We start from the raw sequence: 72089 nt of genomic DNA, 5'->3' as shown, positions 1-72089 counted from the left end.
TATCTACAAAAAAAAAACTTGCCTGGGTTTTGATAAGAATTAATTGTTAAATTCAACAATCAATTTGGGGAGAATTGCCATTTTTTACTATGTTGACTTTCCTAATCCATGAACACAGTGTGTCTATCCAAGTATTTAGGTCTTTTTTGATTTATTTCATCAGAATTTTATCATGCTCATCATACCAATCCTGTACAGGCTGTTAGATATATATCTAAGTATTTCAATTTCTTCAAAACAACTGTAAATGGTATTGTGTTTTTTAACTTTAGTTTCTGTTTGTTGTTAGTATATAGAAAAGCAATTGATTTTTTTGTGTGCTGATCTAATATTCTGTGACCTTGCTGAATTTGCTATTAGTCCTAGCAGTTTTTAGTGCGCATGTGTATGTAAGTATGTGTGTTTAAAATTCCCTGGGATTTCTACATAGACAATTATCTCACATGCAAATAAAAAGGTTTTTTTCTTCTTTTCCAATATGAATGCATTTTATTTCTTTTTCTTGCCTTATTTCACCAACTAGGACTTTAGTCACTGTATTAATAAGAAAAGTGAGAGCAGACATCCTTAACTTGTTCCTAATCTTAGAGGGAAAACATTTAGTCTTTCATCATTAAGTACAATGTTAGCATAGGGTTTTAATTGATGCTCTGAGTTTGAGGAAGTTCTATTTCCTAGGTGTACTGAGAGGTTTTTATGTTAATGTTTATCTCTTTTTTTTTTTTTTTTGAGAGAGAAAGAGAGACAGAGAGTGAGCAGGGGAGGAACAGAGTGAGAGAGGGAGACACAGAATCCAAAGCAGGCTCCAGGCTCCAAGCCATCAGCACAGAGCCCACTCACAGGCGCTGCACTGAGAGTTTTATCATGAATGAATGTTAAATTTTACCGAATGCTTTTTCTTTACATTGGTATGGTCATGTGAATTTTTCTTTTTTAGCCTGTTGATATGGTGCATTACACTGATCTTGCTTTTCAAATGTTGAACCAACTTCATATATATGGAATAAATCCCACATGGATTATAATTCCTTTTATGCATTGTTATATTTGATTTGCTAAAATTTTGTTGAGGATTTTTACACCTAAGTTTATGGGAGTTAATGGCTTGTAGTTTTCTTTTGGAGGCATTTGTCCGGTTTATTATGTCAAGGTAATAATGACCCCATAAAATTTGTGATTTGGGACACGTTCCCTCACCTTTTATTTTCTAGGAAATATTGTGTAAAATTTGTGTTACTTCTTTGAATATTTGATACAATTATCCAATAAAGCCACCTGGACCTGGATGTTTATATTTCTTATAGTTTTTAAATAATAAGTTCAATTTTTTAAATTATTATGGATATATTCAAGTTATCTTTTTCATCTTGGTAGATAGTGGGTTTTGATGAATTGGCTTATTTCTTCAAAGTTATTGAATTTGAATGTAACCTTATTCATAGTTCTTCCTTATTATCCTTTGAATGGCTGCAGCATCCATAATTACATTCCTTGTCATTAAAGATATTGGGGATTTGTTTCTTCTCTATTTTTATCTTTGTCAGTCTTACTAGAGGTTTATCAATTTTAATGACTTTTTTCCAAAGAACCAGCTCTTTGCTTCATTAATTTTCTCTGATATTGAATCCACTGACTTCTACTACCTTGATATCTGCCATCCATCCCTCTGCTCTGGGTTTATTTTTATCTCATCTTTCTAATTCCTTGAAGTAGGAACTTAGATTATTGATCTGAAATATTTCCTCTTCTCTAATGTAAGTATTGAGTTCTCTCAATACTGCTTTAGTTGCATCCCAAAATTCTGATATACTGTGCTTTCACTTTCATTCAGTTTTATGTATTTTTAAAATTCCTTTGAGATTTGCTCTTTGACACATGGATTATTTAGAACTGTGTTGTTTCATTTTTGAGTATTTGGAGATTTTCCTTTTGTCTTTCTATTAGTGATTTCTGGCTACATTCCATTATGGTCAGGGAGCATACTCTGTGTGATTTCAGTTCTTTAAATTGCTTAATGTTTGTTTTATATCCCAGGGTATGGTCTAGCTTGGTGAATGTTCCATAGTGCTTGAAATGAATGTGTATTCTGTTTTTGTTGGATGGAGTGTTCTATAAATGCCAATTATAATCTATTATTCGATGGTGTTTTCAGTTCTGTACTCTTGATAATGTCCTGTCTAGGAGTTTTGTCAGTCGTTAAGAGTGTGATGTTGTCTTGTGATGTTGTAAGCAATCTGGGTTTTACAAGCCCTCCAGGTGATTCTGATATACACTAAAATTTGAAAAACACTGGCCCATAGCAGAGTAACTCAATAAAATTTGTTGAATAAAAGTCATTATTTTATACACTGTAAATTAGAATTTTTTGTATGAACTTAAATTACTAAGTTCTAATAACTTAGAACTAATACTAAGTAAGTAATAACTAATAACAATACTAAGTGAGTATTGTACTTACTCTTTTCAATAAGCACAAAAAATTATTTAGTTAGGAAGGTGGGAATATAATGGAACCCTCACCTTAGTTGTTTTCTTATATATGATTAAAATAGATAATCAGGGGCTCCTGAGGGGCTTACTTGGGTAAGCATCCAACTTTGGCTTAGGTCATGATCTCACGGTTCGTGGATTTGAGCCCTGCATCAGGGTTTGCACTGACAGTTCAGAGCCTGCTTGGGATCTTCTGTCTCCCTCTCTCTCTGCCCTTCCCCCACCTACACACATTCTCTCTACCTTAGAAATAAACATTAAAAATAAATAAACAAACAAATAAATAAATAAATAAAATAGGCAATCAGTTGCACAACTACCCCCATGGGGACAGGTTTACCACAAACAGCACTGCACATGGAAGAGTATGCAGAAAGCTTTGGATTAAAAAGAAGGGCAGAGTACTAAGAAGGTATATAAAGCAGGCCTAAGCTGGTTCAAAGAGAGCAGGGAAGTTTTCCTGATTACTTGACAGGAAATATGAGATTTAAAGGAGGAGTTAGACTTGGCCTAATGAAGAAGAAGGAAATGAGGTTAAAAATCAAGGAAACTCCATTATCAAGAGCTAAAAGAAATATCTTGGCCTTATACTGGGAATGGAAGTAAAGATGTACTAGCAAGAAAATCAAGAGTGGTAATGCAAACTAGAACAAGTGCCCATCTACTTGAAGTAGTCTATATGGAGATCACAGCTTCCAGCCATCTCACCAAGTGAGATGCACATCTCACCAAGTGAGATGCACATCTCACCAAGTGAGATTGAGAACCTGTGAAATCACAGTGGTTCCATGTGCCAAACCCTACTATATTATGGGAACAGTAGCAGAAAGCTTCTGAACATTCACTCCTGTGATTTCTTGGGTCTGCGTCAACACATTTTGGGGTCTACTAGAATGAAGGGTTTGGAGGGACCCTATTTTAAAACTGAATAGGAAAACCAATAAATTGTGCATTTGGACACCTTCCTCCATTAACCCTTGGGCATTGGGGAGGATAAGAAAGTAAGCCAGAGATAGGAAAAAAATTAACATTTGTCAAGGGCTTACTGTGTGCCAGGTACTAGACTGAGAGTTTTACATGAGTTTTCTGTGTTTATCTCTTCTAATCTTCACAATAACCCTAGGAAAATGGGCCTTATTTTGTCCAATTTTAAGACATAGAAAGCAAAGGGGACCCTGGATGGCTCAGCTGGTTAAGCCAATTCTTGATTTCAGCTTAGGCCATGATCTCACAGTTCATGGGATTGAACCCCACATCTGTCTCTGTGCTAAGTAGCCTGCTTGGGATTCTCTCCCCCCCCCCGCCCCTCCCCCACTCACACACATGCATGCTTTCTCTCAAAATAAATAAACTAAAAAAAAAAAAAACATGGAAAGCAAAACTTGGAAAATTGAAGTAACTTTCTCATGGTGAAAGCTCATAAATAGCCAAGGCAAAAGCTGAATCCAGAGTCTTGTGTGAAAACAAGCGGGGCCAATTTATAGTTGGGGCTGCTTCCTTGGGAACTGAGTTCCAGCCCAGGGACACTTGTTCACTTTTTTCTGTCCCCTCTCATTGTTTTTCTTTTTCTTCAGTCCCTGGCTTAACTCCAACCCTCCTCTGGTACTGGCCCCTCTCTAGCTCTCCCTCTTACAGCCACCAAAACTTTTTCTGGAACACTCAATAACCAAAGCTAGACTTTTTCTTTCAATGTCTGAAAGTCTGCATTATAAGTGTCATTTTAAAATTCATAATGCCAGCCACATCACTGTAAGAAAGTCCAGATCTATTACTTTACCCTCTTTCTTTTATCAACAATGATGTAGATAGAAACTTAGGTCTAAAAGAAACATTTTTAGCTCTTCCACTGATATATTACTCTGTTTCAAGATGTTATTGCTATTGTATTGGTAGGATTTTATTTGGATTCTAATATGACTTTGGGGGAAAGTGAGATCTGTAAAATATATTTATGCAGCTGCAATAAAAGAATTGAGATGGCTGTGAAGGGAACAAAAAGAGAACAAAACACCAAAAAGGAGCTGAGAATTACTGTGGATTTTCTATTTCTGCTATCTGGTATGAAACTCATACAGGAACAATTTCCGAAAGTATACAGATAAAACCTGAAAAGTGAAAATATAATTTCAGTTGGGAATAAAATTGTGGGTAGTGGGTTTTTTTTCTATTTTAGGCAAATAAAAAATATATATGTATGTATGCTCCAGAAAACTTTAAATTCTAATCAATTGTTAAAAAAAAAAAAACACCATAATTTATCTAGGTTGTCGTAGAACTATCAAGTAGAGTGAGTGTAAACATATATGAATACTGTTTTAAAGATGAGTGGTTTAGGGGCACCTGGGTGGCTCAGTCAGTTAAGTGTCTGACTTCAGCTCAGGTCATGATCTCACACTCCGTGAGTTTGAGCCCTGCGTCAGGCTCTGTGCTGACAGCTCAGAGGCTGAAGCCTGCTTCAGATTCTGTGTCTCCTCTCTCTGCCCCTCCCCTGCTCATGCTCTGTCTCTCTCTCTTTCAAAAATAAATAAAAACATTAAAAATTTTAAAAAAAAAGATGAGTGGTTAAGTTTGATGGAAATAAAAACTGAAAATCTATGAAGCCCATAGATTTTGTCCTTCACCTTTAGAACATTAAGCATTAAGTGTAAAGTGACCTGATTTTGAATGTTGTTTTGAACAAGGTTTCTTTTTTTTTATTCTTCAGATGAACAAATATTATGCAAACAGCACTAAGTTGGTTGGCCCATGCACACAGAGAGTCTGACTGAAAGCAATAGAGAGCCAACCCCACTTAACCCCAGTAGCTACCTGGCAATACTGGCATAGCCTGATATTGTTGAGAAATAGAGTGAAGTGTTTGGTTTCCTATGTGGCATTTAGTTTTGAATCTCTATCTTATACGTAGAACATATATTTGCATCCTGTCTGTATTGATTCTTAAGTAGGGGAGGAATCTTGTCACCCTTCATCAAAGAGCAGACGGGCTCCAAGGCACCTGGGTGGCTCAGTCTATTAAGCATCTGACTCTTGATTTCGGCTTGGGTCATGATCTCAGGGCTCGTGAAATAGAGCCCCAATTCAGGCTCCACACTGAGAGTGGAGCCTGTTTGGAATTCCCTCTCTCCCTCTCTCTCTGCCCCTTCCCTGCTAGCACTCTTTCTGTCTCAGAATAAAATAAAACTAAAAACTTCATTAAAAAGAGCATAATTGCTCAAAGTCAAATCCTAATATCTATAGATGATGTCTGTATCCATCTCCCCTCACCAACACCTCTCAGCTCTATTTATCTTATAAGAATCACTTTGATAACTACACACATATTCGGTTACCATGAAAACAAATACATGAAGCCAATGTGATTCAGAGATATGTATTGATCACTTATATGCTATGAGCCTGCATGTCCTAAACATCAGCACTGAAGATGTGAAGTTCAATAGAACACAAGCTATAACTTCAGGAATTCACAGTGAATCTAGGCCTTAAAATATTTCACCAGCTAAGGAATAGTAGAAGAAATGAGGAGGACTCTTCAGGTGGAACACACGACATGAGTTATGGAAGAAAGAGTGGCAGATGAGAAGAGTAAAGCACGGAGTAGTCAGGTTGGTCTGAATTTAATTATTATGAACAGTTAGGAGCCATTGAAAGATTTTTATGGGTTTTGTTTAGGCAGAGAAATGAGAGCACCCAATCCGTGTTTTAAAGACACAGCAGTGTGGGAATAGGATTGGGGTAGAGAGGTAAATAGAAGTCAGAGGGAGAAGTTGGGAAGCTATTTTCATAGGAAATAAGATAGAAGAAATAGAAAACATTCACTCACTACCACCTCCATATCACCCACACACACACACACACACACCACCTATAAAAGTACCTTACCTAGATTGTTTTATAGGAGAAAGTCCACTAAGTTTTTAAAGAGAAATAATTCCAGTGCTACTTACACTAGTCTAGGAAATAGACAGAAGGCATATATGCATACAACATTGCAATAATTCCTAAATCTGACAGAGATAGCACACACAAGAAATATAAAACTACAGATGAACATTTCAAGAATGTCCAATGCAAATTGCATAATTAAAATATCAGCAAAGAGAATAAATTAATCAGTGTGATTTATTCTGGAAATAAAGTAAATATAATTCATTTTATATATTTAGTTTATATATACTTAGTGTTAGGAAATTGTCAAGGATCATCTCTAAATATGCTGCAGAGGTACTGCTAAAATTCAAGATCCATCTGTTTATGTCTTTTGCCTATTTTTCTATTAGGTTATAAGTCTTTTTTATTGATTTGTGGAGTTCATATGGGGAAAATATTAATCTGGAGGAGTGCTCTATATATTCTACAGGCAGTTCTTCTACTGCAAAAGTTTTCTTTCAGTTTGTGGTTTGTATTCTCATTCTTCTTATGATTTCTTTAGAAGAATAGAGTTTTTTTAATTTACCCTAATTAAATATATTTTCCATTTTCTTATTATTTAATCTAAATATCATTCTCTAAAGATTATGAAAAAGTTTTTATGCTTCAACATCTGCTCTTAATAAAATTAATCTTTTAATAAAATAGGAATGTATAGATACTTCCTTGACGTAATAAAATATATGCACCTAGTTCCAAAGCTAGCATCACACCTAATGAGGAAACACAAGAAGTACTTCATTAAAGTCAAAAACAAGACAGGAATGTCCATCATCACTACCACTATTCAACATTTTTGTGCTTATTAGCCAAAACAATTTGAGAAGAGAGAGATATATAAAGTATATAAATTGGAAAGGAAGAGGTGAAATTATTTGTATATGGTTTGAACATATACCTAGAGAACCTAAGAGAATTCACTAAAAAGCTATTATAAACAACAAGAAAATTTAGTAAAATGACTAAATGCAATGTTAATATAAAGAAATCAATAGCTCATTTATTTTTTTCTGTTTTAAGTAATGTTTATGCCCAACGTGGGGTTCAAACTCACAACACTGAGATCACAAGTCACATATTCTACCGACTGAGCCACCTAGGCACCCCATCAATAGCTTATTTATAAGACCAACAACCAATCAGAAAGTCCAGCCATTTTATAATAGAAATACACTTTTTTAAACATGCAAGATCTATGTGATTAAAGGTTTCAAAGGCTATAAAGGCCTGAAAGAGAACTTGATCAATTGGAAAATTATAGCATATTCTTTGACAGCAGGATTCAATATCATGAAGATTATATGCCTATAAATTTAACATAATCCCATTAAAAATATCAAAATTTATTTTAACTAGATAAGATGATTCTAAATTTCAGATGGGAATTATACATTAAAATATAATAATTCTGAAAAAGAAGAAGAAGGGAAGGCTAGACATAAAGATAGTAAAATGTACCCATATAATAATGTAATAATAATTAAAAGTGAGATATCAAATAACCAAACATAGCAATTGTACAGAAAAGAAAAGCAAAAAAGAGGTCTAAACACGTGTAAGAATCCGCTATATAACAAAGGCATTATTTCAAATTGGCAGGGAAAAATGGAACTGAAGAAACTGGGGGAAATGGCCAGCAGTAGAGGATGTCACCAAAATGACAGTATAGAAGACCCCAACCTCCACCCTCCAATGAGAATCAACAGTTAGACAGCTGTCCAGAATAAAAACAGCTCCGGGGGAGCTCTGGAGTCCACTTAAGAAACATCAGCAACACAGTGGAACAAAAAACCTGAGAGAAGCTACACGTAAAGGAAGAAAGACAACTTCATTTTGCCTGTATCATCCCCATCACCCAAGCCGGCATTGCTCAGCACCAAGAAGGAGCAACCTAGCTAGAAAGACTTTTCATCACTAAGATGAAGAGCAGGATGAGTAAGCAGATTTCCCAGCCTTTCAGGACCCTGTACAAAGATCCCACTTTGGTTTCATTCTACTCAGACCAGCAAAGCTGAGATGTACAGAGACATTTAGGAACAAGGAGAAAAAGCAGGGGATACCAATAGCAGCAACATAGCTGAAGCAATTATGGTTCCTGGCGATGTGCTCTGCAGACAAATTCAGCAGCTTTCACTACTGAAGCTATGCACTTATATGCCACCAGCCTAATACTTGTCACCAGCCTCCACTGCTGTGCACATACATAGGGGAGACTATGCAGCTGTAGGAGAACACAACATCCGGGACCCTTGCAGCTGCTTGTTGGCCTAGATCAGGCTCCATCTTCTGTCACTGGCCCAAACCATTGCACTCATCTGCAGCTAGTCCTACCCCTGCGTACCTACTTGCCCTGGCCCAACCTGTCACCAGCTTCCACTGCCACATGTTCACGGTGAGACCCACCAGCCACATCAGTGCTTGCAAACAACCAGGGACCCCACAGCTGTCAGTGTGCCCACAGTTGACCCTAGCCCTTGTTGCCTGCCCTGGCCCTACCACTATGTATATGTCTGCCACCAGCTCCTGCCACTACACAGGCAGCTACAGCTGGCCTCCACAACTAAATGTGTGCACACCAGTGGATCCAGCCACCATTGCTGCCTGGTCCCCAAGTGCTAAGGAGCCCAGTAGCACTTGCAGCCACTTCACAGTCTCCACAGCGCTGGCCAAGGACCACACAGTTGTTGATGCTGTGGACCCCAGCAGCCTGAGCTGAAGAAATATGATGCCTCCTCAGATATGGTACCACCACACAACCCTGCACTTGGCATCCTACACCACAAGACTCAGAACACCGCTAGTCACAGAGCGTTCTGGTGTGTGCCCACTTACAGGTGAAATTCTTCCATTACCAAAGTCAGTCTATAAAGTCAAAAAGAGGTGACTGCTTCTTCAAATGACAGCCACCTATACAATCATAAAGAATCATGAAGAATCAGGGAAACATAAAGAACCCTCATGCAGTGTTGGTAGAAATGTAAATTAGAACATACTGTGGAAAACCGTATGGAGGTTTCTCAAAAAATTAAAAATGGAAATACCATATGATCCAGTAATTTCACTACTGGGTATTTATCCAAAGAAAACATAAACACTGATTCAAAAAGATATGCATCCCTATGTTCATTGTGACATTATTTATAGTAACCATGATATGGAAGCAACCCAAGTGTCCATCAATAGACGAATATATAAAGAAGATGTGATATATATCCACACAATGGAGTATTACTTAGCCATAAAAAAGGATGAGATCTTGCTATTTGTGACAACATGGATTAATCTAGAGGGTATTATGCTAAGTGGGAAAAGTCAGACAGAAAAGACAAATACCTTATGATTCACTTATATGGAACAAAACAAAACAGGTGAATACATAAACAAAAAGCAGAAACAGACCCACAAATACAAAGAACAAATTGCTGGTTGCCAGAGAAGAGGGTTGGGGGGGATGGGCAAAATGTGTTTAGGGGAGTGGCAGATACAGACAGTTATGTAATAAATAATTCACAGGGATAAAATGTACAGCACAGTGAATATAGTCAATGGTATTGTAATAGTGTTGTATGGGACAGATGGCAGCTACATTTATGGTGAACACAGCATAACGTATACAGTTGTCAAATCACTAAGTTGTACACCTGAAACTAATGTGACATTGTATGTTAACTATATTTCAATTTTTAAAAATAAAGAATTGGTATATATTTTTAAAAAGGAGCTTGGAAAGATGGCTGAGTAGGAGGACACTGAACTCACCCAACCCACATTTACATCTGTATATCACTCACATCCAAGTAAATAAACCATAAAATGACCCAAACACTGGCAGAACAAATTCCACAACTAAATGTAGAAAAGAAGCCATATAGAAGAGGTTAGGAAGGGCAGAAACAGTGGTAAGGAGCTGCCCACAGGAGGAAGGGAGCTGTAGGCAGAGTGGGGAAAGCACCAGGGAACCCTCATGGAGAAAACAAATCCCCATAATGTCTGGCCTTAAAAACCAGAGGGGCCAAATTCCATGAGTTTGTATAACCAGTGGAACTTAGAAGTTGGAGCTTTAAAAGTCAGTGACTCAGGGGCACCTAGGTGACCAGGCTTAAGCATCTGACTCTTGATTTCTGCTCAGGTCATGATCTCATGTTTTGTGAGATCGAGCCTTGTGTCAGGCTTTGCACTGACAGCATGGAGCCTGCTTGGGATTTTCTGTCTCTCTCCCTCTCTCTCTGCCCCTCCCCCCTCTAAAAATAAATAAAAAACTTTAAAAAAAAATAGTCATGGACTCAGCACTGGGCAAGCTGGAAAGACATGTGATAGCTGGACCCCTACCCCTAAAGAGATAACAGCCCACAGAGAGTCAACATAGAAGAAGGGATACAGGAGTGCTGATGCATAGGGGCACTTGTACCCCAATGTTTATAGCAGCACTCTCAACAATAGCCTAATTATGGAAAGAGCCTAAAGGTCCATCAACTGATGAATGGATAAAGAAATTGTGGTTTATATACACAATGGAACACTACATGGCAATGAGAAAGAATGAATTATGGCCTTTTGTAGCAACATGGATGGAACTGGAGAGTATAACTCCAGTTCACCATAGCATAACGCTAAGTGAAATAAATCATACAGAGAAAGACAGATACCATATGTTTTCACTCTTATGTGGATCCTGAGAAACTTAACAGAAGTCTATGGGGGAGAGGAAGAAAAAAAAAGAGGTTAAAGAGGGAGAGAGCCAAAGCATAAGAGACTCTTAGAAACTGAGAACAAACTGAGGGCTGATGGGGGGTGGGAGGAAGGGGAGGGTGGGTGATAGGTATTGAGGAGGGCACCTTTTGGGATGAGCACTGGGTGTTGTATGTAAACCAATTTGACAATAAATTTCATATTAAAAAAAAAGTACAGTGTACACAATACATGGGGTAAAGGGGAGAGAGATTTGTTTATACAGATTTCAGAGACTGTTGAGATACAGAGAAGTTGAGATACTTCTTCAGGAACAAAGGAGCTGGCAGGTACCATTTTCCACCCCCATCTCCCACCCCAGCATAAACACAGAGCCACCTGAAGGAGGGGGTGCTGCACAGACACTGTCTAACACCCTAGCAGAACCTGCCCACAGGTTCTCCTGAGGACTCGAAAGGCAACTGCAAACTAACTGGCCTTGGCCCCGGGCTCAGCCCTAATTTTGTCAACACCCCACCCAGCTGCTGCCTCTGCATGCCATGCCCCCAGGAGCTACCACACTGTGGGGGATCCAGGCTAGGACTAGTGGCTCAGTGCAAATTTTGCTTAAACCACTACCTCTCCCCTGAGCCCTCCCAGGGTCATGCCCTCTCACAACCTGCCTGTCTGGGTCTTACTAACATCACAAACAGCAAGCACAGATTACAACAAGGAGTCAGTGCAGATGTCTGGACTGAAAGGAAAAGGTTCTCAGACAAAATATCAGGATGCAAGCAACACACATAGGAGGCTTCCCTGAAGTGCCAGGTTCTGGTGAACAGGGGACACCACACTGCAGGGCCCTACAGGACCTCTTCTTCATAAAGCCATGACTCTCAACAGCAGAAGACACAGCTGACTTCCCTAACACAGAGAAACAGACACAGAGAGTTAGACAAAATGCGAAGAAAGAGGAATAAGTTTCGAATGAAAGAACAGGACAAAATTACAGCAGGAGATCTAAGCAAAACAAATAATCCACCTGATAGAGAATTTAAAATAATAATCATAAAGATACTCACTGAACTTTAGAAAAGGGTGGAGGACGTCAGTGAGACCCTTGACAAAGAGATAGAAAGAACATATCAGAAATGAAGAGTTCATTAAGTGAAATTAAAAAATACACTAGATGGAGGGGCGCCTGGATGGCTCAGTCGGTTGAGCGGCCGATTTCGGCTCAGGTCATGGTCTCGCGGTCCGTGAGTTCAAGCCCCGCGTCGGGCTCTGTGCTGACAGCTCAGAGCCCGGAGCCTGTTTCGGATTCTGTGTCTCCCTCTCTCTGACCCTCCCCCATTCATGCTCTGTCTCTCCCTGTCTCAAAAACAAATAAACGTTAAAAAAAATTAAAAAAAAAATACACTAGTTGGAATAAAATAGTAGACTACAAGAAGCAAAGAAATGTTATCAGTACCCTGGAGGATAGAGTAATGGCAAACAATCAAGCTGAACATGTGAGAGACAAATACTGAATAATGAGAACAGACTTAGAGAACTCAGTGACTCCATCAAGTGTAGTACTATTCACATTATAGGGATCCCAGAAGGAGAAGGTAGAGACAAGGGGAGCAGAAAAGGTATTTGAAAAAATAATAGCTGAAAATTTCCTCAACCTGGGGAGGAAAAGAAAAATCCAGATTCAGGAGGCACAGAGATCCCCCAAAAATTCAACCCAAGGAAGGCCACACCAAGACACATAGTAATTCAAATGGCAAAAAAAAAAAAAGATTAAAAAAAGAATTTTAAAGGTTGCAAGAGAAAAGAAGACAGTTATATACAAAGGAAACCCCATAAGGCTATTAGCTGATTTTTCAGCAGAAACTTTGCAGGCTACAAGGGAGTGACATGATGTATTCAAAGTGCAAAAAGGGAAAAATCTGCAGCCAAGAATACTCTGTCCATCAAGACTATCATTGAGAATAGAAGCAGAGATAAAGAGTTTCCCAAACAAAAGTTAAAAGAATTAATTAACAATAAATCAGCCCTACAAGAAATGTCAAGGGGGACTCTGAGTGGAAAACAAAAACCATAAGTAAGAGTAAGAAAACTAGGGAGTATAAAAGAAAAAAAATTAAGATTTCTGTAAAATCAGTCAAGAGAAGCACAAAATAAAAGGATATAAAATAGGATACCAAATATCTGAAACATGGAGGGAAGTGGAGTAAAGAATGAGTTCAAAATCAAGCAACCATCAGCTTAACAGGGATTGTTATACACAGAAGATGTTATATATAAACTGAATGGTAATCACAAATCAAAAAAATAATAATAGTTATGCAAAAACTAAAGAGTAAGGAATCCAAATATATTACCAAAGAAAACCAGCAAACCATGAAAGAGAGAAAGAGAAGAAAGGATCCAAGAAAAACTACAAAACAACCACAGAACAAGTAACAAAATGTCAATCAATACATATCTACTGATAATTACCTTGAATGTAAATGAACTAAATGCTTAAAAGAGTTCTTCAAGCCGAAATGAAAGGACATTAATTAGTAACACACAAAAAACAGGAAAATATGTAACACAGTGGTAAAAGTATATAGCCAGATTCAGAATACTCTTAATACTGTAACATTATGATGTGGTAACTACTTAACTCTTGTGTAAAGGTTAAAGTACCAACATATTAAAAATAGCTATAAGTATAGTAATTTGTTAATGCATACACAATATAAAAATATATGTAAATTGTGATATAAACAGAAAGGGATGAGTGAAAAGGTAGTTTTGTAACCAATTTAAGTTAAATTGTTATCAACATAAAATAGACATTTATATCTATAAGATGTGTATATAAGCTATATGGTAATCACAAAGCAAAATCTGTGGCAGATTCATAAAATATAAAGGGAAGGAGTTAAAGGAATCAAAACATTCCACTATGGAAAATTATCAAGTCACAAAGGAAGGCAGCAAGAAAGGAAAAAAGGAACAAGGGAACTATAAAACAGCCAGAAAATAATACAATGGCATTAGTTAGCTCTTACCTATCAATAATTTCTCTAAATGTAAAAGGATTGAATTATCCAATCAAAAGACATAAGAATGGCTGAATGAATTAAAAAAAAAAAAAAACCTTTATGCTGTCTACAAGAGACTCATTTCGGCTTTAAGGACACTGATAGGCTCAAAGTGAAGGGATAGAAAGATATTCCATAAAAGTGAAAACCAAAAGACAAATATATGCAAATAAAATATTGACAAAATCTCAGACAAAATAGATATGCACCTAATAGATATGCACAAATACATATGCACCTAATATCAACACACTTAAATATATTAAGCAAATACTAACAGGTCTGAAAAAAAAAGACAAAAAAATCATACTAGGGGACTGGAATACCCCACTTTCAAATATGGATAAACAATCTAGACAGAAAATAAATAAGCAAACATTGGAGTTAAATCATACTTTAGACCAAATGGACCTAAAAACATATACAGAACTTTCAATCCACAAGCAACAGAATACACATTCCTCTTAATTACACACAGAACATTCTCCAGGATAGATCATATGATAGATAAGTCTCAAAATAAGGATTAGCAAATTTAAGAAGACTGAAACTATATTAACTATCTTTTACAACCACAATGGCATGAAACTAGAAATCAATAAGAGGTAACTGGAAAATTCACAAATAATTTGGAAATTAACACAGTCCTGAACAATCAATATTTCAAAGAAAAAAATCAAAAGGGAAATCAAAAAATATCTTGAAACAAATGAAAATTGAAAACAAAAACAAAATAAAACCAATAGGATACAAAAGCAGTTCTAAAAAGGGAGTTTGTAGTGATAAGTGCCCACATTAAGGGAAAAAAAGAACAATCTCATTGAAACAACCTAACTTTTTTTTTCCTTCCCCTCCCCCATGGTCTTCTGTTAAGTTTCTCAGGATCCACATAAGAGTGAAAACATAAGGTATCTGTGTTTCTCTGTATGACTTATTTCACTTAGCATAACACTTTCCAGTTCCATCCATGTTGCTACAAAAGGCCATATTTCATTCTTTCTCATTGCCAAGTAGTATTCCATTGTGTATATAAACCACATCTTCTTTATCCATTCGTCAGTTGATGGACATTTTTGCTTTTTCCATAATTTGGCTATTGTTGAAAGTGCTGCTATAAACATTGGGGTACATGTGCCCCTATGCATCAGCACTCCTGTGTCCCTTGGGTAAATTCCTAGCAGTGCTATTGCTGGGTCATAGGGAAAAATAAATAAACATTTAAAAAATTAAAGGAAAAATTGACAAATTCATAATTTATAATTAGGGATGTAAACACGCCTTTCCCAGTAATGGCTGGAACAGTACAAAGATTAGCAAAAATATAGAACACCTCAACAACACTATGAACCAACTTGACCTAACTGATATTTATAAACCCCAAACCAACATAATAGACACTCTTTTCAAGTGCATATGTATCATTCACCAAAATACACCAAAGATGGGCCACGAAACAAGCCTCAATTAATGTCAATGGAAATCATAAAGAGTACATTCTCTGAACAAAACTGTATTAAATTCAAAATCAAAATCAGAACAATCCCCAAATACTTGGGACTTAAACACACACTTGTAAATCACCAAAAAGACAAAGAAGAAATCACAAGGGGAATTAGAAAATATTTTTAACTGAATAAAAATGAAAACATAATATATCAAAATTTGTGGTAGGCAGCTAAAGTACTGCTTAAAGGAAAAGTTATAGGTTTAAATATTTATATTAGAAACAGAAGAAAAGTAGCAAAGCATAAAATTAATTAAGAGTCCATCTGAGGACACTAGAAAAAGAAGAACATATTAATTCCAAAGTAGGTAGAAGGAAGGAAATAAAAGTAGAAATCAGATCTAGAAAAAAGAAAAACAGTGGGGAAAAGTCAATACAACTAAATTTTAGTTCTTCAGGAAAAAAAATCAATACAAGTTAATAAACTTCTAGCTAAACTGTTCAAGAAAAAGAGAGAAAGCACAAATTACCAATATCAGAAATTAAATGTTCTACAGACATTAAACAAATAATATTTGTTTACAAGGGAATATTTGTAACAACTTACACCAATAAATTCAACAACTTAGGTGAGAAGGACAAATCCCTTGAAAGATACAAACTACCAAAGTTCGTTGATGTAGCAAAGCTCAATAGCAGAGATTGCTTCACCAATTAAGTCTATCAAACAGTTAAGGAAGAAATCATATCAATCCTATATAAACTCTTCCAGAAAATAAAGGAATGCAGAGTCAGCACCAGATGTCCCTAAACAGAGTCTGCCTCCAGCTTCCCAACGTTTCAGAAAGTGGCTCTCTCAAACTCTTACAAAAGCACAGATCTGCTGAAAGTAAACATAGATTAAGGGAACAGAAAAAATAGAAAATATTTGCAAATAACATCTGCCCACTTTAACTTATCCAGTTTGAAACCAACACTTCCATACAGCTTCTTTGGTGTGTGCTTTAGTAAACGGTACCTTATTTGAGATTCTGACCTTGGGTGAACAGCCATCCATCCCAGTTCACCCAGGACTTTCCCCATTGTGGCATTGAAACCCCAGGAAAACCAGAATGATGGTCACCCTGTCTAACCCTGAATTTCATTGTCCTCTAAACCAAAACCTTATTCTAAACTCTCTAGGAGGAGTGCCTGGGTGGCTCAGTCAGTTAAGCATCCAACTCTTGATTTTGGCTCAGGTCGTGATCTCAAAGTTCATGGAGTCAAGCCCCAAGTCGGGCCCATGCCTGATTCCAAAGCATGGAGCCTGCTTTGTGAAGCCTGCTTGGGATTCTCTCTCTCCCTCTCTCTGCCCTTCTCGCACTCACACTGGCAGTCTCTCTCTCTCTCTCTCTCTCTCTCTCTCTCAAAATAAAACAAAATAAAATAAACTTTCAAGGAAATTTCTGTTTCTTTAATTTTTCTGCTTCCCTTACACATACATATTCCAATCAAAAGAGAATTTAATCATAAAGAAGAAAATAACAGCATAAGGGGTCATTCCCACCCTCATTTTATGAACTCCAGCCCCTCCTATTTTCAAGTAGTAAATATGATTTTTTTTAATCCCAACTGCAAAGAAAAGCCCTATTAGGGAAATTCTTATATTATAAAACTTATAATTCAAAGAAATGTTTTTGCATGGATTTAAGAATTTTAACAAAAGTCATCAGAAAGACAGTATTTACAAGGTGACAAAGTAATTGCATTCAGCCCTAAGGTATGGCTGTATTTACCTTTTATTTACACCAGATGGCAGACATGAGCTCAACTTCATCTTTCTGCCTTCATAAGATTCTGAATTGAGTTAGATTTTTTCAGTTCAAAGTCATAAATCAGAAATGTCCTTAGAGTGACCTATGGATGTAAATTACCAGAATTTATCATCTGCTGTTACATATGTGGGATCTTTCCTGATGTCCTGCCTCAGAGAGTCATTTATTAAGTGTGTTCAAAAGGAAATTTTTCCTTTGAGGCCCCACAATGCGGTCACTGCAGTGGAAAGCCTGTTTCCCATACTTAATGACATACCACTCTCTGGGTAAAGGACAAAGATGAAGAACACTTGGAGAGATATGAGAAGGAGCAAAAGGAAGGGTCTGGATAATACATTCCATGTCTTAACATCTGTTACAATCTCTAAAATGAATACATAAATTGAAAGGTACAAAAATACTGCATCTTAAGAAGTTCCAATCTCTCTTGACTCTCTAAGTCATCAACTTTGAGTAATATTGATCTTTATCTGTTCTTGGAACAAATGCATAAGGTTGCTTCTCTCCATTTGTTATAGCATGGAGCTAGAGTGGCACACAATTTATTCACACTACACCGAGATATGCAAAGCAAATACAGCTTCTTTATTTTCCTATTGTCTTGCTAATCTAGTTTACCAATCTCCCACCCACCCACCTACCCCCATTATGGGTAAAAGAAAAATTTAAACTTGCTGAGAAGTAATAACCAGTCACTTCATGTTAAGCAGTCTGCTTTCAGTTTGTTATAGTTGTTTTTTGTTTTTTTTTTCAGGTAAAAAGCTCAGGCTTTTAGAAACCCCCACTATCACCACTTCCCCTCTCCAAAGCTGGCATCTAATGGTAGGGTAAATAAAACTTTATTCTTCCTGGAGATGTTGCGGTATTCCCCAAGCCCTTGATGGCCTGGGCAGTAAGGGGAATTTTATGCACCAGATGGTCCCACACCCTGATATTCACAGCTGACATCCTATTCTCTTTCTGGGCTTTGCAGCCCTCAGTGCTGACGTAGTAATACCAGCCTCAGCTCTTTTCTCAGCTGAACATCCCTCCTGAGATGGGGCTTTGATTCTGAGGCCACAGGATCCACCCTGCCACCTTTGCTTTCATCCCCATTGCACCTACATTCTTGATAAGATTACCAGCCTTCCTTAACCTCCCCAGGACAAGCGAGAACTTCTAGATGCCTTGCATCCCACATTGGAGGTAAGGGAGACTCCCCCAAGCCAGTCAGGCTATTCCTCTGCCTAACCCAGTTACACTCTGAAGTTTACCAGGGTATGGCTGCTCTTGGGGTACCAAATGGGAAAGAAAGCAAGAATCCCTCAGTATTTGGCTTAAATCTCTGTAGTATTTGCATACATACACACACACACACACACACACACACACACACACACACACATTCTGGGATTTTAGCCCAAGGCAGAGAAGCCCATTACACATTCTGGATGTCTGATCACCTCCCTTCTTCCTGGTCTCTCCTCATTGTCCAGCCACCACATGTAAAGGGATGGGCTCACACTTCCTCTTTTCCCCTACCTTGGACTTCCCAATGTCATTCAATTCTGGGGCCAGTAAGCCTCAATGCTCAGTCATTAGGTCTAATTATGACTTTAGGGGGGCCCCTGGGTGGCTCATTCAGTTAAGTGTTTGACTTTGGCTCAGGTCATGATCTCACAGTCCATGAGTTCGAGCCCCACGCAGGGCTCTGTGCTGACAGCTCAGAGCCTGGAGCCTGCTTCAGATTCTGTGTCTCCCTCTCTCTGCCCCTCCCCCACTCCTGCTGTCTCTCTCTCTCTCTCAAAAGTAAATAAACATTAAAAAAATTAATTATGATTTTAGGAACTACTACTAAACTTGAATCTTGATATATAAAAGTCCTTGGAATTTAGAAATCTCATATCTCTGTCCAAAAACCTTTTAAAATTTTTTAATGTTTAATTTTGAAAGAGAGAGAGAGTGTGTGCAAGCAGGGGGGGAGGGACAGAGAGAGAGGGAGACACAGAATCTGAAGCAGGCTCCAGGCTCTGAGTAGTCAGCATAGAGCCCAACACAGGGCTCAAACTCACAAACCATGAGATCATGACCTGAGCCAAAGTGGGACGCTTAACTGGCTGAGCCACCGAGGTGTCCCTCCCTCTCTGTCCAAAAATCTTATTTTCAAGACCCTTTCCCCAACCTAAAAAAGTCAGGAAATTTACTGTCACCTTTTTGTTCTGTCTGATATCACCTTTTCCTTCCCTGGGGCAAGAAACTTCACAGTTTAGCCCACCCTTTGGGTTGAAGTTAAAAGGGAATAAGATTTAAGGAACAAATGAAAATAAATCATTTTCAAATATTATAAATATTATCACTATTATAGGAGCTCCGTGTGTAAAGTGTTTAAGTAAGACTTGGTACAGAGGCAGAGTGATTACCATTACCAATATTATTACTGAATGGAAAGTGAGAGCAGGCTTGATACCAGAGATAAGAAAGCAAATTGTCATGTTGGGACTATTATAAAAACTAATAACTGTGACACAAAACACCTTTTGAATTTCAATTTTTTAAAATGTTAAAAGATAGGGGAAGCCTGGGTGGCTCAGTCAGTGAAGTGTCCACCTCTTGATTTCAGTTCAGGTCACGATCTCACAGTTTGTGTGTTCCAGCCCTGCATCTGGCTCCGTGCTGACAGCTCGGAGCCTGCTTGGGATCCTCTCTCTCCCTTTCTCTCTGCCTCTCTCTGTCTCAAAATAAATAAGTAATCATTTTTTAAAAAATGTTAAAGATAGAGGAAGTGAGGAAAATGTTAAGCGTTACATCAGAATATAATTTGCACTGTGTTTGTGAAGAAAGTTGATTGCCTGATTCAGCATCTGAAAACAGTAACCTCCTATTTTGATTTTGATTAGATGGTGAATGAATGTTGTACTTAATCATACCAACGTATGTCCTAACTTTTCCCAAATCAGAATAAACAAAGTAGTTGGTTGCCTCATCACCTCAGAAAATGAGGGCCAATATGGTTATATAAAGGATGTGAAAGTAACTACAACAACAAGAAAGTAACTACAACTACAACTACAATTGTTGTAAAAGAAAATTATTGAAAGGAAATAACTGACTCCTAGAGGTAGCCCATTCTGGTGGGACAGACGCTGTTAATGACAATTAATACAAACTTGCTTCACTTATAAGTTTTATGGTCGAAACATTCAAGTTGAAACATACATGTTGTTTCTGTTTTCTCTCAATGTGACAGTTGTGAGCCCTGGTCCATTAAGCAGACAGGCCTGTGTGTGAATCTGCTGGGCGAAGCTGTATTAACCTCTTTGACATTGGTTTTCTCACCCAGGGGCTCTTGTTTTTTCAGTTAATGTGCATTTCGTGTTAATATTTCCAGCCTTCTAAGGGACATGCTTATAGGTGCCACCTAACCTTTGAGAATAATTACATTCTTTGGAAGAAAGCACCTAGTATCCTAGAAAATCAATAAGACCATCCAAATGTATAAGATTGAAGTAAAAAACAAAATCACTAATATTAGGAGGGAAAAAAGCATAGTATCCAGCCATTTAAATATTTCAAAGGTTTTATCATTTTTAAATGACATAACCATTTTAGGGCCTGCTTTTTCAAGGTTTGGATTTCATAAAAGCCCTCATGGTTTAATTGTTATGACATCGTTAGTCATCACTTAACACACCTGAAACTCTTCTCCAGGCTTCTGGCAGTCACAAAGTGTAAAACAGGATGCAGGAGAATGGCAATGGGTGGTAATTCATCATCTGCGAGACTCTCCCCTTGAATCAGGCGAAATATATAAGGGGTGCTATTCCCCATAGTCACGTCTCTTCACAAAATGAGATTCTGGTGGGGTCTATGTCTCTGACTGTTCAAGGTGGTTTCCAAGGCATGCTCCACAAGGCCCAGAGGTTCTCCAGTGCCTCAGCCGCTGTGATGAAGATTCAGAAGAGCTAGGCTTATGTAGTGGGCTTCCATTTATTCTGAGGAAAGGGCTTTTCTGTTTCCAGAAACAGTTCTAGGGGCTCCTGGGTGACTCAATCAGTTAAGCATCTGGCTTCAGGGAAGGTCATGCTCTCTTGCTTCGTGAGTTTGAGCCCTATGATGGACTCTGTGCTGACGGCTCAGAGCCTGGAGCCTGCTTTGGATTCTGTCTCCCTCTCTGCCCTTCCCCTACTTGCACTCTGTCTCTCCTCTCTCTTAAAAATAAATAAGCATCAAAAACAGATCTAGGGGTGCTTGGGTGGCTCAGTCAGTTTAGTGTCCAACTTTGGCTCAGTTCATGATCTCACGGTCCATGAGTTGGAGCCCCACCCAGGGCTCTGTGCTGACAGCTCAGAGCCTGGAGCCTGTGTCAGATCCTGTGTCTTCCTCTCTCTCTGCCCCTCCCCCGCTTGTGCTCTGTCTCTCAAAAATAAAATAAACATTTAAAAATTTTAAACAGAAAACAGTTCTAAACCCACTACTTAAAGCCTCAGTGTATGATCGCAATACAGAGAAGAAAACACAGGCACCTATTCTCATGGTTCTACTCCTTCCCCAAGCCAGTTCGAACTAGGATCATCTGTTTGAACTCCCGGAAGATAACAGGGGTATAAAAACAACTAGAACAGATTGTATGTAAAATATCCTGGTAACATTTATTTTGAAAACAAGAGTTATACCTAGAATACAAGAGGTACACACAAGGTGTTTGGTGCAGTAACCCTTTACCCCGGTCACACATATGAATCACTGGAGAACTTTAAAAAAAAAAAAAAAAGGTGGGGAGGACCCACCTAAATATGTTCTGATTTAATTGGTCTAGAATAGAATCCAGGAATTATTATTTTTTAAGTTCCCCAGGTGATTCTGATGTGCAGTGGGGGTTGATAACCACAGTATTACTAATATGCAGAGAAAGAGATTATATCCACCCAGACAGCAGAAGAGTAAAGATACCCCTTCAGGATCTTGTCGCTTCCAGACACTCCAAGGCCTCCGAGCTCACGCTTCACTTGAAGACTACTGATGTGGCAGCTGTTAATCCTGAGAGTTGACGAGAACAGTTTTCATCCCCACGTCTCTGTCTGATTACATTACCATTTACTTTAGGACAGTAGTTCCAAAACGTACAATCTTAAGAATCACCAGACAGACTTGTTAAAACTAGCAATTCCAGGCTCTCCCCCACTAGGCTCCAATTCAGTGGGTCTGTACTGCAGCCTACGAATCTGTACGTTCAGAAGCACCCGAGGTGATTCTTGTGATTTGGCAGGTTGGGACGCCCTGCTCTAGAATCTAAGATGGCCTCTTATTGTCAGTCTTAGAATTTCACCCAGTTCCAGTCCATCACAATACTATTTTAGAACAATCTTCCCACTTCCTATATCCATCAGACCATTCTGTGCTGCCTACCATAGACTGACTAACATGTTATTAAGTTGTTTGATTGATGTGTTCTTGTTTATCTCCTCCTCCCCTCTGGGACTGGGCACAGAGGGGGTCAGTCTGGTCTTCAGACCACAGAACATGGAGGGGAGGTTATGAAAATCTAAAAATAATAACAAAACAATGATAATAAAGGGATGAAACCATATCTGGAGGTGAAGCAGACGGCATAACTGGAAAGCCTGTGTGCTGGCTCATGAGGCCAGCACTTGTGTATGTGTTAGGAAAAAGGCAATAACACAATAAAGAACTGGTATTTTTCATACTTGCCTCTCAATGCTTTATGTATTTTACCTCGTGTGGTCCACATAGCATATGATGCATATACTACTGTTGTCTCCATTTACATAGGAGAAGACCTAGTTAAGTAACTTGCCCAAAGACACTGCAGGGGAGTGATATAGGGCCAGGAAGCAGGCCCAGACCAGGCAGGTTTCAAACCACCAAGCAATACTGTCTCCCACTTTCAGAGAACAGACTAAGCAGGCAGTTTTGGGAAGGTGCTTCAGTTCCTTATCATCTCATCCCCTGCTTCCAGGGGAAGGAACAAATGACCTACAAAAGCTTCAAAGCTTAGACTTAGACCAGTCTCCGCAGGTGTCCTTTCCTGCTCCTTCCTGAGCCTGCTTGTCCGGAATTTTGGTTTACTGTTGTTGTATTTGTTTTTAAAAATCAGTGAATAATGGGGCACCTGGGTGACTCAATTGGTTAAGCCTCCGACTCTTGGTTCCAGCCCAGGTCATGATCTCACAGTTCATGAGTTGGAGCCCCACATCAGGCTCCACACTGGCTGACAGTGCAGAGCCTGCTTGGGATTCTCTGTCTCCCTCTCTCTCTGCCCCTCCCCAACTTGCACTGTCTCTGTCTCTCTCAAAATAAATAAACATTAAAAAAAATCAGTGAATAAAAGTATGCATGAATCGAATGTGATTTACTTGAAACTTACTTTATTCCCAGGTCTGAGATGTTTATTAGAGTCATCTTCTTTGCCTGACAACTCAAAACCAGAACTCTGGTAACTAACCTGGGTTCTATGTCTGTTTCACATTAGTTTTTCATCACAATTCTGAGAAATGGGGCTATTCCCTTGGATGTGTTTCTTGTCGTCAGAAGTTCCAGGAAAATGAGAATTTAAAAAAACAAACTGGTGTCTCTACTTTTCTGAGGAATGTGAAAGGAAACCTTTTAGGAAATAGACTATAACAAAAGGTATAGTGAAAAATAAATGCACTGGGAGCCAAACATGCCAAGTTTTGCCTCATTGTGAGCTGCATAACCTAGATTAATCACTTCCCGTCTCTGAGATATGTGCTAATCTTTAATGTAAGGATAGGATTACCTAAAATAGGGATGGATGAGCCATGACCACAGGCCAAATCCAGCCCCTTAGACTGTTTTTAAGGTCTTCCTTCCAGATAATAATTTTTACATTTTTTTAGAGGTTGGAAAGAGAGAATAGGAAGAAAATTCAGTAGCGATCCTATGTAGGCTGCAAAACCTGAAATATTTACTATCTGGCCCTTCACAGAAAAAATTTACTAATCTCTGACCTAAAACCAAGATGATACCATCTGTCTAGCTTATCATAAACAACAAAGGCAAGATGAGCTGCAGAATCCATATTTTTTTAATGTTTATTTGAGAGAGAAAGAAAAAGTACATAAGTGGGAGGAGGGGCAGAGAGAGAGAGAGGCAAGAGGGAATCCTAAGCAGGCTCCATGCTGTCAGCACAGAGCCCAATGGGGGCTCAATCTTCCAAACCATGAGATCATGACCCGAACTGAAATCAAGAGTTGGACTCTTATGGTGCCTGGGTGGCTCAGTCAGTTAAGCATCTGCCTCTTGATATCAGCTCAGGTCATGATCTCACAGTTTCCTGAGTTCAGACCCCATATCTAGCTGTGTGCTGGCAGTGCACAGCCTGCTTGGGGTTCTCCCTCTGTCCCTCTCTCTCTGCCCCTCTCCTACTCGTGCTGTCTCTGTCTCTCTCTCAATAAATAAATAAACTAAAAACAAACAAACAAACAAACAAACAAAAAGAGTTGGGTGCTTAACCGACTCAGCTACCCAGGTGCCCCCAAAATCCATATTTTAAAGCAGTCTCTCTAAAGGGGCACCTAGGTGGCTCAGTCGGCTAAGTGTCAGACTTAGCTCAGGTCATGATCTCATGGTTCATGAGTTCAAGCCCCGCATTGGGCTCTAGGCTGACAGCTCAGAGCCCGAAGCCTGCTCCAGATTCTGTGTCTCCCTCTCTCTCTGCCCCTCCCCCACTTGCGCTCTCTCTCTCTCTCTCTCTCTCTCTCATTCAAAATTAAATAAACATTAAAAAAATAAAATAAAATAAAGTAGGCTCTCTCACTAGCTAATTGACTGCTCCCAAGCAGCCTCTCAGCACTTAAAATTAAAATCTGTGCTTCAGCAAAACTTCAGATGACCACAAATGGTCACTCACAAATGAGACAGACATCCAAGACTCATTCTGTGAAAGGCAAAGATCTATTCCGGATTGAAACAACTAAATTATTGCCAAGCATGGTATAGCATAAAGGTCTTGCAACAGGGAAAGAAAGAGAACTTGAAGTCTAAGGCCCTCAAATGTCACACAGAATCATAAACAAATAAAACAAGTAAATCCTAGTGTGGTTCTGGAGGGGAAGGAGCAAGATGGGTTGAACTGAAACCCCTCCCTTATTTGACCTCCTCCAAGCAGAGCAGCCCCAAGAGGTCCATGGGGACCATTTAAAAACCACTGATGGACAGGGGGCTCCTGGCTGGCTCAGTTGGTAGAGCGTGTGACTCTTGATCTCAGGGTTATAAATTCAATCTCCATGTTGGGTATAGAGATTACTTAAAAATAAAATCTTTTAGAAGGGGGGAAAAACCCCACTGGTGGAGAGAAAAGAAATGGACTTGGATCTTGAGGGGCTCCATAGAATCCTTTATGAGCTTAAGTAAGTCCCATTCCCTCTTTAAACCACAATTTCCTGAGCTTTAAAAAAGACGGTCTACCTATCTTTTAGAACTGTGTTTAAGACCTGTGTTGATGCATATAAAGTAATGTATATATGGCCATAACAAATGTTCTTCATTTGTATATACATATCAATTATATATATATATATACATATATATATATATATACATATATATACATATATATATATAATTTCATTTTATTCAATTCTTGACATACTATATTTCAAAATTTGAACAAAATGAAGTTAGCATATAGTAACATGATAAAAAGTATGATAGGAATGCTGTAGAAGGAAGTAACTATGTTATAAAAGTCTGCAGTTTCCCTCATCACTATGGCTAGAGAAAATTAAGTGTCTCAGCCAGAACTTGGAGAGTGTTACATTCTCCACCACTGCCCCCACCTACCCCTCACTGTTTCTGTTTAAGGAATTCATACCAGCCACAGGGAGATTTGGCTTCCATCCAAGAGGAGAGGGAAGAAAACAAAAACAACTCCACTGTAAAATAGAAAGGAAAATGAGTCTGACAGATTTATTCCTTTCTGCATTTCCTGTTGCTGCTTCCCAAGACTGGCTTTCAAAAGCAAGACTTTGTCCCATGAGAATAACCTCTACAGTGAGGCAGCCCTTTCTGAGAAAGATCTGTCTCTCCCATTTCATTTCTTAATTTTTTTTTTTAATTCTGGAGCCAAAACAAGCCCCAGGTGCCCTTTGTGTCCAATACTAACATGTAATATTCTCTTTCCTCTGTTTTTACAATACTTCAGAAACGAAAGGGTAGAAAGTTGTCAAAGTCCCAAGGACAGGGAGGGAGAACCCAGAAATAGTCCCAGAGGGAAGAAGAGAGCCATGTGATATTTGCAGAACAAACAGAAATAATGACAAACTAACACTTTTGAGAAACTAGAACCTTTCTCATTTATGTGTCTGTTTAAAAATGTATGTTTTGTAAGTATATGCAAGCGATACCCCTAAGAAGGACTGAGGAGATCAGAGATAGGTATGAATGTAAGTGCAGACTCAAGCAAAGGATAAAATGATTCAATGGGGGTTGAATGGCAAACTAATGTATATTACATGTCAAAGTGTCTGCCAATTGGGTATGCTTTTATAAAGAATTAATGTTTCACTCACATTCAATACAGTTGACTTGCTCTAGCTGAAATGGGCCTAGATAGCTATTTATTATCTGAGCAGCTTTAACACAGTCTTCTCCACCCTGCAGCTGAAGTTATTGAGTCTAACATGTGGTATTCATTAGTTGAAATCCTGCAGTATAATTGTCTAGATTTGAAGCATAAAGCTTTGCAATAAAATTTTGCATTAAAAAAGAGATTTATTTGAAATTTCCTGAGTTCTGCCACCAACATAGTAGAAATAATACCAATTTTCTTCTGGCCTAAAATAGACATTTCATTGGCTTTTTGATAGGCAGTTACATTCAGAACAACTAGAGTTCCTTTTGCAAACAAATTTTAAATAATATTTAGGATATCATTTCTGGAAAATCATTTAAGGAAAAGAACTTCATCCTTCTTGGAAGTACAGGGAATAGTGATTTCTATACCCAAAGCATTTAATTCCCTCCAACTTTCTTCCTCCTCCTCTTTCTCAATTCCCCATTCCACTGACTTATTAGAGAATTATAATTATACCGGGGGGAGTAATATTAATAATTTATAAAACAAAACAAAACAAAACTTGTTCAATTTTTTTCATTAGCAAAACAGTATTTGATCTCTTTTTGCTGTAACAAGTTTTATAATCTATTTTCATTCATTTATTTTCACAGTGATGAGATTATGTCAAGGGCCTAAGGAAAATCTATAAACACTTTTTGAGAGTGAGGTATAGGGAACAGTTTTGGTGTAGTTTTTGTTTATCTTAAGTGCCTTTATTTCTAAAACAGAAAAGTTTTGAATTGTTAATTTTTTAATGACAAAATATTTAAGATAAAATCATCAAATATGAAATACCTCGCTTAAAACTTGACTACCACCAGTTCCACAATAATCTAAGGACTATACAAGATAAAGTAATTGCAAATAACCCAGAGTTTCAAATCATGACATATTTCTATATGCTGATTAAAAACAAGACATTGCTCTTTTTTATATAATTTATGATTTTTGTATCTATTAAAGTAATACATATCCATGCTTTAAAAAGTGAAATAACACATGCAAAATAATGAAGTTGGGCCCTTACCTTATACCATATACAAAAATTAACTCAAAAAAGTATCCAAGATATAAATGTAAGAACCTAAAACTATTAAACGCTTAGAAGAAAACATAAGGGGAAATTTTCATGACATTGGATTTGGCAATGATTTCTTTGATATGACACCAAAAGCATAGACAACAAAAGGAAAAATAGATAAAATGAACTACATCAAAATTAAAAGCTTCTGTGCATCAAAGGACACATCAAAGTGAAAAGGCAACCCATGAGAATGGGAGAAAATACTTACCAGTGATTCTCAGAGGTGTTACTATCCAGAATATATAAAGAACTTCTACATATCAACAATAACAAAAATAATTAAACATGGGCAAAGAACTTGAATGGACATTTCTCCAAAGAAGAAATACAAATTGCCAACAAGCATATGAAAAAGTATTAAACATTACTATTCATTAGGAAAATGCAGATCAAAACCATAATGAGGTACCACCTCATATCCCTTAGGATGGCTAAACAATTAAAAACAAAAATAAAAATAAACAAAATAAATGTTGGCAAGGATATAAAGCAACTGAAACTCTTGTACACCATTGGTGGGAATATAAAATGGTATAGCCACTGTGGAAAACAATATAGCAATTCCTCAAAAAATTAAAAATAGAATTACCATATGACCCAGCAATATCACTTCTGGATATATACCCAGAGAACTGAAAGCAAGGACTCAAAGAGATATTTGGACATTTACGTTCACAGCAGCGTTATTCACAATAACCAGGAGGTGAAATCAACCCAAATGTCTTAAATGGCCAAACAATGAATAAATGGATAAACAAAGTGTGGTAGTATTGAATATTACTCTGCTTTAAAAAGGAAGGAAATTCTTGGGGCACCTAGGTGGCTGAGCCAGTTAAACATCTGACTCTTGATTTTTGGCTAAGGTCATGGTCTTTTATTTGTGAGATCAAACCTACATCAGCCTCTGCACTGACAGCACGGAGCCTGCTTAGGATTCTCTCTCTCTGCTCCTCCCCTGTGCTCTCTCTTTCTCTGTCTCTCTCAAGATAAATAAAAACTTTAAAAAGAAAAGGAAGAAAATTCTGACACATGCTATAACATGGATGAACCTTGAAGAAATTATGCTAAGTATAAGCCAGACACAAAAGGACAAATATAAGTATGATTCCACTTATATGAGGTATCTAGAGTAATAGAATGATGGTTGTCAGAGCAGAGGGTAGGGAAGAATGGGGAATTATTGTTTAACACATACAGAATTTCAGTTCAGGAAGATGAAAAATTTCTGGAAATGGATGGTAGTGATACTTGCACAATGTGAATGTACTTAATGCCCCTGAATTGTACATTCAAACATGGTCAAAATACTAGATTTTATGTTATATTTACACAACTGTGCACATATACACACACATAAACATACACATACGTATATACACTCCACTTATCCCCTACCACATTCCACAGACAGGTGGAAAAATTTTTACTAAATCAGTATTTTATCATGAGTATCTGAATGTTGTTCAGACATAAGCCTTCTAGTGTACAATGATTATACTCCCATTTATGTACAACCTTTTGTATTTCCTAGAGTTAATAATCACTTCACAGTTTTGGGTTTGGGAAGGGTGGATTATTTTTCTATGTAATTCTTTTATCTATGTAATTCTTTTTATTCCTCTCTCAAAATCTCCAAAAGAACTTTAAATTTTTTTCAATATAATAAAAATATTAAGCAATACATGAGGTTTTTTTCTTAGAGATATTTGTCCTAGAACCCACTGTCTTCCCACTCCAATCTGGACTTTTAGGTTCAGTCTACTGCACAGCTGTCATATTAGGACATCTATTCACTGTCATCCTAGGACATACTTTTATCTCCAGGATTCTATGTTTTTGTTGCTTTTTCTCAGATCTCACATCTTTTTTATTTTTTTTTTCCCTTAATTTACTTCTTTCTTTTGGCTAAACACATTTCTGGAAGCTTCCTGGGGGTGGGGGGGGGGGGAAGGACACATTAGAATTTAATTTTCTTAAAATGTCCTTGTAAAATAATGACCTTATTATAACCCTTATTGGAAAAACATAAGTAGCTGACTCTTGAATTCAATATTGGAAATAACTTTTACTTGGAATATTGAAGCCACTTTGCATTGTTCCCTAGATTTACGGATTAGTGTTCAGAAATTAAATATCATTTTGAAGACTGATCCTTTATATATGACTCAAGGTTTTTTCTAGGCATTTTGAAGATTGTCTATTTACCTTCAGTTTCAAAAAGATATGCTTTGTTTTAAGTTTCTTCCCCAATAATATGTTGGGTATTCAGTATATAATTTCATCCTGGAACTTTACATCCCTCTATTCTGGGAAGCTTTATTTCTTGCTTTTTAAAAAAATTTCCTCATCTCATATTTTTTACTTCCTTATTTTTGAGACTATTAATCAGATATTAAATCACCAGATTTGATCCTTTCATGTTCTTATCCTATTATTTTTTGTTCTAATTTGATGGTATATTACTCCTTTGATTAGGCCCCATTACCTGGCAAAGTTGATGGGATGTCACTCCCATGACCCATTATGTTATATAAGACGGCCTTAGCAAACTAATGAGAGATTATCCTTGCTGGCTTGATGAAGTGAGCAAGCATGTTGAAAACATCATGTGACAAGGAACAGCAAGTGATCTCTAGGTGGCCTGTAGGACTTGAAGGCAGTCAATATCCAGGAAAAGAGGAAAAAAATGGTGAATCCTGGACTCATACAGCAGCAAGAAAATGAATTCTGCCAAGAACTTAACTGTGCTTCAAGTTGGAAATTTCTCCAGTTGAGCCTCTGATGAGACCGCAGCCCCTTTGAAATCTGGATTGTAGCCCTGGGTGACTCCAAAGGAGAGAACCTTACTAACCCATGCCTGAACTTTTAACACACACACACACACACACACACACACACACACAACTATAATATGAAGGTGTTTATTGTGTAGGCCACTAGACTTGTGATAATTTGTTACACAACAATCGAAAACAAATACACTAGGATAATTTTCTCAACTTCATTTTCCAACTTTTTAATTAAAAGTTTACAATTTCTATCACGTTTCATTTCCAATAGTTCCTTTTTTTTCTTTCAATGCTTTAAAAATGTCAGTAGTGTCCAGTTCATTGTAGAAGACAAGATAAATATTCTGAGGACTTCTTTTATAATAGGTAACAAAAACTAGCCACAATACTTCTCTCTTCTCTATATCCATACCCTTTGAAATATGATTTTTCAACCACTTTCATTAAGATGTAAAGTTGTTTACCCCACTCTTGAATCTGAGCTGGTCTTCTGACTTGCTTTGGCCACTGGAATGTGGAAGAAATGATGATGTACTAGGTAGAGCCTAGGCATCAGGGAGTTTCACATGCTTCTACTCATTTTCTTGAGGCCATGCCTCTGCCTAATGAAAAAGCCTGTTGGAAGATGAGAGACCCCACAGACAACAGCTGAGTCAGCCTAACTACACCAGCCAAAGCCCCAGAGATGTGAGAAAACCCAGCCACAATTAGCAAAACTACTTACCCAACCTGTCAGATGACTACAGGTACATGAGCAAGACTGTCCTATGTGCAGCCCCCTGGTGACCAGAATACCTATGAGCTTAATGCTTGTTATTTTAAGACACCATGTTTTAGTGGTTTGTTATACAACAATACCCAAAAAATACACAGTTCTTTATGTAGACTTTTAACCAATCTTTTTTTTTTCATTTCCACCCTCATCTTCTTCAGAGATATCTCTTGTGTACAGTTCCTGAGAATCTGTGGTTTTAGTTATTTTATTCTCATTGATTGCTCCCTTTGTATGCCATTAGATTTCAGCTTCCTAGGCTCTGCCAAGGAAGAGCTCTATCTTCCATATTTTCAGTGCCAGTTCCCATTTGGTATGATATTCTCTCCCATTCTTATTGGCCTTATTATTTATTAACTGCTGTTTTAGTGGGTTTCAGGAAAAAGGTAAGATAAGCATGTATATTCAAATGTCTTATTATGAGTTCAGTACAAACCTCAGCTGTGAAACCAAGGTCTACTTTTGCTTGCAAATCGAAGGCCATTTTTATAGAAACAAGATGTACTCATTCTCCTTTGCTTGTCACTGTTTCTCTGATTTATATTTGATCTAGATATCAATCACAACTTCCACTATTCCCCAGCATTCTCTATCCCCTTTATCCTGCTGTATTTTTCAGCACTTATCAGGGATTCTTCACTGAGGTTCCACAGAATCCTAGAATATCTGTGATATGTTATTAAGGATTCTACAGAAGAAGTGATGAAAAATATAAACATTAATTTTTGAATTTTGCATGCCATGTAATTCTAGCACTCATAGTAATGGATAATGACCAAGCAGCCCTGTTAGAAATTTCTTTAGTGGCACCAGAGTGGCTCAGCTATTAAGTGTCCAACTCTTGATTTCGGCTCAGGTCATGATCTCACAGTTCATGAGTTTGAGACCCGCATCTGGCTCTGTGCTGTTAGCTTGGGATTCTCTCTCTCTCTGCCCCTCCCCTGCTCATGCATTCTCTCTCTCTCTCTCTCTCAAAATAAAGACATAAACTTAAAAAAAAATAATTTATTTAGAAGTCTTTCTGCCCATGGGGTGCCTGGATGGCTCAGTTGGTTAAGCATCCAACTTCAGCTCAGGTCATGATCTCATGGCTTATGTATTCAAGCCCTGTATCAGGTTCTGTGCTGACAGCTCAGAGCCTGCAGCCTGCTTCAGATGCTGTATCTCCCTCTCTCTCTGCCCTCCCCAGCTTGCTCTCTCTCTCTCTCTCAAAAATAAATAAACATTTAAAATTTAAAAAAAAAAAAGAAGTCTTTCTGCCCCTTATGACAGTGCAGTAGGACCATTTCATTCAATTAGGTTCTTTGTCAATTTTTGGTATGAAATATAGAAGATTATTGATAATTGTTGAGCACAGAATTGCCAAGAATGGAGGACAGTAGACTAATGATGTCTACCTTTCTCTTCCAAATTACATCCCCAAACACTCCTTGCACATACCATGTTGACCTACGGAAAAACAAAAAACAAACAAAAACTCTTCCAGTACAGCAGAAAATCTAAAGGAAATTTTTATTCTGAAGAAGAAACTTTTATGCACCATGACTCAGCTTCTCCTCTGTCAATTTCCTGTTGTTGTAGATACTGCATAGATTGTGCATATTAGAAAAGAATTGTGTTGGATGTTTTCATAGTATTTGTTCCTTTCTAGTTTGTTTGTTGTGATCTCTTGTTTTCTATTTTATATCATTTGCTTTAAAAAATGACTGATCTCCAACATAGTGATATTTGAAAGTGGATGAGAGATGGGAGAAGAGAATTCTTGTCCCAGGCTTAGGAACAATTTTCATAAGGTTAGTAATGAAGAAGTATAATCTTTTGAGATATTTCACTGTCCTGTTGCAACAAGTGACAGAATAAGAGAAAGAGATGGGGCTAGAGAGAGAAGAAAGGAGGGAGAGAGGAAGAAAGAAACACAGATAGACAGACAGACATATAAGCATCAGAAGCAAAAACAGAAATTGTTTTATTTCGGTTGAAGATAAAATTTGTAGCTTATCTCACTTGACCCAAAACTGATTGTTTATGCAGCAAAAAAAAAAAAGGGGGGGAGGGGGCACAAATATCATATTAAAAGGTACGTATCATCTTTACTTTGGATTTCAAAAATAATGTTTTGTACATGTACATGCCTACAAAAGAAACTGGGAAACTAACAAGTGTAATTTTATAAGTCTATATGTGCCTAATAATTAATAACTATACTGAAGCCTGAATTTGTCAAGAAATAACAAATTGTTTCTTCTAAATCTTGAATAAAACTGTGTCTTAGTCTATATTTTTATACATATTGCTTTGGGTTATGGTATTGGTAGTGTTACCATCCAACATTGTAAATAAATTTTCATGTTGAAAATAGCATTAATTAAAATCAATTTACAACTTCTATTTAAATCTATAAAGCCTGCCTTTAGGAAATTAATCCCATTTTAGCTTAAGACAGTTATTTAACAAATTTATTATGTTGCTCACATAAGTTTTTAAATTTTATGAATGGTAAGAAAATAAATTTTAAGTAGAGTAAGCTTAACTGCCTACATTTTTCAAGAAAATTTGGCTTAAGGGGTGCCTGGGTGGCGCAGTCGGTTAAGTGTCCGACTTCAGCCAGGTCACGATCTCGCGGTCCGTGAGTTCGAGCCCCGCGTGGGGCTCTGGGCTGATGGCTCAGAGCCTGGAGCCTGTTTCCGATTCTGTGTCTCCCTCTCTCTCTGCCCCTCCCCCGTTCATGCTCTGTCTCTCTCTGTCCCAAAAATAAATAAACGTTGAAAAAAAAATTAAAAAAAAAAAAAGAAAATTTGGCTTAAAAGCCTTCTTTATTGTTGTTCTAAATAGGAAAAATCTACTTTTTCACATGCTCTATTTGTATTTCAATCATAGAAATTTGTAATAACACTTCTAGGCTGTGGTAAACCGAATATTGGCCCCTAAAGATGTCCACATTCTAATCTCTGAAATCTGTTAATGTGTTACCTTACACGCAAAAGAGATTTAACAGATCAGTCAAGTTTAGGGTTTTAAAATAGGGAGATTATACTAGATTATCCAGGTAGGCCCAATGTATTGAAAAGGGTTTTTATAAGAGGAAAGCATGAGAGAGAGAAAGAGTTGAAGATGTTAAGTTGCTAGCTTTGAATAAGGAGAAAAGGGCCATCAGTGAAGGAACACAGCCAGCCTCGAGAAGCTCAAAAAGGCAAGGAAATGGATTCACTCCTAGAACCTCCAGAAGGAAAACAGCTCTACTAAACCATTGTGGACTTCTGATCTCCAGAACAATAAGCTAATAAATTTGTATTGTTTCAAGCCACTAAATTTGTGGTAATTTGTTATACATATAGCTGCAGTAGGAAACTAATACACAGGCTAACGGGATAAGGTTTTAAACACACATACACAATGAACAGGTAATTTTTTTAAACAGAAAAAAACCCTGAGTTTCCTCTTCCTACAACTACTGATTTGTTTTGTGGGGTTTATATGCTTGGTGGGGAGGGGGAACCAAACAAAAACAATAGTATACTAGCCAAAATAGATCTATAGGAAAACAACATACTGTATCAAAAGATCATTGAAAATGCTTCTTCCGCACAAGCGCAAGGGGTGGGGCTGTGCAGAGCTGCCTGGAAGTCAGGGAGGGCGCCAGGCCTGGATCCCCGACCCGCAGGGCTCCAGCCTCCCCTGTCTTCCCGGGCCAGGGCTTCCGCTCTTGCTGACCTCGGGGCACGTGGGGAGGTCTCTAAAGGCCCCGGTTCCAAGCTCAGGGCTTCGAGGTGGATCGGAGAAGAAACTATTTGCAAGGCTCAACTAAAACCATTCACGGCTTTCCTACACATAGACTAGTCGTTTTTGTCTCCAAAACCTTCGGCTTTTGTATTTTTTTAATTACACTGTTATCCTTGATTATTGTCTTTTTTATTGAGTTGTTGGAGAAGCAGGAGATAGTCGTGCCTCATTCTGTTATTGCAAAAATGTAACAATAAACTTTCTCAAAATAAATAAATAAATAAATAAATAAATAAAAGAAAATGCTTCTTGGATTATCATGTCTACAAGTTACCGAAGCTGCTAACATACCATGAGCTGCAGATATAATCATTTTTAGGCAGAGGTTCTCTGAGACTTGAAAATTATTTCAAGGGTTCATTCAGATAAAAAGATTGAGAATGGTGGGGCGCCTGGCTGGCTCAGTTGGTGAAGCCTCTGACTCTTGATTTCAGCTCAGGTCATGATGTCCGGGTTTGTAAGTTCAAGCCCAGTGACAGGTTCTACACTGACAGTGAGGAGTCTGCTTGGGATTCTTTCTCTCCTTCTCTCTCTGTCCCTCTCCTGCTCGCGCTCTCTCTCAAAATAAATAAACAGACTTAAAAAAAAAAACAGTTAAAAAAAGATTTAGAATAGCTATACTATATATTTGCTTGCTTATTTGCTTATTGCCTACACATGCACTCCAGATAGGACAAGTGTTTACTTCCTGCCATGTCATCAGTGCCCAGAACTGCCTGACACTGCCAACGTAGTTGACCACGGTATGTGCTAAATGAATGTGTGATGACCATATTTTCTGAACCAATCAGACACCAATTCCGGCAGAAAGTCTTAAATGAGGCCTGATAGTGGCATGTCTCCAGGAACATGAGACTGACCCTAGAGACTAACAACAGGGAAGCCTCCTTGTCCCTGCTGCTACAGAGGTTTGTGGGCTTCATTTAACAGTAGTCCTGTTAGCACTTTGTTGCAGATTCTTTGGCTAGTGGATTCCATATTTGTTTTTCTGTGTCATTTGCAGTTTGGAATCCAGTGGTATCTTAGTCTTTGCTTAACTACTCCATCACAGTGCAATCTGTAGCTGCTGACTCAGAAAAACCCTGCTTCCCTCCCCTCTGACACGCCAGAATCTGCAGTTCTGCATCTCTTCCTAAGCAAGCTCTACAGTTCTGCCCAGGAGATGCCTAGGACAACAGAGCTGTCTATTCTGAAGCTGCATCATCAAAGCTCTGTGCCAGAAGTTGGCAACTACTAACTGCAAGCCAAATCTAGCCCACTGTTTCTTTTTGTAAATAAAGTTTTATTGGAACACAGACATGTTCATTTGTTTATACAATGTCTATGGCTGCTTTCAAGTTACAACTTCAGAGCTGAATTTTTTAAAAAAAAGATTTTTTAATAAAATATTTACTGATAACTTTTTAATTTTTTTATTAAAAACTTTTTATTATGTTTATATATTTATTTTTTGAGAGAGAGAGAGAGCAAGCCAGGGAGGGGCCGAGAGAGAGGGAGAGAGAAATCCCAAGCAGGCTCTGTGATGTCAGTGCAGAGCCTGATGCAGGGCTTGAACTCACGAAATGTGAGATCATGACCTGAGCTGAAACCAAGAGTCTGAGGCTAAGCCAACTGAACCACCCAGGCACCCCCTAACTGATGTTTAAAACAAAAAAAAAAATTTTTTAACGTTTATTTATTATTGAGAGACAGAGAGAGACAGACCATGAGCAGGGGAGGGGCAGAGAAAGAGGGAGACACAGAATCCAAAGCAGTCTCCAAGCTCTGAGCTGTCAGCACAGAGCCCAACGTGGGGCTTGAACCCACAAACCAGGAGATGGTGACCTGAGCGGAAGTTGGATGCTTAGCTGACTGAGCCACCCAGGCACCCCGGCCCGCAACTGATATTTTAAAGAAAAAATTGCTTACCTTTGCTCTATGCTTCTATATAAGAAGGGTTGTTGTTGTTTTTTTTAAGTTTATTTATTTATTTTGAGAGAAACAGAGTGCATGCGGAGGAGGGACACAGAGAAAGGGGGAGAGAGAGAGAATTCCAGTCAGACTCTGTGCTATCTCAGCACAAAGCCTGACAGGGCCTGAACCCATGAACTGCGAGATCATGACCTAAGCTGAAACCAAGAGTCAAGCTCAACCGACTGAGCCACCTGGGAGCCCTAAGAAGGTTTTGATCCTCCTTCCGTTGAAATAGGCTCTTCCGAAGGTTCACGTGGGGAGTTGCGGCAAGATGGCGGCTTAGGAGGACGCTGGGCTCACCGCACGTCCTGCTGATCACTTAGATTCCATCTACACCTGCCTAAATAACCCAGAAAACCGCCAGAGGATTAGCAGAACAGAGTCGCCGGAGCCAAACGCAGACGAGAGGCCCACGGAAGAGGGTAGGAAGGGCGGCGAGGCGGTGCGCACTCCACGGACTGGCGGGAGGGAGCCGGGGCGGAGGGGCGGCTCGCCGGCCAAGCAGAGCCCCCGAGTCTGGCTTGCAAAAGCGGAGGGGCCGGGCGGACTGTGTTCCGACAGCAAGCGCAACTTAGCGTCTGGTAGGTCATAAATTAACAGGTCTGCTCGGAAAGCGGGAAGGCTGGAGGACAAAGGGAGGGAGAGCTGCTGAGCCCCCTGACAACAGAGCTCAGTTTGGTGGGGAACAAAGGCGCTCGCCAGCGCCATTTCCCCCGCCCATCCCCCAGCCGAAATCCCAAAGGGAACCGGTTCCTGCCAGGGAACTTGCTCGCTCCCCGCAAACACCCAACTCTGCGCTTCGGCGGAGCCAAACCTCCGGCAGCGGATCTGACTCCCTCCCGCTGCCACAGGGCCCCTCCTGAAGTGGATCACCTAAGGAGAAGAGATCTAAGCCTGCCCCTCCTGCCCCCGAGCACCTTGCCTACCCACCCCAGCTAATACGCCAGATCCCCAGCATCACAAGCCGGGCAGGGTGCAAGTAGCCCAGACGAGCCACACCACCCCACAGTGAATCCCACCCCTAGGAGAGGGGAAGAGAAGGCACACACCAGTCTGACTGTGGCCCCAGCAGTGGGCTGGGGGCAGACATCAGGTCTGACTGCGGCCCCGCCCACCAACTCCAGTTATACACCACAGCACAGGGGAAGTGCCCTGCAGGTCCTCACCATGCCAGGGACTATCCAAAATGACCAGGCGGAAGAACTCCCCTCAGAAGAATCTCCAGGAAATAACAACAGCTAATGAGCTGATCAAAAAGGATTTAAATAATATAACAGAAAGTGAATTTAGAATAATAGTCATAAAATTAATTGCTGGGCTTGAAAACAGTATACAGGACAGCAGAGAATCTCTTGCTACAGAGATCAAGGGACTAAGGAACAGTCACGAGGAGCTGAAAAACGCTTTAAACGAAATGCATAACAAAATGGAAACCACCACAGCTCGGCTTGAAGAGGCAGAGGAGAGAATAGGTGAACTAGAAGATAAAGTTATGGAAAAAGAGGAAGCTGAGAAAAAGAGAGATAAAAAAAATCCAGGAGTATGAGGGGAAAATTAGAGAACTAAGTGATACACTAAAAAGAAATAATATACGCATAATTGGTATCCCAGAGGAGGAAGAGAGAGGGAAAGGTGCTGAAGGGGTACTTGAAGAAATAATAGCTGAGAACTTCCCTGAACTGGGGAAGGAAAAAGGCATTGAAATCCAAGAGGCACAGAGAACTCCCTTCAGACGTAACTTGAATCGATCTTCTGCACGACATATCATAGTGAAACTGGCAAAATACAAGGATAAAGAGAAAATTCTGAAAGCAGCAAGGGGTAAACGTGCCCTCACATATAAAGGGAGACCTATAAGACTCGTGACTGATCTCTCTTTTGAAACTTGGCAGGCCAGAAAGAATTGGCACGAGATTTTCAGGGTGCTAGACAGAAAAAATATGCAGCCGAGAATCCTTTATCCAGCAAGTCTGTCATTTAGAATAGAAGGAGAGATAAAGGTCTTCCCAAACAAACAAAAACTGAAGGAATTTGTCACCACTAAACCAGCCCTACAAGAGATCCTAAGGGGGACCCTGTGAGACAAAGTCCCAGAGACATCACTACAAGCATAAAACATACAGACATCACAATGACTCTAAACCCGTATCTTTCTATAATAACACTGAATGTAAATGGATTAAATGCGCCAACCAAAAGACATAGGGTATCAGAATGGATAAAAAAACAAGACCCATCTATTTGCTGTCTACAAGAGACTCATTTTAGACCTGAGGACACCTTTAGATTGAGAGTGAGGGGATGGAGAACTATTTATCATGCGACTGGAAGCCAAAAGAAAGCTGGAGTAGCCATACTTATATCAGACAAACTAGACTTTAAATTAAAGGCTGTAACAAGAGATGAAGAAGGACATTATATAATAGTTACAGGGTCTATCCATCAGGAAGAGCTAACAATTATAAATGTCTATGCACCGAATACCGGAGCCCCCAAATATATAAAACAATTACTCATAAACATAAGCAACCTTATTGATAAGAATGTGGTAATTGCAGGAGACTTTAATACACCACTTACAGAAATGGATAGATCATCTAGACACACGGTCAATAAAGAAACAAGGGCCCTGAATGAGACATTGGATCAGATGGACTTGACAGATATATTTAGAACTCTGCATCCCAAAGCAACAGAATATACTTTCTTCTCGAGTGCACATGGAACATTCTCCAAGATAGATCATATACTGGGTCACAAAACAGCCCTTCATAAGTTTACAAGAATTGAAATTATACCATGCTTACTTTCAGACCACAATGCTATGAAGCTTGAAATCAACCACAGAAAAAAGTCTGGAAAACCTCCAAAAGCATGGAGGTTAAAGAACACCCTACTAACGAATGAGTGGGTCAACCAGGCAATTAGAGAAGAAATTAAAAAATATATGGAAACAAACGAAAATGAAAATACAACAATCCAAACGCTTTGGGACGCAGCAAAGGCAGTCCTGAGAGGAAAATACATTGCAATCCAGGCCTATCTCAAGAAACAAGAAAAATCCCAAATACAAAATCTAACAGCACACCTAAAGGAACTAGAAGCAGAACAGCAAAGGCAGCCTAAGCCCAGCAGAAGAAGAGAAATAATAAAGATCAGAGCAGAAATAAACAATATAGAAACTAAAAAAACTGTAGAGCAGATCAACGAAACCAAGAGTTGGTTTTTTGAAAAAATAAACAAAATTGACAAACCTCTAGCCAGGCTTCTCAAAAAGAAAAGGGAGATGACCCAAATAGATAAAATCATGAATGAAAATGGAATTATTACAACCAATCCCTCAGAGATACAAACAATTATCAGGGAATACTATGAAAACTTATATGCCAACAAATTGGACAACCTGGAAGAAATGGACAAATTCCTGAACACCCGCACTCTTCCAAAACTCAATCAGGAGGAAATAGAAAGCTTGAACAGACCCATAACCAGCGAAGAAATTGAATCGGTTATCAAAAATCTCCCAACAAATAAGAGTCCAGGACCAGATGGCTTCCCAGGGGAGTTCTACCAGACGTTTAAAGCAGAGATAATACCTATCCTTCTCAAGCTATTCCAAGAAATAGAAAGGGAAGGAAAACTTCCAGACTCATTCTATGAAGCCAGTATTACTTTGATTCCTAAACCAGACAGAGACCCAGTAAAAAAAGAGAACTACAGGCCAATATCCCTGATGAATATGGATGCAAAAATTCTCAATAAGATACTAGCAAATCGAATTCAACGGCATATAAAAAGAATTATTCACCATGATCAAGTAGGATTCATTCCTGGGATGCAGGGCTGGTTCAACATTCGCAAATCAATCAACGTGATACATCACATTAACAAAAAAAGAGAGAAGAACCATATGATCCTGTCAATCGATGCAGAAAAGGCCTTCGACAAAATCCAGCACCCTTTCTTAATAAAAACCCTTGAGAAAGTCGGGATAGAAGGAACATACTTAAAGATCATAAAAGCCATTTATGAAAAGCCCACAGCTAACATCATCCTCAACGGGGAAAAACTGAAAGCTTTTTCCCTGAGATCAGGAACACGACAAGGATGCCCACTCTCACCGCTGCTGTTTAACATAGTGCTGGAAGTTCTAGCATCAGCAATCAGACAACAAAAGGAAATCAAAGGCATCAAAATTGGCAAAGATGAAGTCAAGCTTTCGCTTTTTGCAGATGACATGATATTATACATGGAAAATCCGATAGACTCCACCAAAAGTCTGCTAGAACTGATACAGGAATTCAGCAAAGTTGCAGGATACAAAATCAATGTACAGAAATCAGTTGCATTCTTATACACTAACAATGAAGCAACAGAAGACAAATAAAGAAACTGATCCCATTCACAATTGCACCAAGAAGCATAAAATACCTAGGAATAAATCTAACCAAAGATGTAAAGGATCTGTATGCTGAAAACTATAGAAAGCTTATGAAGGAAATTGAAGAAGATTTAAAGAAATGGAAAGACATTCCCTGCTCATGGATTGGAAAAATAAATATTGTCAAAATGTCAATACTACCCAAAGCTATCTACACATTCAATGCAATCCCAATCAAAATTGCACCAGCATTCTTCTCGAAACTAGAACAAGCAATCCTAAAATTCATATGGAACCACAAAAGGCCCCGAATAGCCAAAGGAATTTTGAAGAAGACCAAAGCAGGAGGCATCACAATCCCAGACTTTAGCCTCTACTACAAAGCTGTCATCATCAAGACAGCATGGTATTGGCACCAAAACAGACACATAGACCAATGGAATAGAATAGAAACCCCAGAACTAGACCCACAAACGTATGGCCAACTCATCTTTGACAAAGCAGGAAAGAACATCCAATGGAAAAAAGACAGCCTCTTTAACAAATGGTGCTGGGAGAACTGGACAGCAGCATGCAGAAGGATGAAACTAGACCACTTTCTCACACCATTCACAAAAATAAACTCAAAATGGATAAAGGACCTAAATGTGAGACAGGAAACCATCAACACCTTAGAGGAGAAAGCAGGAAAAGACCTCTCTGACCTCAGCCGTAGCAATCTCTTACTCGACACATCCCCAAAGGCAAGGGAATTAAAAGCAAAAGTGAATTACTGGGACCTTATGAAGATAAAAAGCTTCTGCACAGCAAAGGAAACAACCAACAAAACTAAAAGGCAACCAACGGAATGGGAAAAGATATTCACAAATGACATATCGGACAAAGGGCTAGTATCCAAAATCTATAAAGAGCTCACCAAACTCCACACCCAAAAAACAAATAACCCAGTGAAGAAATGGGCAGAAAACATGAATAGACACTTCTCTAAAGAAGACATCCTGATGGCCAACAGGCACATGAAAAGATGTTCAGCGTCGCTCCTTATCAGGGAAATACAAATCAAAACCACACTCAGGTATCACCTCACGCCAGTCAGAGTGGCCAAAATGAACAAATCAGGAGACTATAGATGCTGGAGAGGATGTGGAGAAACGGGAACCCTCTTGCACTGTTGGTGGGAATGCAAATTGGTGCAGCCGCTCTGGAAAGCAGTGTGGAGGTTCCTCAGAAAATTAAAAATAGACCTACCCTATGACCCAGCAATAGCACTGCTAGGAATTTATCCAAGGGATACAGGAACACTGATGCATAGGGCCACTTGTACCCCAATGTTCATAGCAGCACTCTCAACAATAGCCAAACTATGGAAAGAGCCTAAATGTCCATCAACTGATGAATGGATAAAGAAATTGTGGTTTATATACACAATGGAATATTACGTGGCAATGAGAAAAAATGAAATATGGCCTTTTGTAGCAACGTGGATGGAACTGGAGAGTGTGATGCTAAGTGAAATAAGCCATACAGAGAAAGACAGATACCATATGGTTTCACTCTTATGTGGATCCTGAGAAACTTAACAGGAACCCATGGGGGAGGGGAAGGAAAAAAAAAAAAAGAGGTTAGAATGGGAGAGAGCCAAAGCATAAGAGACTGTTAAAAACTGAGAACAAACTGAGGGTTGATGGGGGGTGGGAGGGAGGAGAGGGTGGGTGATGGGTATTGAGGAGGGCACCTTTTGGGATGAGCACTGGGTGTTGTATGGAAACCAATTTGTCAATAAATTTCAGAAAAAAAAAAAAGAAATAGGCTCTTCCTTACGGTTTGAAGTAAAAATTGAAAAAAATTTTCCTATTTGTGCAGCACAAAGCCACCTGCTCCATAACAGTGTCACATCTATTACCTAACTCCATCAGAGTCTGGGGATATTATTGTTTATTCATGTAATGGGCAATAGCATACCGATTATAAAAAGTGCCATACAAAGAGAAAATACTATCTTACCAGAGAAAACGGCCATTTCAAGTTGCCTGGTTACCCATGAATATAAAAAAAACATGGATTTTATTTTTATGATAAACAAAAGACTTCATTAATTTGCAGCCCTTGTGATCAAATATTTTCAGAGATACTAGTGTTCAAACTGTTTTCTCCATAATATCTAGAGAACTTCAGTGAGAATTCTATTCATAAAGCTGTTTTCCTGAAGCAAGTGCCTATGTGTATGCTTTCATAATAATTGGGGCATTTTGTAATAATTTTTAAACCTATGCCACTGACATTGAATCAGTAAGACCAAAGTCATAAATCTTCTCTTTTCCCTAAGAAAACTCTCTATCTCAACCACTGAAATAGGAGTTTTGTTCATTCCAGTCAGCATTATTTATAGATTGCCCAAAATTTGCATTTTTAAATGGGAGCTTATAGGCTTCCATTATTTTAACATTTAAAAAAATCTAATTCTACAGCATGAAGAGCTGAGCATCAAGTCCAGATTCTCAGAATGCAAATGATCTCAGCGTATTTCTCTCCTGGCAGAAGGTGGCACTAGAGTTATGCTTGCAAAACCACTGCTAAATATTGACAGTATTTAATTAGCAGCCTTCGAACAGCTCACTAGAATGGGAATCATAATATATACAAATCAGTGTGTGCACTTGAAATATATTTACCAGCATTAAGGCCATTAACTTCTCAGAATCCTCCTCCAAAACCTTCAAACAAGCATCACAAAATATTCATTTTACAAGTATTTAGTGGCACAAAATTTATAAAATTTATTTATAAATATATATATATATATTAGTAATACTCCAAACACAATAAAAATATTGAAACTTACCTTCTAATGGGAGACACGCATATTAAATAAGCCATAGGCGACTACATACTTAATGACAATTGTTGTATTATTAAGCTGACGCACAGGATGCTATGATAGGATATTAAAAGAGAGCCTGATCCAGTTGTGGGGGCAGGGCAAGAGCTCTTCCTTGAATCCTTCCTGAAAGTGCTTATTCTTCATTCCTAAAATGTAATTCTTTCTAGATCCTGTTTCTATTTCTACTTTTAAAAACCACTTAATAATTAATTACATGATTAAAGTTCTGTCCCATATTCCATTAGCTTGTCTGGCATTATGTAATTTCCCTTGGTTTTTCAGTGCTAGTTTTTTTGAGCATTCAATAGAGCAGTAGTTTTTACCTGGGCCAGGACCACCATAGTGGGCCATTTAGAAACTTGTGGAGGTTTTTTTGTGGATTTCGCAATGATTTGGAGGGTGCTTCTGGAATTAATGAATGAGGGCCAGGAATTGTAGGCATCCCGCCAGGAGTAAAAACCATCCTGCACAAGGAAAATTTACTCTTTATCCCTCATTACTTTCCAACATCCCACTGGTAATTTATGTACATAAACAGCCTGCTTATAATTATCTCATGACTTACATGTAAACACAAAATCTTTTGCATGGTTTTCATGTAAACTGAATTTTCCAGGAATGCAACATGACTGTAAATAGAAGGAAGGCCGTACTATGTTTAGTTTGAAACTTTACCAAAAATTCTTAATCATTTTGGGAAAAACCTTTCACTAATGGCAGTGCCACAGCTGGTATTTGAGTTGCCTATTTGACACACTAGTACCATTCTGCTTTTTATAGGCGATACATTCATAATGATTCTACAGATGGGTGTAAGCATCTGACCATGTCATAATTTCTCTAGTATAGTAAAGTCACACTATTTGCACATTAAAATACACGTCATTTCATTAAAAAATTACCTTCCTTGAATTTCCCCTGTATATCAAAGCCAGAGAACTTTATTTTCTTTTTATTATGTGTGTAGGGAAATTACATTATCTATGAATTTCATTCCAGGGTGGTAAGAAGACATTGGTTCTCGTGAGGAGAGCCACTGCAACAGAGCGTAATAGTTAAGAAACCAGAAGATGACCAGACCGGAGTAAAAAACCTGCCTGTCACTTATTGCCTGTGTCTCCTTGTGCAAATTCTTAAAACACTTATTATTTCAGTGTCATAATCTATGTAATGGGACACCAAAAACCTATCTCATGAAAGTACTGTTGCTTCTTTGAGGATTAACTGAGATAATGTTCAGAGAGCCTGTAGTGCAATACCAAGCACATTATAAAAATTCACTAAATGGTATTTTATTATTTTAACAAAGTGACAACTGATAATGCTTTAGAGATTATTTTCCTAGTCAGGCAAAGCATACTTGTATCTATCCTCTGAATATTAAACTTTCATATTATGATTAAGAGTATGTGCAGTATGTACACTTTAAAAAGAAAGTTTTTAATTATTGTTTTAGGTTTTAATCCTTTAGGATTAAAGCCATCTGGCTTCCACTCTGAATCCAGCTATACATGACCCCATCATCTTAATTTACATTCCTGCTGCATGACCCTATAATCAGGGATAATATGAAAATGTATTTGGTGACCAAAACTTATAAATAGAAGTCAAGATCTTGTATTTGATGAGGAAATATTCTTGGCCCCACTTCCTATATAACCCTCAGGCCCCCTTTATCAGAACCAAGTAGATCATTGTCCAGTTGAAAATTGTCTCTTAAATTGAGGTTGAGAAAAAGATTGATATTATCCCTGAATAAGCTTTTTATGACTGGATAATTCATTTACTCAACAAATATTTATTTGGCTCTTACTTTGAACCAGGAGAAGTGCTGGGAGCTAGAGTGAATAATGAACTGTAGAATTGTAGGTTAGTACTCACCGATTTATTCTTTCAACAAATATGCATTGGCATGACGGGCTCTGGGCCTCGTGCTAGGGATACAAAGACGAATAAGATACGATCTGTGCTTCAAAAATATGAATCCATATAAAATAAACCAACTGAATCTGAAAGGCAAACAATCTCATCTTGTCTCAGAGAAAGTTTGTCAGATGGAAAATAAACTATTGAGTAGCCTCCATGACCAGAGTACTAAAAAGCACTATATTGTCACATACACTGATGTTCATTTTCATTTAATCCTTATACCTACCCTATGAGACAGGTATTATATTAATTTTTGGTGTTGGTCATGAGGAAATCAACTTAGTGAGAATATGTAACATTTCCAAATTAATAATAATAACCAGAGCTAGTCTTTATTGATACAAGTACTGTACATTAAATTTCATTTAATCTTCATACAAATCCTAGATGGTAGTTATGTACTATAGTGTTCCTATTCTATTATGTGGAAACAGGGAGTGAGAGAGTTCAAATAAATGTTGCAATTTTCACATAGCTAGCTGTGGAACCAGTATACAGCCCAGGCCATCTGCTTCCTGAGCAGGTACCTCTGACCACTAACTGACAGTTATCTGTAGTCCCAGTGATGGGTAGGAGACCCAGATGAGGACTTCAGTTTGTCTGACTTGAGATTCCCTACTTTTTCTACCAGATTCTCCTTCCCCTATCTCTGCTGTTTGCCTGATGACCATGGAGAAGCTGTACTCCATGATTTTTTTGAACCCTTCATGAGATGAGATTGAAAAGGAACTGCATGGATGGAATAGAATGAATAGTTTGAGCTAGGCCAATGCTTCTACCAAGAATAACTAGAAAATTGACATAAAATACAAAACTCATTTTTTTTTTAAAGTGTCCAAGATCTTTAGAAGTAAGAGGAATTCAAGGACTGAAATTCTGGAGAGAGGAAAGCCTCTTAGAAGTGAGCTGAGGATCCAAGCATCTTTTTTTTTTTTATCTTGGGGGCATTTACCCAATTCTGGATGGGGCTAGACACTGACATTTGGGGTTTGGCCCAGCAGAATCTATATGTGGGCAGAGAAAACGGCAAACTATTGGCAGTTGCTCCAGGGTTTGAATGACAAAAATTGGAGACTTCAGGAGCCTCAAACACACAGTTTACCATCTAAGACTTCATTAATTCCAAAATTTCCTCCAAAACGAGGAAAGAACTTAAAAATCTAAATCTAAAGTCTCTGATAAGCGAGCTGACTTTTCCATGATCTCTCTTGGGGCTGAGGAAACAAAAACTTGGCAAGCTCTGAATTAAAGCCCTGGAAGGGCCATGCTCTAGAAAAAGGGACAATCAGAAGTAGACTGAACCTTACTGTCTTAATCAGCTTGGGCTGCCATAACAAAATACCAGAGACTGGGCAGCCTAAGTAACAGATATTTCTTTATCCTCAAAGTTCAAGATGCTGGGAGGTCCAAGATCAAAGCTGCAGGCTGAATTGGTTTCTGGTGAGAGCTCTTTTCCTGGCCTACAGATGGCAGCCTTCTCACTACAACCTCTTATAAAGTCACAGTCCTATAGAATTAGGGCCCTACTTTTAGGCTCTTATTTAACCATAATTACACCCTGAAGACCCTATCTTCCAAAGATAGTCACATTGGGGGTTAAGACTTCAACATATGAATTTTGGGGTGACACAATTCAGTCTATAGCACTTATCAAAATGTAGCCTGGCCTCAACATACTGAAATGTGGTAAAGTAAAATAAAAAGTATTTCTTAACAATGTTAACTAAGAGTTATAGCCTGTTTTTGAATGAATTTAGACTTTAAGTGTGAACTACCTGCAAAAAAAAAAAAATTAGTTGACTATTTTTTTCTCTCTCTGAGCCCACTACCTCAAACTGTAGATCTCTGACAGTAAAACATAAACAATAAGAAATAAGCCACAATGTCAACATCTTTTAAATGTCAACCCTTAGTGCAGGGTGGTTCTTTCTGCAGAACTAGTTGTTTGCTCAATATGAGGCTTCTGGGGCTGTTATTTGTGACATCACTTAATGATTTACTGAAGATTCTTACTCAGTGTATGAACCCCTTTCATCAGACAACTCTTTGGGTTCTTATTCCTTCATTTGTTCTTAGAAAATTTGTCAATGCCTTAATATTATAAGTGAACACTTAAATGTTATAGCTGATAGAGACTCTTAACTGATTCTAAAGTTGTGTTGAAGTCAAGGGTGTTTCTTCCTAATTTGGAGTCAGCCAAGTTCAGACTCCAGACACAGGGAAAATGCAGAACAGGACTATCAGTCTTCTTTGTTCAAAACAGATGACTCTGTAAGTATTTGCCTAGTTAAAAATAACAGCATTCCTTCCCCAAGTCATCAGCTGGACAGTCTAGCCTGCTTATGTTTTTTTTAACCCAGTCAGGGGAATTGAGGTCAAAAGGCTATGTACTCTGAATTAAATTTTTTTTCACAGTGGATTATGCTGAAAAATCTATCTACCTTTGATATTTTTCTTTAGTGATTACCCTACTTCTCATTGTGAAAAATGTAACAGATTTACCTTAAATTGCCATGGAACTGCTTCTCTTTCACTGATTTTTCATGTTGTTAACAGAAAACCTAATTAGTTTTCACTAAATTGTGATTCAATTTCCTTTATGAAAGTTTCTAGTAATTCCGATAACAACTCTTGCTTGAATAATTCCATCTCTTGATGGTTATTTTCAGTGATCTATATCAAGTAAACAGCGTTGGTATTCTCATTCTGTTGTTTCATTTGTATAATTTCCATCCCCAAGTGAATATATCCTTGTCTTTGATTCACATAGAAACTTGTCATGCTCATTTGTCTCTCTCACTTTTTTTTGTTACATGCCTACTCTTTATTCCATCTCAAGAATTTCATGCAAGAGTAAATACATATATTTGGCATTTTAGGATAACATACCAGCAAAAAATCCCACACTCTTTATTCTCTTCACCATTAATTTATGTTCTGCCCTATCCCTAGCACCAACGAAGAGAGAAAATATCTAGAACAACAACAACAACAACAACAACAAAAACAAAAAGTTATATGAACTTGTAAAGTAAATGTCAAAGCTCTCTCTTTTAAATCTCAAGTATAACTTACTGCTATTGGAAAAGAGTTACAGTGAACAAGTAGTTGATAGCATGATTCTGACTGTTAAAGCATTGTGAGTACTGAGGAGATATTTATATTCCAGCTGAGATTTTAGAACCTTCAAGAAAGCTGCATGTGGTGTTTTTTTTTATTTTAATAATTCATTACATATTCTGATTTAATCAAATGTTGAGCTTATACTGCTTTTCAGATGTGGGGAAGAAAATACGTGGTTATACAATCCATATCCTCTGTGGAGTTCCTATCACTTCCCATCTTAATGCCCAGGAGATGTAGTACCAAAGCAGCACCAGATGATCTATGTCAGTGTGGTTCCTGATCCCACTGATAAAGATCACACGCTTGGTACTGCATGTAAATAATCAGTACTGGTGATTGTGATCTCAAGAATTTTGCACAGTTTGGGTCCTGGCTACCTGAGATCATCTTTCTCCCCTGGGTGCTTCACGATAACCACAAAGGGCAATGGAAGGCTGTAAACTTGGTCAAAGACACATGGAGCCACAGGGTGCATTGAGGGTCACTGAAGGGCAAGTATGCTTTGTGCACCATTTATACCACCCTCCTCTGTGATCACTGGTGATGAACTGGGGCACACTTCCTCTAATGATTCCCCAAAGGAGGGTTTTCTTCATCAAGTTCATGCCCTTGACCTTCAGATCAGGCAATGAAATTAGAATGTTCAACAGCAGCAAGGCTAGGAAAGTTTATGCTTCTCTAAATAGCCACAATGGAGCATCCATTATATGATTTCTGAGCTAATTTTGCTAATATAGAATTTTTAAATTAACTTATTCACTCAATGAATTTTTAATTAGGACATAGAGGTGGGATGACCCTCTATCCAGGCAAGAACACAAGTCAGCCTTTTCAACTTTCAGTAGAATGTTAAGCTTGCCTTGTGCATTCTGATATCTAAATCATGTGTGTCTTCTTTCAAGTAATAATGTCTGATATTTTTACTTTGGATTTTTGCCAGAATTTAACTTGAACAGACTGCTCCACAGCTTCTGTCAAAAGGCAGCAGAGAGAAGTGATGTTTGAACAAGACAGTTTATACATTCATCTCTTTAGGTATTCTAAACTGTCTTCTTTATCAAAATAGATCTCCAGAAAGCTATTTACTTGGATTGCATAGATTTAGACCTTTGAAAAACTATCTCCACTGAATTTACATTTTGTTATGCACTTGGCAGTTATTAAAGGTCAGTTTAAGGAGTGCCTACCTAAAAACATTTCTAGTAATCTGATACGGTGGAAAGAAGAATTAGAAGGTGCTAGAAATTAGGACTTAGGGACCTTCATTTAATGCTCAATGGTGCTCCCATACCAACTGGGTCATATCACTAAAGTTCAATTTTCTCATATTAATAAGAGAAAAAAATACCTAGATTTAGTAATACTTAAAGTAAATGAGATAACATAGAGATCTGACACAGAGCAGATGCTAAATATGAACTGAATCTACATCTTATATGAAATTTGCTGCTATTATGTTGTTCACAGTCTCTCAAATAAGAAACCATGACCAAGAAAGTAATCATTCTTATTGAGAATCATTATACTTCTTTTTAAAAGATAAAAAAGATGGTCACCTGGATGGTTCAGCCAGTTAAGCATCTGACATCAGCTCAGGTCATGATCTCATGGTTCATGAGTTTGAGTCCCTCATCGGGTGAACAAGAGCCCCGCTTTGGGGGAGACCCGCTTCTCTCTCTCTCTCTTTCTCTCTCTGCCCCTTGCTCACTTGCACCCTTTTCCTCTAAATAAATAAATAAATAAATAAATATAAAAGATAAAAAAATGTATCCAACTTGTACCTTTTTAGACTTGGCTGATAAGAAAAGTGTAGCTAAATTTAAGGCTTAAAACATTCTATATACCTAAGTATTTTTTATTTTTCCACATGGTCTTTTTTATTTTCTATTATTTAATCACCCTATCTTGGCTTTGAGGGTTCAGGAAACATTCAGCTAGCTTTTTGCTTTATTTTAATCAGCTCCCTTTGTCTTTCCCCACAGTGACTTTTCTACACCTTCATCTCTGTCCTGAAGCCAACACTATCCTCCACCACTCAAAAACAATGATCATAAATCTGTACCATATTCCTAGAGCTGTAACAAAGTACCAAAAACTGGGTGGCCTAAAAGGACAGAAATCTATTTTCTCACAGTTCTGGAGGCCAAACACCCAAGACCAAGGTGCCACCAGGGCCATCCTTCTTCCTCTGGGACTCTGGATAGAATTTTTCCTTGCTTTTTCCTAGCTTCTTGTGGTAGCCACCAATTCTTGGTATCCCATGGCTTATGGCTGCCTTACTCCAGTCTCTGCCTCTGTAGTCACATGCTATTTTTCCTCTTCTTGTAAGGACACTAGTCATTTTAGATTAGGACCCACCTCAATGACCCCATCTTAACCTGATTACATCTACAAAGATCCTATTTCCAAATTAGGTCACATTAACAGGTATCAAGAGTTCAGACTTCAATAAACCTTTTAGTGGAAACACATCTCAAACCATAGTAACTTTCTATTTCTCAGACAAAACTGGTATTTTTCTTCTAAAATATCTACAGTCATTGGGGTGCCTGGGTGGCTCAGTTGGTTAAGCCTCAGACTCTTGATTTCAGCTCAGGTCATGATCTCATGGTTCGTGGGTTTGAGCCCCATGTAAGGCTCTGACTGCAGTGTGGACTTGGGATTCTCTCTGCTTGGGATTCTCTCTCTCTCTCTCTTTCTCTCTCTCTCCCCCTCTCTCTGCCCCTCCCTAACTTGCTCTCTTTCTCTCTTTCAATGCAAATAAATAAACTTCAAAAAAAATTAAATATCCACAATTATCTATTGTGACTTCAACACTTAGGACTTCCCTGCAGTACCAGAAGACGGTTCTCTCCTTTGTGTTGCTGGACCTTCCACCTCAGCTGTAGGCTCCATCTCCTTCCCACTTCACCAATTGCCCCTCTCTCAGTGTTCGTCTCAGAACTTCACTTCTCCTACTGAATTTCATTGCTGTATTCCGCAAATACAGTTGACCCTTAAACAATGCAGAGGGCGTGGGCACCAAGCGCCTCCAAGTTAAAAATTCATATTGCTTTTGACTCCCCAAAAACCTAATAGCCTCTGTTGACTGGAAACCTTATTGATAATACTAACAGTCAATCAACATGTATTTTGTATGTTTATGTATTATATACTGTATTTCTACAATAAAGTAAGCTAGAGAAAAGAAAATGTCATCCAGAAAATGATACAGAAAATAAAAGACATTTACAGTAATGTACTGTATTTATAACATTTAAAAAAAAATCTACTTAGAAGTGGACCCATGCAGTTCAAACCTGTGTTGTTCGAACATCAGCTGCCTGTTCAAACCTTCCCAATCTATTTAAAAAACACTTTATTTTGAATCTTTCTTTCTATTTTGAACCTATTTTTGCCATTACTAAGTTATTCTCCTTCCCTTGGAGATCCAAGTTTATGGAAAACTTAATGAACCCAAAACTTATGGAACCCACCGTCTCTGCATTCCTACCACATGTGTTCATTCTACAAGGAATCACTGAGTGAAGAGGCACTGTCTGTCCCTGGCATGGGAGTCACAGCAGTAAAGCCAGACAGATGTTGCTCCTGATTTCAAGAAGAGAAAACAAACACCAAACAATACCTACATGTCTCCATAGAGAAACTCCAGAGCTTGCATGGTAAGGAGACCAGAGAGTGCATGGTAAAGAGACCAGCCTAGAATGTGGAATTGGGGGTTTTCCTGAAGAAGTACCATAACCTAATCAAGCAAGAAATCAGAGGAATTAGCTACATAAGGCAGTGTGGGATTCCAGGTGAGGGGATTAATGGGTGGGAAGACCCTGGGGTAGAAAGAAATGTGGTGTTTTTAAGAAACTGGAAGAGGGGCGCCTGGGTGGCGCAGTCGGTTAAGCGTCCGACTTCAGCCAGGTCACGATCTCGCGGTCCGTGAGTTCGAGCCCCGCGTCAGGCTCTGGGCTGATGGCTCAGAGCCTGGAGCCTGTTTCCGATTCTGTGTCTCCCTCTCTCTCTGCCCCTCCCCCGTTCATGCTCTGTCTCTGTCCCAAAAAAAAATAAAATAAAACGTTGAAAAAAAAAATTAAAAAAAAAAAAAAGAAACTGGAAGAGGACTGATGTGGTATTTGTAATAGAGAATTCGGTGTTTGTGGGACCCTCAATGGAGAAGTCATGAGGGTCTTATGGAACATATTGAGGATTTGAACTTGACTTTAAGGGCAACGGGAAAAGAGCTTTAAACAGGGATGTGACTTGATCAGGCTCCATGCTGTCAGCATGGAGCCAGACTCTTAGCTCAATCTCACAAACCATACTGTGAGATCATGATCTGAGCCAAAATCAAGAGTTGGATGCTTAACTGACTGAGAAACCCAGGCACCCCTGATCAAACTTGATTTTAAAAGGATCACTCTAGCTGTAGGTGGAGAATACATTGGAGAAGAAAGGACAGATGGGAAAGAACAAGTAAAGTGCTGTTATAGGAATCTAGCGGAGAGACTCTATCACTGCATTGTAGTCATGACAGAGGAAATAAGAATCCTGGACATGCCGGGGAAATATTAAGTAGATAGAATCAACATGACTTGGTGATTAATTGGCAATCTGGGGTGAGAAATAGGGCATGTCCAGACTGATCCCAGGTTTTTGGCTAGACAGCTGGATAGATGATGTTGTCATCACTGAAAGAGGAAATACTGATTCAGTGGTGGGATGTCAGAATCAGGAAAATGGTTAGTTCCAATTAGAACACATTGACTTTGAGGTGCACATAAGACTTCCAAGTGGAAATACTAAGTAGGCAATCTTTAACATTAGTAAAACTGCTTAATACTGCCAATAATAAGCCAACTGCTGAATGTAATAAGCCCATTTCGGTATTCAGCTAGCTTGAGCTCTCTGCAGCAGTCAGAACCTTAAAATGTTCGAGATTTTCAGAGGAATTGCCACAGTCCTTATCTCTTCTTATTTACATTCTTTGTGTCTTCACCAACTCACTCTTCAGTTCTGCCTTTGCAAACAGGGTCTTAAGTTTATAAATCCCAAATCCATATCCCTAGCTCCAACTTCCCTCAGGACATACATATGAGATTCCTCTACCTAGATTTTCCACAGGTAGCTCAGACTCAATTAACCTAACCCAACTTATTATCTACTGTTCTGTCTCACCACATTATTTCTTTGCCTGAATACTCTTCCTCATTTAATAGCACCACAAGATGAGGGAGTAGGGAAACCTTTTCCTCATCACCAAAATTTAATCTCTAAGTCCTTATAATTCATCGCAGAAAGCACCTCTCCCTACTCCTTCACCACCATACCTATTATATCTCACATGGACTATGGCAATCATTATATAACAGCAAACATTTTCTGTAAAGGGTCAGAGAGCAAATACTTTAGTCTTCATGAGCTATAATAGTTCCTATGACAAATGTTCAACTTCACTGTTATAGTGCAAAAGCAGCAATGGACGATATGTAGATGAGTGAACATTACTGTGATCCAACAAAACTTTATTTATAGACACTAGAATTTGAATTTCGTATAATATCATGAAATACTACCCCCCCCCCCGCCCCCAATTAAAAATGTAAAAGCCATTCTTAGCTCTCAGCTGTGCCAAAACAGGTGGCCGGCAGAGTTTGGTCCATGGGTATAGTTTGGAACCCCTAGTCTAACTGGTCTCTCTCTCTACATGGCAGCCAGAGATGACTCTCTAAATACAAGTCTGTACGTATGGAACATGCCTTCTTAAAAATCTCTGATGTCTCCTCTACAAACACACTGATAAGACTGACATACAAGGCTCTTCCACCAGGTGGCCCCAAAACTTACTTTCTAAACTCCTTTCTTTCTCTCATGCCTCTATGCCCTTATATCAGGTCCAAACTGACCTAAGCCAGTTTGGTCAGGCTCAACTCTCAGGTGCTTTTTGGTAGATACGTAAAGTCCCAGACAACATGTGAAGGAAGTGAGCCAACCACTCTCATTTCCTACTTAGTTATAATGAAAGTAATTCTCAGACCAATTCTTTCTCACATTTATTAGCAAACTGGCACAAAACAGTGAAACAACGTATTTAACTCAAACTTTGGTAAAGTTTGAGCAATTTGTCTGCATTGCCTCACTTCAGTAGTCCCCTGAGGCAAATGAGGCAGTATTCTCGTCGCAGGATTCAGCTAACTACACACTCAGATAAAAGTCACATACTCCATCAACAGAGCCAGCCAGGTGAGGGGGTGCCATTCTTAAAAGTAAAAGAGACCTTGCTAAATTTCTATACCCCATTCATGTAAGATGAGAATGTCCCCCAAATATTTTCACCAATCCACAATTCTTTTTTTCTTTTTTAATTTTTTTTTAATTTTATTTTTGAGAGATAGAGAGAGTGGGGGAGAAGGGCGGGGGTCGGGGAGGGGAGAGACAGAGAGAGAGACAGAGAGAGAGACAGAGAGAGAGAGAATCCTAAACAGGCTCTATGCTCAGCATGGAGCCTGACACGAGGCTCAATGCCATGCCCCTGGGATCATGACCTGAGCTGAAATCAAGAGTCGGGTGCTCAACTGATTGAGCCACACAGGTGCCCCATTCCATATCTTGAATACCACAAATCTGACAACTAAAAGCCCATTTCTAATATCATTTATGCTAATAAACCAGCCACTAATTTCACCAATGAAAGTCACATTGCTAACACTTATTATGATTATTTAAACCCCTTTAGTGGTGATCAGAGATAAAACTAGCTGAAGCTCTTGTCGTAGCCGCCTCTAGAGTGGTTAAATGCCAGTATACACAGCCCTTGGATGTGCACCAAATTAGATAAACTGATAACACCTTATAATTGTAACAAATATTACACAGTCTATGTACATAACAACGTGACATTTCCTCTACTTCAGTGTTCTTTCTTCTTTGTCTAGAGAGGCTAATCTTCCTTTAAAACCCAGTTTAAATTTTGCCTCTTATTTAACTAATTCTTACCGACTTATGGGCATTACCCATGGCAGTATTAATTTAATCATTTTGTGAATGAGGAAACTGAGGCTCAGGGGGGTTAAGTGGTCAGCCCAGATTAGGTGACAGAGCCAGAATTCAAATCCAGGACAATTCTGCTGAATCCTGTGGAAAAAACTCATGAGGGCATGCTGAACAAAAAATACCTAATGAGTTTAATTCAAACAAACCTTAAGAATCTGTGGAAAAGGGGTGCCTGGGTGGCTCAGTCAGTTAAGTGTCTGGTTCTTGACTTTGGTTCAGGTCATGATCTCACAGTTCATGAATTCAAGCCCCACACTGGGCTCTGCGCTGACAGTGCAGAGCCTCTTGGGATTCTGTCCCCCCTCCCTCTCTCGTATACTCCTCCCCGACTTGTATGCTCTGTTTCACTCTCTCAAAATAAATAAACTTGAAAATAAAGAATCTGTGGACTATTTGCTTGAAAACGATTGAACTAGGATAAAATATACAGAATTATGAGAAACAAAAGTATCTGACATACGTGGCTCGGGACGTGATTTTGTTCGATAGATCTGAAGTGTAACTAGCAGTACTTTATGTCTTTTTTATCAGATATAACCAAAGCCCAATAAAGTCTTTCCCCTACAGTAATCAAAAGGCTGGTCTTCTACCACCTAAACGAAAGGCATTGATGACCTATGTCAAGCAGCCTGACACATAATGGTAGTTTGATAAACATTGAATAAGTGAATTGCATTAGCTTACCATTCATTTCACAGTCTGATTCTATGCTAGGCTACTAGACATTGGTTCGAACCACTGCTTTCATAGAAATAATTTCTTTGACATGCATCTTATCATATGGTTAAAGTAATATGAAGGTCCCCTTCTAGAATCCATTTAGTCAACTATTATTGCATCTTCATACATGCTGAAAAACAATGTAATTTTCCCACACAAGGCATGTTCCAAGAACAGAGAACTCATTGCTTATGGTTGTTTAAATTCCTTAAACTCCTTTGGCATGCCACTTATGCCCAATGTAAGACAAGAGATAGTGTGAAAAACTCACAATCATCTATTTAGTCATCTAGAAAAGATGAGTCAGAGTAGTTATAAAACATCAAAATTCTAGCCAGGATAGAAAAGCCCAATGCAACTTCCCCTATGGTGAAAGGACCAAGGAGTTAATATTTGAAGTAAATCTTCCCAGCCCACAGACAAACCCAAGGACATATGAACTCAACAAAAAACTCCAGAGCTCCTTACATGGTGACCTAATTAAGAGTATGGAAGGGTCACCATAGAGGCATTTGATCAATACAAACTAAAAGGCATGACTATAGCTGTGGTTGTACAACTTCTTGACCCTGCTGATAACAGCAAGAATTTCTTTGTTGACTTTATGTTCTATGGATGAAACAGGTTTTGATTAGTAAGCAACTGAGAATTTAATGCCCTTGCACATGTCATGCTTTAGCACTGTTCTAACTCTGTTGGGAGAGCAGCAGTAATAAGAAACAGGGTTATGCTCATCAAATAACGTACTAGTGTACTATCTTTGATTCAAAAACCATTAATAACGGGGTGCCTGGGTGGCTCAGTCGGTTAAGCGTCTGACTTCAGCTCAGGTCATGATCTTGTGGTTCCTGAGTTCTAGCCCCACATCAGGCTCTGTGCTGACAGCTCAGAACCTGGAGCCTGCTTCAGGTCCTGTGTCTCCCTCTCTCTCTGCCCCTCTCCGCACTCTCTCTCTCTGTCTCTCTCAAAAGTAAAATAAACGTTAAAAAATTTTAACACACACACTAATAACTTGAAATTGTGGATGATGTCCTTCTGCCAGAAGTCCAACACCATAGACAGTCTTTGTAGAGTGTATGATAAGATAACACCTTTTAGAAGGGAAGAGAAAAAAAGTGTTAGAAACCAATTTTTCCTAAAAATTTGGAAGCTTTCCTTTTTTGAGATAGAGCATGCTAGGTTTTACATGGTTTTTCTTGAGTAGGGCACTGAAGTCATTTCCACAGTCGCCAAGAAGCATATTTCCTTTCATCACTTTATTGAAATTAAAACTTCCCAAGAGTTCATCTTCTGCTGATACCTATCCATGTTCAATACTGCAAACAAAAGTAGAAATAATTCTTGGGATTCTAGAATCTACAATCGGATTTTTTTTTTAATATACAATATAATATTCCAGATACAACAGAGGTTTCTGGTATCTGACTCCAGTGGCTCCTTGTTGAACAATTTGTTAGCTTTGGTGGCATTGTTGAGGAGCCACTGTTGATAACTATGAAGGTTACATTTTGCAAAGCCCTCCACCTCAGGGAGGAAAAGAATCTATTGAGAGCAACCCCAAGTATGGGTGCTACTTAGGGGCTTATTCAAACACAGTCTTTGCTTATGTGACTTTGGTACTAGCATAACCGATTATAGGGCCCTGGTCTTGTGAAACTGTATGGGAAACACGGGCCTATACGTTGAGGATCTTACATTGTATACAATACTGAACTTTCCTACACTTCAGTTTCTTCATCTATAAAACTGGGGATAATAATAATAGCTCTACCATCCCTGCAAAATGCTTAGAACATTTCCTGGTACACAGCAAATGCTCAGCAAATGGTGACTGTTGTATTTTTTTCTGAGTTTCAAGTGAAGTGAGGGAATAGTTTACAAAAAGCAATCTTCCTGGGTCTCTCTAGTTCTTCTGAGAAACTGTTTCTAAGTTTCTCATTCTTGAGAAATCTGCTGACAACTTCATGTCATTTAAGAAACTCTCAAAACTGTGGGGCGCCTAGGGGGCTCAGTTGGTTAAGCGTCGCACTTTGGTACAAGTCATGATCTCCTGAGTTTGTGAGTTTGAGCCCCGCATCGGGCTCTGTGCTGACAGCTCGGAGCCTGGAAACTGTTTCGGATTCTGTGTGTGTGTGTGTGTGTGTGTGTGTGTGTCTCTGCCCCTCTCCCTCTCATTCTCTCTCTCTCTCTCTCTCTCTCTCTCTCTCTCTCAAAAATAAACATTAAAAAGTTAAAAAAAAAGAATTTCTCAAAACTGGAATGCACAAGATAATGCAGTTTTATGAAGTAAAACAGATATCCTCACCAGTTTGGTTATTTAATTTATGAAATTGAAATCTTTGAAGAATGACTGGTGGTGCTATAAGAGCTACTCCTCCAATTATCTTGCAAGACTTTTCCGACAGTTCTATTTTACATATTTTAGGTGAAGTGGGAGTAGAGATGGATCTTATTATGCTTTGAAATTTGCACACAGAGGTTGCCAAGGGCACAGCATATTTCTGTCCTTAGTCTTTTATTTGGTTTACTTACAGAAAAAGTGAAAGGCTTTCAGCCACAGAAAATAAGCTGATCAACATAAAAATCTTTTTTTTTAACTTTTGTGTTCAATGTTTATTTAATTTTGAGAGAGAGAGAGAGAGAGAGAGAGAGAGAGCATGAGCAGGGGAGGAGCAGAGAGAGAGACGGAGACACAGAATCCGAAGCAGGCTCCAGGCTCTGAACTGTCAGCACAGAGCTTAATATGGGGCCTAAAACCATGAACCGTGAGATCATGAGCTGAAGTCAGATGACCTAAAGTTGGATGCTTAACCAACTGAGCCACCAGGCTCCCCAACATTAAAATCTTCAATATGCTTCAAAGACAGTCTTTTGCACGTAAGTAATGCATATCCAGTATGGATATTTAGAAAAATATTTTCCATATCAAAAATAAAATAAAATTAATGCAACGGCATGGAAATATTCACTGTTAATATTTTGATGTGTATAATTCTAGTCTTCATGCACCCCATGTACACACACACACATACAAATAAATAGGCGTACACATATCAAATTCTATTTGATAATATACTGTTTTCACTTAAGATATCATGAATCTACAGACAAATCTTCAAGGAAAGAAATAGGTGGAGATCCTGGAAAACACACTATGTGTTGGGGGTATCTTCTCAAAGGACTGAGAGGAATGGTCAGGGGAAGGCAGGACTCTGTGCAAGATGAGCAGAAATATGGGCCAGGATTGCAAGACGGAGAGGGAATCAGACATCATGAAACAAGATGGGAGCAAGGTAGAGACTTGGTAAATTGGAACAAAGAGCAAACACAATAAATGAAAAAGAGTACAGTAATAGACTTGAGACTAGTGACAAATTGTCCTGAGGTGTCGGACTGGTCAGGCAGTTCAGACTGACAAACAGACCCCAGACTGCAGTGTCGCTTAGCTTGGGGCTGGCTGGAGCCAGAGTTATGGTAGGGTCAGCAGCATCTTCCTGACCATTAGACTTCAATTATGGTGGTGAGAACTTGAAACTAAAAGGTCAATGCCAGCCCCCAACTTACACTCTTTCATCCTTCCCTAGATCCCATAAACATCTAATTGCTTGTATTAAGTCTCTTTACGGGAGACTTGTGATTTCCAGCTAGGCATGGAAAGAACTTGGAAGTTGTCACCGTGTCTTCACAAAAGGAGAAATGCTAAACAAACTGAAAATCAACATCTCTTCTTAGATCCAAAAACTGGACAAAAGGTGGATACAGAAAGCCACAGTTTGCTAGGTAGGAACAGAAGCCCACCCTGGAGCCAGTATTGGTAGGAACACTTCAAACTGTAATGGAGGAATTGCTGAAGGCTCAGTGTAGACTAACTTGAGAGTTAAGAATTCTAAGGGGCCCCAGGCTTGTGGGGGCGCTCCCACACATTCACAAGTTTTATCTCCAGGAGCTCTACAAGGTTTCTCACTGTGATGATTAGAGAAAAATCCTATCATGCTTCCCACAGGAGGAAAAGAAAAGTAACCATTTTGAAATATGCCTGGAGACCTCTGTTACCCTTGATAAGGCTTGCCCTCAAAGGAAACTCTTTCACAAAACCTAACAAAACTGATCTGAGGGAAGGCAAATACCCATCTCCAGCCCCTTTCCCTTTGTTGTCTCACTTAAGGCGGAGGAGGGGGAACTGAGAAGCATGCGTGAAGGTCACAGCCCAGGGATAAAGGCTCATTAAAAGACAAACCTAATCACAGGACTATAGAATGATTCTTTCCCCCCAAACGTCACCAACATCAATAGAGCTTCTGTATAAAAACGGGATTACAGCTGACACAATTGCAAGCCTCAGACCCTATTTAAGAGGTCTCTGGGAAAACACGAAGACAAATAGGACAAAAAACAAAGACTAGAGGAAATTTCAGCCTCTGATGCTACAGCTACAGCAAATGGTAAATCTCATTTAACTCCTAGCCAAATTAACATAAAACTCACACCCAAAGCCTGTTTATGCATACATATATCAAATCATCACTATGTACACTTTAAATATCCTACAACTTTGTCAATTATACCTCAATAAAGCTGATTTTTTTCAAAAACTGTTTACCTCAGTTCTTTTGACTTGATACATCATGTCTGTCTTTCAAAAAACTTTTTCAAAACGTATGTTAAAAGGCAAAAAAAAAAACACAGTCAAAGGAGTCAAAACATGCATTAGAACCAGACTCAAATATAGTGGGGATTTTGGAATTATCAGACCAGGAATCTAAAATAACTATGATTAATATCCTAAAGATTCTAATGGAAGAAGTAGACAACATACAAGAACAGATGGGTAATATAAGCAAAAAGGTGGAAATTCTAAGAATCTAAAAGAAATGCTAGGAATCAAAAACCCCAAACTGGGGCGGGGGGCGGGGGGGGGGTGGTTCCTGGGGTGGCTCAGGCAGTTAAGTGTCCGACACTTATTTCGGCTCAGGTCATGATCTCCCAGTTGGTGAAATGGAGCCCCTTGTCATCCTTCATGATGACAGCAAGGAGCCTGCTTGGGATTCTTTCTCTCTCTCTCTCCCTCTCTTTCTGCCTCTCTCTCTCTCTAAATATAAATAAATAAATAAATAAATAAATATCCCACCATAACTGAAATAAAGAATACCTTAATGGGCTCATCAATACAATTGATGAGCTGAGGAAAGAATCAGTAAGCTTTTAAGAAATGTCAATAGAAACTTCTAAAACTGAATCCAAAAAGAGAAAACAATAAAAAAGATAAAACAGAATATCCAGGAACTGAGAGACAATCACAAAAGATATACATAATGGAATACCAGAAGGAAAAGAAAGAAAGGTGAATGGAAGAAATATTTGACGAAATAATGGCTGAGAATTCTCATTTTTTCATTTTTTAAGGCTAAAAATTTTCTAAAATTAATACCAGCCACAGGTCTAGGAACCTCAGAAAACATGAAGCAGAATAAATACCTGAAAAAAAGTAGTCTTTATAATGAAAGTATAGAAAACTGGATCCTTTCTATTTGAAACCATCAAAGTCATTTCTATTTCCTATTCTGAACACCAGCTTATGTGATTTCTTACTTAACTTCCCAAACTTCAGCCTCTTCTCATATAAAATTAGGGCAGTAATATCTGACTAAGTGATATATTATGGGAATTAGATGCTGTATCAAAAGTGTGTAGCATAGTGATATATAAATAAATAAGTGTACCTACATTTCTAGATACAGTATAGATATATTTGCTCAATATGTGTTAGTTATAATCATTATTATAAATGATGAAGTACCAGTTCAGAATTCTTTCGGTTTTCTGATGGCAATTTACTGGTCCATGCCAAGCCTCGGGAGGAACTACACACCCCCAGGTGTGAAGGCGAACAGTTGTTGGGGCAGACAGCCAGACCGAGCATTCCATTAACTTCCGTAATTCTCAGGAACATGCTCCCTGCTTACCTCTCCAGGGTACTTGCACTTACTTCATTGCCAACTTGCTTCACCACATGGCATCTGTTCTTCCTAATTCGTAATGTCAACAGTTCCTTCAACTCTATTCCAAGGGCCTTTCCAAAATGGTCCTTATACTCCTGCACTTTTTACAGTCTTCTAACTCCAGTGTCTCAACATTTTTGCTAGACTTATCAGTAAATAAGTAGTAAATAAGCAGTAAAAGGTCACCTTCATCTCCAGCCCTTAAAGCCAGGGTCCTTCCAGCTCTTGTCTCCCCTTGCATTCCCCGGGAGCCAGCCTTGACCCTTTCTGGCTTTAAAAAAATAAATGCACCTTCTGAACAGGAAAATGAGGCCCCTAAATGTGCCTTTTCAGTGTCCTTAAAAATGAAAAGAAGTGTTTATAATTCTTTATCTTTTCTTGGGGAGGGGAAAAAGAGGATATCATCTTTCTCCAAATCTTACTTATCTCTCCTTCTAGAGCTATTGATGAATCAGCCAAGCCCCATTTCCTAAAGAGACTGGAAGATCTTCTACCTCCCCAACATATATATTATTTTGTACAGAACTCATTTGCTAATACAGCATTGGCTCTGTGAGTCCATGGAAGGTGGCAGGAGGCAAATGGAAGAAAGAAAGTTAAAAAAAAATTAATTGCAGTATAGTTAACATTCAGTGTTATATTAGTTTCAGGTGTGCAATATAGTGGTTCAACAATTCTATACATTAATGCTCATCATAAGTGTACTCTTAATCCCCTTCACTTATTTCACCCGTCCTCCCACCAATCTCCCCTCTGCTAACCGCCAGTTTATTTTCTCTAGTTAACAGTCTGGTTTCTTTATTGGCTCTTTCTTTCTTTCTTTGTTCATTTGTTTTGTTTCTTAAATCCCACATATGAATGAAATTATATAGTATTTGTGTTTCTCTGACTGACTTATTTCTTTAGCATTATACTCTCTAGATCCATCCATATTGTTACAAATGGCAAGATTTCTTTGTAACAATGGCAAGATTGTTACAAATGGAAGTAATATTCCATTGTATGTATATACCCCATCTTCTTTATCCACTCATCTATTAATAGACACTTGGGTTCTTACATAATTTGGCTATTACAAAAAAATGTTGCTATAAACCTGGGAGTGCACATACCTTTTCAAATTAGTGTTTTTGTATTCTTTGAATAAATACCCAAGTAGTGGAATTACTAGATCATATGGTAGTTCTATTTCAAATTTTTGAGAAACTTCCATACTGTTTTCCACAGTGGCTACACTGGTTTGCATTCCCACCAACAGTGCATAAGGATTCCTTTTTCTCTACATCCTCACTAACACTTGTTGATCCTTGTGTTTTTTATTTTAGTCATTCTGACAGGCGTGAGGTGATATCTAATTGTGGTTTTGATTTGCATGGGGGACGAGTGATGTGGAGCATCATTTCACGTGTCTGTTGGTCATCTGCATGCTTCTTTGGATAAATGTCTGTTCATGTCTTCTGCTCATTTTTTAATTATATTATTTGTTTTTAAGGTGTTGTATATGTTCTTTGTACGTTATGGATACTAACCCTTTATCAGATATGTCATTTGCAAATATCTTCTCCCATTCAGTAGTTTGTCTTTTAATTTTGTTATTTCCTGTGCTGTGCAGATTTTATTTTAATAAAGTCCCAGTATTATTTTTGTTTTTGTTTCCCTTACCTCAGGAGACATATTTAGAAAGATGTTGTTACTGTCAATATCGGAGAAATTACTGCCTATGCTCTCTTCTAGGGTTTTTATGGTTTCAGGTTTTAGATTTAGGTCCTAATGCATTTTGAGTTTATTTTTGTATGGTGTACAAAAATGGTCAAGCTTCATTCTTTTGCATGTAGCTGTCTAGTTTTCCCAACACTGTTTGTTGAAGAGACTTTTTCCCATTGCATATTCTTGCCTCCTTTGTTGAAAATTAATACACATATAATTGTGGGTTTATTTCTGGGTTCTCTATTCTATTGATCTATGTGCCTATTTTTGTGTAAGTACCACACTGTTTTAATTACTATAGGTTTGTAATATAATTTGAAGCCCGGAATTGTGATGCTTTCAACTTTAGTTTTCTTTTCATGATTGCTTTGGCTATTCAGGGTCTTTTGTAGCGCCATACAAATCTTAGGATTATTTGTTCTAGTTCTGTGAACAATGCTGCTGGTATTTTGGTAGGGATTGCATTAAATCTCTAGATTGCTTTGGGTAGTATGGGCATTTTGAAAGGAACTTTTACTTTTTTTATCAAAAAAATTTTTTTAAAAATTTATTCATTTTTTTTTGAGAGACAGAGAAAGACAGTGCGAGCAGGGGAGGGGCAGAGAGAGAGGGAGACACAGAATCTGAAGCAGGCTCCAGGCTCTGAGCTGTTAGCACAGAGCCCAGTGCAGGGCTTGAACTCACAAACTGTGAGATCATGACACGAGCCGAAGTCGAACACTTAACTGACTGAGCCACCAGGTGCCCCGAAAGGAACTTTTAAGTTTAATTAATTATTTCAGGCATAAAAAGATCTAAAGTATAATATAAAGAACAACCTTACATCAGTTACCTAGGTTTCGCAAATCTTAACATTTTGCTCCATTTGCTTCAGAGCTCTTTCTATTTTTACCCTTATAGTGAAGCCCTTCTTATAGTTTCACTCCCCTTATTACTTCTCAAGAGGTAACCATGATCCTGAGCTATCATGAGGATACTTTATCTGTTTCCTACATTAGACTATAAACTCTCCAAGGGCAAAGTCTATACCATTTGTCTGAAGTTAAAACAACTCCCTGTTGGCTTTGTAACTACAGAAAAGCAGGAGCTCAGCCACAAGTCAGAATCCCACCTCTTCCCAATGATTCTGGACACATCCAAAGGGGGTGCTTCACAGACATCCACAAAGCAATTTGTCTGCTACAAATAGCACTTAGGATAACAAGAATAAAAATAGCTAACATTCATTAAATGCTGTTGAGTGTTTACTCTGTGCTGATCGTTTTGATAACCAGTTCACATGTAAGCATTTAATCTTAACAATTACCTATGAAATGAGTTGTTCTCACTTTAGAGACTGAGAAATGGATCCTTCAAGTAGAAACACATCACAGATTATGTGAGAATATGTGAACCTAAATATTTGATTCCACGACATGAAATCCCTTCTCATACCCCTTCCTTTAGCCCCATTCTTCCACCCAGCTCCAATGCCCAACCTATTTGTCCAAGTTTACTACGTGCAAAGCCATGTGGAGATCCCACATCAGTGCCCAGCCTTTCGTGACAATATCAACGCCTATGCCACCGGTGTTTGTCAGATGTCCCCAAACATAATAGCAGGATGTTAGGGTGGGACTCTTCCTGCACCAGGATGATAGCTCTCAGGACCCAAAGAGAAAAGAGACAGACCTCTCCAATGCAGATTTTAAATCAAATGACCCTGAGAAACTGTCCCATGATTTTTTGGATCCTTCAATGAGAACAACAGTATTAAAAAGGAGGGGTTGGAGGCATGAAGATTTCTCATTTTGTCCATGTAGAGTGTGTCTCTATAGAGAGCTTATGTCTCCCACAACTAAACTTAAAACTCTGGACAAGATACAAAAGCAAACAAACAAAAACAAAAACAAAACAAAAACAAGACAAAAACCCTGCCTACAGACCTTGAAAAGTAAACAATAGCAGGAAGATTCGGGAGGAAAGTCAAAACTTAAAAAACAAAGTGAATAGCAGTGAATTTCATGATTTTTCCCCCTCTCATTTTCCCTTATTATCGCCTGACTTTGACCAGAGAACAGGCTAAATCAGGGAACTATTTAGTGGATGCAGGTGGCAAAAACCCCAAGAGAAGCCAAGTGTCTGACTAGAAGACCAAAAAAGGGGTCCCTGAGATCCAGAGAAACACACATCTCCCCTAAGCATTCATCACCTCTTGCAAAATTGACCACATCTTCCAGCTGACACCTGCCAGTGGGGAACATCAAGGCAAATTCCTCTGATTATCCTGCCTCTTTTCTCATGCTACTGTTACCACAATCCCTAAACATAGGCCCCAATCTCATCTAACCTCCACGGCCAATTTCAGACCTATGGGTTCCATCCTCCATACCTCTCAGCAGCTAAGAACTGGGGATGGGAGGACAGATGGCAATCCTCTGGTGAGCCATCCTAAATGCCCTCCCTCCCAGTTTCTCTTTTCCCCAGTTCCAGTACCACAGGAACAGGTCATCAAGTCTGCTTCTAAGAAATTGATCAATAATGGAAGAGGATACTAGTCCCCCCTTTTTTGCACACACCCTAAATCTTTATAAGTGGTTCTCTGGAACTTTTCCTTTGTCTCAGATAAGAGGAAGAAACATCTCGTCCTATCCTCCATGGGGATGGGAGTGGCATTTAGTGCACATTGTGCTCCCCCTCATAAAAATTACTTCCTCTCTTCTATTGATTCAGGGTGTGGGAACTCAAGTGGTAAAAGGGCCAGTCCTGGAGCATGTTGGGAAAACTTGTGGTGAAAAGGCTGTTCCTAATTATTGAATATAGAATATGGGATACTGGATACCTTTTGTCCTCAGCTTTTGATCTGAGTCACAATTCGAGGACAATAGGAAAATCATATCAGACATCTTCATGCAAAATCAATTATGGAATTGGAAAAGATCTAGTCCCAGTGTACAATAACGAATAAGGACAACATTTTCAAATGACCCCACATCCATCTCAAGTTGACCCTCTCTAATCAAGTGTTAGATTCTAAACCAGTGTTTTCGAAATGGGCTTGACCCATAGGTGAGGCATAAAATCAGTTTCGTCAATCACTCAAGTAGATGTTGACCAGCATCGTGTAAAATGAAATAGAATAGAATAGATGAGCATATTTTGTGAAATTTTGGTTTGGAAAGCTCTGCCATAACTGGTAGGGCAGAGAAGGAGATGGTAAACTGTGCACACATGGTAGAAAATCTGTCACACTGAGAGTTCCACAGAAGAATCCCACAGGAAGAAGGCAGGTTTTTCTCTCACCTAATGAATGTTGGCTTCAGGGAGCTGGGGAAAATATATAAAATAAAAATAAAATACAAAATATTTTTAAAAAGTCAGATTGTGGCATTTGAAATTTTCTTGAAGATGGAAAATACTGTTTCCTCAAAGCCATTTATATCCTGCCCAAGTCTGAGTTACTGAGCTAACCAATGTAAAGCTTTTAGCACAGTGCTTAACATACTTTAAGTGCTAATGATATATATCTCGTGTTGTTGTTGTTGTTGTTGTTGTTGTCATTCATTTCCTGAAAGTTCTTACCAGTTAATACTATCCAATTTCCTAGGGTAATGCCACACTGTTAAAATATCCAAATATACAGTGTTGGGGAGGGAGAAACGCCTACATTTTAAAAGTATTTTTTATTGTAGGTTTTGCCATTTCTTTTGCTTAAACCCAGTGTTCAGGATGACCTAATTTTAGAAGCAAGTGAACTTAACATTTATTTTCATCACAATTAGAATGATTTGTTCTGCCCTTTCTGTAGGCAGAAACTTAAATCCAAATGAGATTCTGAAGTGAAAAATAACATTCACAAGTAAATACTGTCAAGGCTTATGCCAGATGCTACTCTGTTAGTTTTAAGTGCATTAATTTCAGCATCATTATATCCTAATATTAGCTGACACTACAAAGGCTCAGGTGTATTGAGACTCTTGTTTCTTTTCACTCCTGGTCCCTTCCCCCACCATTTATTCAGTTCCAGGACCCATTATCTGTTATGATTGGGTTTACAAATTCATCTGCCTGGGGGCACCTGGGTGGCTCAGTTGGTTAAGCATCCAACTCTTGATGTCAGCTCAGGTCTTGATCTTAGGGTATGAGTTCAGGTCCCACATTGGGTTCCGCATTGGAAGTGAAGCCTACTTTAAAAAAAAAAAAAAAATCTGCCTCCCTATCTGCATCCAAGATGAATTCTTTTCTGAGACAGAAAGCAGTTAGGTAGCCCTTTACTCAGTAGCAAAACTCTGTTTCTTCACCTATAAAGTGGACATACTAAAAGTATCTTGTTAGCACAGAGCCAACACGTAAGAAAGAGCTTAGTAATAATTATTATTAGCTATCATGACTTTAATTATCATTAGTTTTAAGAAGGTCCGTCCTGATATTTATGCTTTTTCTGAAACACCATTAAGTAGATTCTGGCTTCTTATTTTCCCTTCTGGGGTTTCCAAAATCACCCGACTAGGCAGCTGTCCACTAAGCGTATGCCTACAGCTTGACTCAAATTATTTTTTATTTTTTTTTTTCAACGTTTATTTATTTTTGGGACAGAGAGAGACAGAGCATGAACAGGGGAGGGGCAGAGAGAGAGGGAGACACAGAATTGGAAACAGGCTCCAGGCTCTGAGCCATCAGCCCAGAGCCCGACGCGGGGCTCGAACTCACGGACCGCGAGATCGTGACCTGGCTGAAGTCGGACGCTTAACCGACTGCGCCACCCAGGCGCCCCTCAAATTATTTTTTAAAGGACTAGGACAAAGTCTCCTTTTTTATCCATTACAGAAGCTAGCACAAATGTTAACAAAGATTTTGAAATAATTTTCTTTTATTTAAATTCATCCAAAGTCACAGAATAATTTTTCAGAAATTGCTTTTTCCTTTTTTTGTGTATATTTTTAAAATTGCAATAGAATAAGGCATACTGAAAAGAGAAAGAGTGAAGGAGCAAGACCAAGAGGGAGAGAGAGTAAAAGAGAGAGAACATGAGAATCGGAGTCAGTTAAAGAAGAAATAAAAAAATTGTTGGCCTTAGATTAAGAACATCTATAGAGAGAAAAAAATCCTTAAACTAGAAGAGTTCCCAAGATAATGGTTTCCTTTGCTCTATGATTCTGAAAACACTATAATTGTTATTTGGAAGTGATTCAGGACTTTAAAGTTTGTTTTGAAAGTATATGGCAAATTGGGGCGCCTGGGTGACTCAGTCAGGTAAACGGCTGACTCTTGATCTCGGCTCAGGTCTTGATCTCAGGGTCGTGAGTTCAACCCCATGTTGGGCTCTGTGCTGGGCATGAAGCCTACTTAAAAAAAAAAAAAAGTGTATGGTAAACAAAAATCCACAACTGATGTTTCCAAGTTCAAGTGAAATAAATTTGAATCCATAACAATATTTATTCAAAATCTATGACACTGAGAAAATATTTTCTTTAATGATACAGCTGTCCATTTATAATGAGTGAGGGGGCCAAATATTTTTTAAAGATGTGGGGTCCTTCTGTCAAAACCATTTAGAACCACAGATCCAGACTTATAGATTTTGAGGCAAGATTCTGCTATTATATGGCCACAAACACCTGGAACCCTTGTCACCACAAAGGAAAAATAGAACTGCCACAGTAAAGGTCAGCTCCTCACATTTCCTGCCATGGCTTCCCACTGGCAGATCCTATACTATTCTTCCTCTACAGGGAACTCCAGAAGGTCTGCAGAGTCAAACCAACCAATCATTTTTTTGCCAAGAATGGAGGTTAAAACATTAGGCCTTAATGTGTATCCTGGCTCCGTAATCTACTAGACCTGTGGCTTTAGGTAAGTAACCTCTCAGCACATTTCACATATTCGTTTACTCATTCAGACAGTCAGCAAATGTTTTTGAGCACCTACAATGTGCCAGGCACTATGCTAGTCATTGCTAATCAGTGATGTGTAAAAATGAACACAGTGTTTGAGGTGGACACTAGGGGTTGGCTAGCCAATACCCACTGTCAACCCTGTTTGCTGCTACTATTCCAAAAATAGCTACATGCCATGACTTAACTTCCCTGAGTCATTTTTCTCATCTATAAAATGGCTGTGTTGGTCTGTATGTACTCTATAATCTCACCTAGTTCTGTGATTATATCTGTCTGAATTCTGGGTATTATTTGTTAAGTTTCTACCTTGTGCAAGCACCAAATAAAACTGAGCTAGAGAGGGAAGTTAAAACATTGATGGCAGCCTAGGGCCTCCCAAAGATTTGGGAGCAGTAAGCCATTTTCTCCATAGCATGTGTATGGCAGAACTATAAGCTGTCTCGACTCAAAATATCTCCCCTACCAAAGCATCCATCAATGGAGGGCACAAAGAACCTGAGAAATCACAGCATGTTCTTCCCAACCCCCAATAATCTTACACCAGTAAATCTAAGTTAAAACGATCAAGGGCAGAAAGAGATCACAAAAGAGTAAGGATATCATTTGTCCTGAGGAAGAAGGGCTGACTCATATAATTTACCTTGATAATGGATTGCGTTCTTATAGCATATTTGTGGCAAAGAAAATTTGCTGCTGGAGGTATGGGTTTTGCTATTTGACTGCGGTAGGTTTGCATGGCTTCAGTTATCCTATTGTATTCTCTAAACCTAGGTCACAACTGGGTGGTAGACCATTTCCCTCTTGAAAGATACTGGAACTCCTGATGTCAAGCAGGAAAGAAGGCATATCCTCAGGAGGACTTAGGGACAGAGGAGCAGGCTGTAAGCAGATTGGAAGGGGGATTTAAGCTTGCTTTTCTTGTCCTATATTTTGATGAATAAATGTAGCTAATAACAGTCCTCCCAGTAGAAGGGAATAGAGTCTTTGAAATGCGATTTAGGAAGGAGGTTGTGCAGGGAAAATCAGAACTAGAGATAAAGGATCATAG

The sequence above is a fragment of the Prionailurus viverrinus genome, chromosome B1 (genome assembly GCF_022837055.1).
Source record: "Prionailurus viverrinus isolate Anna chromosome B1, UM_Priviv_1.0, whole genome shotgun sequence".
In the NCBI taxonomy this organism is placed as follows: Eukaryota; Metazoa; Chordata; class Mammalia; order Carnivora; family Felidae; genus Prionailurus; species Prionailurus viverrinus.
This window is presented reverse-complemented; position numbering follows the sequence as displayed.